Source organism: Amblyraja radiata, chromosome 3 (assembly GCF_010909765.2).
Source record: "Amblyraja radiata isolate CabotCenter1 chromosome 3, sAmbRad1.1.pri, whole genome shotgun sequence".
NCBI classification, from domain to species: domain Eukaryota; kingdom Metazoa; phylum Chordata; class Chondrichthyes; order Rajiformes; family Rajidae; genus Amblyraja; species Amblyraja radiata.
The window spans coordinates 124,468,986-124,540,574 of record NC_045958.1 but is presented as its reverse complement, the minus strand read 5'-3'; the positions used below and the strand labels follow the sequence as shown (position 1 = coordinate 124,540,574).

Here is a 71,589-nt window from a genome sequence, read left to right as displayed (position 1 = left end):
TATTAATATAGCTGTAGAAACCCTTTGGATTTACTTTCACCTTACTTGCCAAAGCAACCTCATATCTGTACGTTCTATCTCACATCAATAGGCCACACCTTAGACACAATGATTGTTTTAGATGGAGCATAGATTGACATTTGACAATGCAGAAACAGAGTTATTTTAAGATGTGGATGTAGCAAGGCTCAGTGTTTCCCGCATACACTGCATCACCTTTTGTGAGCGGTAAGTTACATCATTGGAATTGGAATGTGTTCTGCATCGTCGGGAAACAATGTGCTCCAGTGATTGTAAATGCAAATACCAGTTCTAATTATGAAACTTCACTTGAACGTAATGGACGTGATCTTGTCAGCTGTGGACATGAACAAAGGCAGCAGATACTTCACGGAGCAGTCCTGCCCACCCTGAAGTGTAGGTGGTCCCAGAATCGCTCCACCTTCATCAATGATGGGCAGAGACGACCATGCCCCCAGCACCACCACAGGACGTGAATCCCCAATGACAACCACTGTGTAAAAGGCTTTGTGTAGGAGGGAACTGCAGATGCTGGATTAAACCCAAGGTAGACACGAAAAGCTGGAGTAACTCAGCAGGACAGGCAGCAAATCTGGAGACAAGGAATGGTGATGTTTCATATTGAGACCCTTCTTCAGTCTGACTCGACCTGAAAACATCACCCATTCCTTCTCTCCAGAGATGCTGCCTGTCCCACTGAGTTACTCCGGCTTTGTGTAAAAGGGTTTAGTCTTCTTTCTCTTACATTTATATCGCATTATTCATTCTAATACTCAAGGCGCTTTACATCGCATTATTCATTCACTCCGCAGTCACACTCGGTGGAGGTAAGCTACTTCTGTAGCCACAGCTGCCCTGGGGCAGACTGACGGAAGCGTGGCTGCCAATCTGCGCATACGGCCCCTCCGACCACCACCAATCACTCACACACATTCACACACAGGCAAAGGTGGGTGAAGTGTCTTGCCCAAGGACACAACGACAGTATGCACTCCAAGCGGGATTCGAACCGGCTACCTTCCGGTTGCCAGCCGAACACTTAGCCCATTGTGCCATCTGTCGTCCCATGGACGACAGCATGGAAACAGGCCCTTCGGCCCAACTTGCTCATGCCGACCAAAATACCATCAACACTAATCCCACCTGCCCGCGTTTGCCTCATATCCCTCCTGTTCATTTCCTGTCCATATGTTTTTTTAAATGTTGTGATGGTACCAGCTTCAACTACCTCCTCTGGCAGCTTGCTCCATACACCTACCACCCTCTGTGTGGAAAAAGTTGCCCCTCGGGTTCTTATTAAAACTTTCGTCCCTCACCTTAAACCTCTGTCCTCAGATTCTTGATTCCCCTGCTCTGGGTAAAAACTATTCCTTTATGCTATCTATTCCTCTCATGATCTTACACACCACTATAACATCACCCTCATTCTCCTGCGCGCCAAGGAGCAAAGTCCTAGCCTGCTCAATCTCTCCTTGTGGTTCAGGGCCTCGAGTCCTGGCAACATCCTCGTAAATATTCCCCTCATGACCTTATGCACCTCTATAAAATCACCCCTCATTCTCTCGTTTCAGCCCTTCTTAAATAGAGGCAGAGCATTATCCACCCCAGTGTGTTCTGGCACCCCACACCGTATCTAATGATAACTCCTATATCGCAGCCAACATGCCTGTAATTATCTCCCTAGTTTCCCAGTGTTCACGGATATATCTGACCTGGCCTGAGGGATAGTCTCCCTTCATCACCGTTAGGACTATCATCTCCTCTTCGACCGTGTGACTGACTGCTCTCCAGACACTTCATTCAACTGTTTCAAGCTCCCCAGTCCTCAAGTCTTTTTCCACAGTAAAATCAGAGGAGAAATACTCATTGAAGACCTTGCCTATCTCATGTGGCAACACACAGATGACCATTTAGAGATTAGACTTGAGATACAGTGTGGAAACAGGCCCTTCAGCCCATCGGGCCCATGCTGACCAATGATCACCCATACGTCAGCACAAATTTACACACTGGGGACAATTTACAGAAGGCAAGGCAAGGCAAGGCAACTTTATTTATATAGCACATTTCATACACGAGGCAGACTCAAAGTGCTTCACATAAAAACATGTCATACAATAAAATGAAATAATAAAATGAAATAAAATAGAAGAATTAAAAGAAAAGAAAAGCAAAATTAAAAATGCATTATAAAAAGTGCAAAAGTTAAAAGTGCAATGTAGTTAAGATTTAGCTGAAAGCTAAAGTAAGCATAAAACATTTTCAGTCTTGTTTTAAAAGTGGTCAAAGTTGAGGCAAGTCTTAAATCTTCAGGAAGTTTATTCCAGCTATTTGTTGCATAGTAACTAAATCCTGCTTTCCCATGTTTTGTATTTACTCTGGGAATCACTAACAGATTGGTTTCAGAAGATCTTATATAGTGGAAGCATGTCAGTGATATACTTTGGTCCTAAACCATGTAGTGATTTATAAGTGAGCAGCAGGATTTTAAAATCAATTCTCTGACATACAGGGAGCCAATGTAAGGATTTAAGAATTGGTGTAATGTGTTCAAATTTTTTGGTCTTTGTTAGAACTCTAGCAACAGCGTTCTGAACAAGCTGTAGCTGCCTGACAGTTTTTTTCGGAAGACCTGCAAGGAGACCGTTACAATAATCTAGCCTACTAGTAATAAAGGCGTGTACAAGTTTTTCTAAGTCTTGAGCTGACATGAGTCCTGTTAATCTTGCTACGTTTTTGAGGTGATAGTAGGCCGATTTTGTTACTGATTTGATGTGACTGTCGAAATTTAAATCTGAATCCATAATAACCCAAGATTTCTGGCTTTGTTTGAAGTTTTTCAGGGACAGAGAGTGAAGGTGTTGGGTTACTTTAAGCCTTTCTTTTTTAGCACCAAAAACAATTATCTCCGTTTTGTCCTTATTTAGTTGGAGGAAATTTTGGCACATCCAGTCTTTGACTTGCTCAATGCACTGGCACAGCAGATCTATGGGGCGATAGTCATTTGGTGATAGCCCTACATAGATTTGAGTGTCATCGGCATAGCAGTGGTGGTCAATATTATTATTTCGTATGTTTTGCCCTAGTGGGAGCATGTAGATGTTGAATAAAGAGAGCCCTAAGATCGAACCTTGCGGGACTCCACACGTCACGTTGGTTGGTTCTGATACAAAGTCGCCAATGGAAACAAAATAGTTCCTATCTTGTAGATATGACCTGAACCAACTTAAGACTGTGCCTGAAAGCCCCACCCATTTTTCCAACCTGTCCAAAAGTATTGAGTGATCAACAGTGTCGAATGCAGCACTGAGGTCTAATAGCATTAATATTGAAACTTCGGCCAAATACCCTACAAACCTGCACGTCCTTGGAGTGTGGGTGGAAACAGGAGCACCCGGAGAAAACCCACGCGGTCACTGGGAAAACGTACAAACTCCGTACAGACAGCACCTGTAGTCAGGATCAACTGCTTTTCCTAGTCCCTACCTGGGCGGAGAGGCGGCTTTCCTCCGAACAGCATCTTCGACCCGTCCTCGCGGCCTACCAGCGGCGTTTCCTGAGGGGATCGGTCAGAACCACGGCTTCAACGGTGGCACAGTGCTGGAGCGCTATCGCGGAGCGGGCGATGCCTTGCCTGGGTCGCCGCGCTGGAGGTCCGGTGTGCCGGGTCCGCCGATGAAACATCGCGGATCTGCGGGACTGAGGAGCGGCCAGCCGCGGGCGGCGGCGCTGACTTTAACATCGGGAGCCTGGGATCTCTCGCTGAGATCACCAGTGGTGGAGCTCTGTCCAGCGCAGCCTTGTTGGCTTCAGAAGCCACGGTCTCCGGTAAGGAAGCGGCCATTCCAGGTGTCCCAAGCCGCTAGAGGGTTCTCCCAACGCCGGAGCGCCATCACCCAGCGAGAAGGGCCTGAAACTTCAGGCCCCGTAGCGGCGACTGGGGAGGCCTCAATGGGTGGACAAGGGATGGGGACTGGACTGTGTGCCTTCCCTCACAGTGGCAACCATTGTGGAGGGATGTTTTTATGTTAAATTTCTTTATAATGTTGTGTTGTATTCTTATTAATGTGCTGCAATGGCAACTTGAATTTCACTGCACCAATTGGTGTATGTGGCAATAAATGAACCTTTGATATTCTAGGACACACCCCTATACCCTGTGACAACTCCTCCCAGCCATTGCCCAGTCACGTGACCCTACCCCCGACTGCCGAAGGTTCGTGTAGCAAGTAACCTGACCACTGGGTGCTGCCACAGGCTCTTTAATACGAGAGGCTGATGGGTAAGGCAGATGAACTCATGGCATGGATAGGTACGTGTGACTGGGATGATGCAGCCATTACAGAAAGCTGATGAAGAGAGACTGGATTAGCAGCTTACTGTTCCAGGGTCCAGGGTCTACAGGAGAGATAGAGGTGAGGGTAAAGGAGGAGGGGGGTCACAGTAGTAATCTCTTCAATTTGTGGCTCGTTGAATATGGAACAGCACCGTACAGCATAAAAACAGGTCGTAGAGTCCACAATGTCCATGCCCATTATGATGCCAAAACCAACTCACCTGCCTGCACGTCATCCGGGTCCCTCCATATCCATGCTGATCTAAAAGACCCTTAAACACCACTGTTGTATCCGCCTCCACCACCACGTTCCTGACTCCACCACCACGTTCCTGACTACACCACTCCCTGTAAAACACTTACATCGCACAACTTGTCCTTCACATCTCCTTTATACTTTGCCCCTCTCACCCTATAGCTGTGCCCTCTAGTGTTGGACCCCTCCACCCTGGGAAGAAGGCTCTGACTGTCTACCCTATCTACACCTCTCATTATTTTATATACATCTATCAGGTCTCCTGGCAACCTCCAGAGTGTTCATAAGGTCATAAATGATAGGAGCAGAATGAGGCCATTCGGCTCATTATGTCTTCTCTGCCATTCAATCTCTCCCTCCTATCCCCATTGTTCCAGAGAAAACAATCCAGGTCTGTCCAGCCTCTCCACGTCAATCCCAGCGATCGGCAGCCCATCATCCCATCATCCCATCATCCCATCATCCCAGCAGCCCATCATCCCAGCAGCCCGGGGGGGGGGGGGGGGGGGGGCTGGGAGGAGGGGGTGCCAAGAACAAACTGGGACCCGGTGGGGAGGGAAGCTGCTGCCATGTGAGCTGTTCTATGTGACTGTTCAATGAACATTTGTAACTTTGTCAGCACCAGAAACTCGGTGACCCCTGCCTTGGTGAGGTGTGCTGGTGGTTTTACCTGAATGTATGCAAAACAAAGAATACCTCGGTACATGTGACAACAGAGAGAGGGGGGGGGAGGGGAGAGAGGGGGGACAGGGGGGGGGGGAGGGGGGAGAGGGGGGGGGGGGAGAGAGGGGGGAGAGAGGGGGAGAGAGGGGGGGGGGGGGGGGGGGGGGAGGGGAGGGGGGGAGGGGAGAGAGGGGGGGGGGGAGAGGGGGGGGACAGAGGGGGGGAGAGAGGGGGGAACAGAGGGGGGGGGAGAGGGGTGGGAGAGAGGGGGGAGGGGAGTGAGGGGGGAGGGGAGAGAGGGGGGGAGGGGAGAGAGGGGGGGAGGGGGGTTGCAGGGGGATGGGGGGTTTACCCAGAGCTTCCCCATCCCCAGTTGCAGGACTAGCCCAAGAATCCATTTGGTCCACAATGTCCATACTAGCTCTCTGGAAACCAGTCCCTTCGGCCCACAACACCCATAGTAGCCCCCCCCCCCCCCCCCCCCACTGGCCACTGCCTGAAGCTGCCCCTCCCCCGGCTGCATACAAAGCAAAGCTTCTCACAGTGATCAGTACACACGACAGTTCACTCATTCGCTCGTGTGTCAGACGACGTGTAGCTCGCTGTTGGCTTCTGTCGTCATCCAACGTTGACAGAATTGGTCACCGGACGCTTCACGGAGTTCACCGTGTTGTCGTTTCTGGGGATCACCATGAGGAGGCTTCTGTCATGGCCCCCACACATGGCAGTACAAGGAGGCTTCTGTCATGGCCCCCACACATGGCAGTACAAGGAGGCTTCTGTCGACCCCCACACATGGCAGTAATAACACTAAACCAAAGTTGCTCGTCAGTCACAGTTTATGAGTTTGGAAGGATTTGGTGACAAATGTTTGTGTGACTGCCATGGTCTCATAAGGACCAGGATGGAGGGATGTCCCATGGGATCACCAGGAATTGTCCACATTGGCAGATGTCAAGTCAAGGCAAGTCAAGTGTTTCCTGGTGGTTCTGTGTTGGGGTGTAGAATGATTCAGCTTTAGCAATGAGATCAGCACAAAGCCAATAGATTGGAATTTCCAGTTGGTGATGTTTATCTGTACGTTCTATCTCACATCAATAGGCCACGCCTTAAACACAATGATTGTTTTAGATGGAGCATAGATTGACATTTGACAATGCAGGAACAGAGTTATTTTAAGATGTGGATGTAACAAGGCTCAGTGTTTCCCGCATACACTGCATCACCTTTTGTGAGCGGTAAGTTACATCATTGGAATTGGAATGTGTTCTGCATCGTCGGGAAACAATGTGCTCCAGTGATTGTAAATGCAAATACCAGTTCCAATTATGAAACTTCACTTGAACGTAATGGACGTGATCATGTCAGCTGTGAACATGAACAAATGCAGCAGATACTTCACGGAGCAGTCCTGCCCACCCTGAAGTGTAGGTGGTCCCAGAATCGCTCCACCTTCATCAATGATGGGCAGAGAGAACCATGCCCCCAGCACCACCACAGGACGTGAATCCCCAATGACAACCACTGTATAATAGGGTTTGTGTAGGAGGGAACTGCAGATGCTGGATTAAACCCAAGGTAGACACGAAAAGATGGAGTAACTCAGCGGGACAGGCAGCAAATCTGGAGACAAGGAATGGTGATGTTTCATATTGAGACCCTTCTTCAGTCTGACTCGACCCGAAAACATCACCCATTCCTTCTCTCCAGAGATGCTGCCTGTCCCACTGAGTTACTCCAGCTTTGTGTAAAAGGGTTTAGTCTTCTTTCTCTTACACCCCCACCCCCCCACCCCCTCCCACCCACACCCCCACATCCCCCCTCCACCCCCACCCCCACCAACATAAACAACCTCCCACCTTCCAGTCTGTCGTGACACCTTACCATACTGGACACGGGACCTCCCCAGGAAACCGCAGGCCTGGTTCCTGTGAATAGTTTATAATCTGAACATATTTATACAGCATGGAAACAGGCCCTTCGGCCCAACTTGCTCATGCCGACCAAAATACCATCAACACTAATCCCACCTGCCCGCGTTTGCCTCATATCCCTCCTGTTCATTTCCTGTCCATATGTTTTTTTAAATGTTGTGATGGTACCAGCTTCAACTACCTCCTCTGGCAGCTTGCTCCATACACCTACCACCCTCTGTGTGGAAAAAGTTGCCCCTCGGGTTCTTATTAAAACTTTCGTCCCTCACCTTAAACCTCTGTCCTCAGATTCTTGATTCCCCTGCTCTGGGTAAAAGACTATTCCTTATGCTATCTATTCCTCTCATGATCTTACACACCACTATAACATCACCCCTCATTCTCCTGCGCGCCAAGGAGCAAAGTCCTAGCCTGCTCAACCTCTCCTTGTGGCTCAGGGCCTCGAGTCCTGGCAACATCCTCGTAAATATTCCCCTCATGATCTTATGCACCTCTATAAAATCACCCCTCATTCTCTCGTTTCAGCCCTTCTTAAATAGAGGCAGAGCATTATCCACCCCAGTGTGTTCTGGCACCCCACCCGTATCTAATGATCACTCCTATATCGCAGCCAACATGCCTGTAATTATCTTCCTAGTTTCCCAGTGTTCACGGATATATCTGACCTGGCCTGAGGGATAGTCTCCCTTCATCACCGTTAGGACTATCAGCTCCTCTTCGACCATGTGACTGACTGCTCTCCAGACACTTCATTCAACTGTTTCAAGCTCCCCAGTCCTCAAGTCTTTTTCCACAGTAAAATCAGAGGAGAAATACTCATTGAAGACCTTGCCTATCTCATGTGGCAACACACAGATGACCATTTAGAGATTAGACTTGAGATACAGTGTGGAAACAGGCCCTTCGGCCCATCGGGCCCATGCTGACCAATGATCACCCATATGTCAGCACGAACTTACACACTGGGGACAATTTACAGAAGGCAAGGCAAGGCAAGGCAAGGCAAGGCAACTTTATTTATATAGCACATTTCATACACAAGGCAGACTCAAAGTGCTTCACATAAAAACATGTCATACAATAAAATGAAATAATAAAATGAAATAAAATAGAAGAATTAAAAGAAAAGAAAAGCAAAATTAAAAATGCATTATAAAAAGTGCAAAAGTTAAAAGTGCAATGTAGTTAAGATTTAGCTGAAAGCTAAAGTAAACATAAAATTTTCAGTCTTATTTTAAAAGTGGTCAAAGTTGAGGCATGTCTTAAATCTTCAGGAAGTTTATTCCAGCTATTTGTTGCATAGTAACTAAATCCTGCTTTCCCATGTTTTGTATTTACTCTGGGAATCACTAACAGATTGGTTTCAGAAGATCTTAGCGGTCTAGAAGGCATATATAGTGGAAGCATGTCAGTGATATACTTTGGTCCTAAACCATGTAGTGATTTATAAGTGAGCAGCAGGATTTTGAAATCAATTATCTGACATACAGGGAGCCAATGTAAGGATTTAAGAATTGGTGTAATGTGTTCAAATGTTTTGGTCTTTGTTAGAACTCTAGCAACAGCGTTCTGAAGAAGCTGTAGCTGCCTGACAGTTTTTTTCGGAAGACCTGCAAGGAGACCGTTACAATAATCTAGCCTACTAGTAATAAAGGCATGTACAAGTTTTTCTAAGTCTTGAGCTGACATGAGTCCTCTTAATCTTGCTATGTTTTTGAGGTGATAGTAGGCCGATTTTGTTACTGATTTGATGTGACTGTCGAAATTTAAATCTGAATCCATAATAACCCCAAGATTTCTGGCTTTATTTGAAGTTTTCAGGGACAGAGAGTGAACAGGGGAGAGAGGGGGGGAGGGGAGAGAGGGGGGAGAGAGGGGGAGGGAAGAGAAAGAGGGGGAGAGAGAGGGGGGGAGAGAGGGGGGAGAGGGGGGGGAGAGGGAAGGGAGAGGGAGAGGGAAGAGAGAGGGGGAGAGAGGGGAGAGAGGGGGTCATGTTATTCTTATAATAAGGCTCGTACAACGACGTAATCGGAGTCTGTCTTTATTTAGCAAACTCTGTACAGCAGCAGCAGCCTCGTGTGCAGGCAGGCCCGGCCTCTCCTCAGCCCAACATCCGGTTCCGCCCCACAGCGCCTTCTTCAGCCCGGATGCCGTCACTGCAGCCTGTCCTTACACTATTATTCCATAATACCACATCTCCCTTTCTTTGAGAACAAAGGGTGGATTACCTTTGTCTCTGCAGGTCTAAAGGGGTTTATTCTGCCCTTTTGCTGGAAGACCTGTCCCTGATCTGTCCCTGTTTCAAGAATGCAAACTAGAAATAAAATAACTTATGTGTTACCATACTGTGAACTATTACTTTAGCAGGCTGTGTTCTTCAAAACTTAAACTCTCAGGTTTCAGGTAAATGTAACAGGTTTAGCAGAACAATTTCACTCTCATTTTCTTTACCGTAGAAAACAAATCAATAAATCACCAATCAAGTGTCTTCGGCTTTCTAACCTCTCTCCCACACCTGGTCCGCACAGTGTCTGTGGTGGGGCCCTCTCTGCTGGGTGATGTTGTCACTGGTGAAGCTGGCTCTGGTGTAGGTGAATCTTCTCCCACCGGTGGCTCATCAGCGTCGACTACTCCACTGTTGGTCTGCAGCGGCACCAAGTGATGCCGGTTCCTCCTCAGTGTGCCCTGAGGCACCTGGACGATATACGAGCGAGGGGTATTGTGTGTAGATAGCACTGTGCCCTGGACTCGTGCATCGGTGATCCACACATCCTCCCCAGGTACGAGTGGCTCCAGATTTCTCGCTCCGTGCCTCTTGTCGAAGGATCTTGCGTCGATCCTCCTCTTCTCCCTTTCTTTGGCCCCCAGCGCGTTGTAGTCAGGCAAAACTGGATTCAGCAGGGTTGGAAGGGCAGGAACTGTAGTGCGGAGGTGGCGCCCCACCAACAGCTCGGCCGGGCTATAGCCGTTCTGTAGAGGGGTTGCTCTGTAGGCCAGCAATGCAAGATATGGGTCTGACGCCTTTGTTAGCAGGTTTTTCACGGTTTGTACAGCGCATTCCGCCTCCCCATTGCTCTGAGGAAACCTGGGGCTGCTCGTGATGTGCACAAAGCCATACTCTGCTGCAAAGGCTTTAAAGTGGCTACTTGAGAACTGGGGCCCATTGTCACTTTTAAGAAATTCACAAATTCCATGATGAGAAAACATGGATTTCAGGTGCACCACCACACCTGTGGACCTTGTGGGTGACAGCAGCGCAACTTCCACATACCTTGAGAAATAATCTACTACTAGTAGATAAGTCTTGTCTTTTAGCGTGAATAGGTCAGCTCCCAAGGTTTGCCAAGGCCTGTCTGGCATCTCCGTTGGCATCAGCGGCTCTTTGACGTTCCTTCTCTCTTGGATGCAGGTTCTACATTTCAGCACCATGTCATTCAGCTGGCTGCTGAGTCCTGGCCACCATACCGTCTGTTTGGCCCGGCCCCTGCACTTTGTCACCCCCAGGTGTCCCTCATGTAGTCTCTGCAGCACATCACCTTGTAAGCTGATGGGATGACGAGCCTCGTGCCCCGCAGCAGCAGCCCATCGTGCACAGTCAGCACTGCTCTATCAGCCCAGTAATGTCTCAGCACTCCCTGCAGTTGGCTTTTGTCGGGCCAGCCGTCTGTGCAGTACTCCATCAGTGCAGAGCATGTGCTGTCTGCCTGCAGGTGTTCACGTAGGCTGCTCAGATAATCTCCACTGACAGGAAAGTTGCTGATGACAGAGTCTACATAGATGTTGGTGTCCTCTAATAGGCTTGTGTCTGTGTGTGTTCTTGCGGCTCTCAGAGGAGCACGAGATAAGGTGTCGGCTGTCCACAGGCTTTTGCCAGGGACATGATCGACTGTATAGTTGTACCTCATGAGTCTCATCCTAAATCTTTGGACTATTGGTGGGAGGTCATCCAAAGCTTTCCCTCCCAGCAGACTCACCAACGGCTTATGGTCTGTTTCCAGCTCGAATGGTCTTCCCAGGATGAAACAGCTGAACCTTTCACATGCCCACGTTGCAGCCAATGCCTCCTTCTCTACTTGAGCATAGCGCTGCTCTGTTGGTGTCATTGACCTGGACGCATATGCCACAGGTGACCACATGGCATCGCTCTTCTGCAGCAGGACTGCCCCCAGGCCAAAGGAAGAGGCATCAGCAGAGATCTTTAGAGCACTGTTTGGGTTGTATAATGTGAGCACTGGTGTGGATGACAGCTCTGTTTTTAACTGATCAAAGGCGGCCTGCTGCTCTGTCCCCCAGTACCAGTGGTTCTTCTTGGACAGCAGGTCTCGTAGCACTTTGTCTTTTTCAGCCAGGTTAGGCAAGAAGCGGCCCAGCTGATTGACCATGCCCAGAAAACTCCTGAGTTCGCTGACATTTTTGGGTGCATCCATCTCTTGTACTGCTCTCGTCTTCTCTGGATCTGGCTTCACTCCATCTGCTGAAATCACATGACCCAGGAATCTGACTGTGTGGCGTGTGAGCTCACATTTGTCCATGTTGAGCGTAATGCCGGCCTTATGTGCCTTCTCTAGCACCGCATGTAGCCGCACATCATGCTCCTCCTGCGTCTGTCCCCAGACCAGGATGTCGTCCATGTGACACAGTACCCCCTCCAGGACACCGGTCACTTCTGTCATCATCATCCTTTGAAAGTGCTCGGGGCCTGATGCTATGCCAAAGGGTAGACGGTTAAAATAGTAGCGCCCAAAAGGCGAATTAAGGTGGTGTATTTGGCAGACTCTTTTGTCAATGGTACTTGCCAAAAGCCCATGTTGGCATCTAATTTGCTGAATACTGTTGCGCCAGCTAGCATGCCCAGAGTGTGCTCGACAGAAGGCAGGATAAACTTTTCTCTGCATACTGATTCATTCATCATTGTGAAGTCCACACAAATGCGAACATCACCTGCTTTTTTCGGCACCACCACCATCCCGGCACACCAATCAGTCGGCTCCTCAATCTTGGTGATTACGCCCATCTTCTCCATACGGTCTATCTCCTCCTTCACTTTTCCCATAAGCGGCAGAGGGACTCTGCGTGGTGTGTGGAGAGAGAAGGGCACAGCCTCTGGCTTCAATTTAATTGAGTATGGCCTCCGAACAAGACCCAAGCCGCTACACAGCTTCGGATATTGTTGTTTCACTGATTCCAAGGTGATGCCGTCAACCCTGCACACAAGCTGAAGCCGTTCTATGGCAGGCCTTCCCAACAGTGCAGTGTGCAGGTCTTTTACTACATAAATGTTCTCTATGGCTGTCTTTTTGCCTCTGCGCAGTGTTTCTCTGGCTACACCCAGGACAGAGAGTGCATTGCCCCCTGGCCCAAACAATGGGCGTGTCGACACTGCCAGGCGCTTCACATCATGCCCCCCTGTAATGTCATGGTACACCTCGGCTGGCATGGCAGTGACATCAGCACCAGTGTCTATTTTAAAGCACACTTTTTTTTGTCTCACTTGTAGCTGCACCGTCCACGGGTCTTTTCCAGCATCCACGGCTCCCAGGAAAAAGCTCTCTTCTTCCTCTGTAGTGACAGCATTGAGAGATTTTCCACTGTTTCTGCACACTTTGCCATAATGTCCCTTTTTGCCACAGTTGTGACACACAGCATCTTTAGCAGGGCATTCCAATATTCCATGCAAGGGCATTTTTCCACATCTATAACAGGCCTTTGAACCTGGCTGTGGCCGAGTATCAAGTTTATTTTTGCCTGGTGTTTGTACTTGTGGCTGAGGCTTTGAGGGAAATTTGGGTTTTCTGTAGCTTTTAGCATGCACCGCATCAACATTAGAGCACTTGCTAGCACCGCTATTTTCTCCTCTTAAGTCAGACCGCTGTCGTCTAACTTCTTCAGACTGCCTTGTCTTTGTTATAGCAGTTCCAAGGGTTAGGTCTCTGTCCAGCTGTAGCTTTTCTGACAATGAGACGTTCCTCAGCCCGACCACTAACCTGTCGCGGATCAGCTCGTTCTGTAACTGTCCATAGTTGCAGTGTTCAGCTAATCTGTATAGAGCAGTGATGAAGGAATCCACCGTTTCTCCTGGCAGTTGCACACGCTGATTGAACGTGGCTCTTTCGTAGATTACATTCTTTCTAGGTACAAAAAATGCATCAAAGCCCGCCTTGACATCCGTGTACATCCTCCTCTCATCTGCAGTTAGCGTTAGCCCCTTTAGCACATCTTCGGCTTCATCGCCCATGCAATACACTAACGTGTTCACCTGGTTTTCTGCCGACGTCGCGTTTAAGTTGCTTGCAAGCCGAAAGCGGTCGAATCTCCTGATCCAACGCTCCCATTCTTGAGGCTTGGTAAAATCGAATGGCTCTGGAGGTTGTATTGTGAACGTAGCACTTGGTGTAGGATGCGCCATATCTGCCGGCTCGTCTCCCATTTCCCGCCAAAACGATACACCTTCCTCTTCTTATTTATTTAATTTTTTACTTACAAGTCTCCCAGTTCTGACACCATGTCAAGTTTTTCTTATAATAAGGCTCGTACAACGACGTAATCGGAGTCTGTCTTTATTTAGCAAACTCTGTACAGCAGCAGCAGCCTCGTGTGCAGGCAGGCCCGGGCCTCTCCTCAGCCCAACATCCGGTTCCGCCCCACAGCGCCCTCTTCAGCCCGGATGCCGTCACTGCAGCCTGTCCTTACACTATTATTCCATAATACCACATCTCCCTTTCTTTGAGAACAAAGGGTGGACTACCTTTGTCTCTGCAGGTCTTAAGGGGTTTATTCTGCCCTTTTGCTGGAAGACCTGTCCCTGATCTGTCCCTGTTTCAAGCATGCAAACTAGAAATAAAATAACTTATGCGTTACCATACTGTGAACTATTACTTTAGCAGGCTGTGTTCTTCAAAACTTAAACTCTCACGTTTCAGGTAAATGTAACAGGTTTAGCAGAACAATTTCACTCTCTTTTTCTTTACCGTAGAAAACTAATCAATAAATCACCAATCAAGTCTCTTCGGCTTTCTAACCTCTCTCCCACACCTGGTCCGCACAGTCTCTGTGGTGGGGCCCTCTCTGCTGGGTGATGTTGTCACTGGTGGAGCTGGCTCTGGTGTAGGTGAATCTTCTCCCACCGGTGGCTCATCAGCGTCGACTACCCCACTGTTGGTCTGCAGCGGCACCAAGGGGGGGAGAGAGGGCAGGAGAGAGGGGGGGGGAGAGAGCGGGGGGTGAGAGAGGGGGGGGTGCGAGGGGGGGGGAGAGGGGGGGGGGGGAGAGGGTGGGGGAGGGAGTGAGTTGGGGACAGGGGAACATTAGGGAAGGAGATTAGTGGGGGCGGTTAATACCGTTGGGAATGGAAGAGGGAGGTCGTTGTCTCGGCCGATGGGATCAGTGAAGATGGGCAAAAGGTTTGCGTGGATACGATATAGGCATGGATATAAGCATGCAGATATGCGGAGTAAGGAAGGATATGGCTTATGTGCCTCTCCAAAAGCCTCTTACACCACTATTTTATTTGCCTCCACCACCACCAGAGGGTGGGGGTGTAGAGGGAGGGGGGTGCAGAGGGAGGGGGGGTGCAGGGGGAGGGGGTGCAGGGGTAGGGGGTGTGCAGGGGGACAGGGGGTGCAGGGGTAGGGGGGGTGCAGGGGGAGGGGGTGTGCAGGGGGAGGGGGAGTGCAGGAGGAGGAGGGTTCAGGGGGAGGGGGGTGCAGGGGGAGGGGGAGGAAGGGGGAGGGGTGTGCAGGGGGAGGCAGGAGGAGGGGGGTGCAGGGGGAGGGGGAGGGGGAGTGCAGGAGGAGGGGGAGTGCAGGAGGAGGAGGAGTGCAGGAGGAGGGGGGGTGCAGGGGGAGGGGGAGTGCAGGGGGAGGGGGAGTGCAGGAGGAGGGGGTCAGGGGGAGGGGGGTGCAGGGGGAGGGGGGTGCAGGGGAGGGGGGGAGGGGGGGGGGGGTGCAGGGAGGAGGGGGGGTGCAGGGGGAGGGGGAGGGGGGGGCAGGGGGAGGGGGGTGCAGGGGGAGGGGGGTGCGGGGAGGGGGGTGTAGGGGGAGGGGGGTGTAGGGGGAGGGGGGTGCAGGGGGACAGGGGGTGCAGGGGGGTGCAGGGGGGGTGCAGGGGGAGGGGGGCGCAGGGGGAGGGGGGTGTAGGGGGAGGGGGGTGCAGGGGACAGGGGGTGCAGGGGGAGGGGGTGTGCAGGGGGAGGGGGTGCAGGGGGAGGGGGTGTGCAGGGGGAGGGGGGTGTGCAATGGGAGGGGGGGGTGCAATGGGAGGGAGGGGGGGTGCAGGGGGAGGGGGGGTGCAGGGGGAGGGGGGTTTACGCAGAGCCTCCCCATCCCCAGTTGCAGGACTAGCCCAAGAATCCATTCGGTCTACAATGTCCATACTAGCTCTCTGGAAACCAGTCCCTTCGGCCCACAACACCCATAGTAGCCCTCCAGAAACCCCTCCCCCCCCACTGGCCACTGCCTTAAGCCGCCCCCCCCCCCATCCCCCCGGCTGCATACAAAGCAAAGCTTGTCACAGTGATCAGTACACACTGTACGTTCTATCTCACATCAATAGGCCACACCTTAAACACAATGATTGTTTTAGATGGAGCATAGATTGACATTTGACAATGCAGGAACAGAGTTATTTTAAGATGTTTCTCAGGCTCAGTGTTTCCCGCATACACTGCACCACCTTTGTGTGAGCGGTAAGTTTGGAATTGGAATGTGTTCTGCATCGTCGGGAAACAATGTGTAGCAATGTCACAAAATTTTGAGATTTTAAAAATCAAGTCTGCAATTTATCCCATCAGATAAAGCATAAAAATAAGTTTAATTTGACACCTAATTCACTTTCATATCTCAAGTATTTAAAAAGTTATGGCCATTTTCATACTCGGAAATTAGCATCATTAGCAGCATTTCAATCACGGCTGATCTATCTCTCCCTCTCATCCCCATTCTCCTGCCTTCTCCCCATAACCCCTGACACCCGTACTAATCAAGAATCTGTCAATCTCTGCCTTAAAAATCTACCTCTGCCGTAAAAATATCCATTGACGGCCTCCAATGAATTCCACAGATTCACCACCCTCTGACTAAAGAAATCCCTTCTCGTCTCCTTTCTAAAGGACCGTCCATTAATTCTGAGGCTATGACCTCTGGTCCTAGAGGTGTCCTTTGGCCAGAGTAGGGGAATAAAGAACCAGAGGTCATGGGTTTAAGGTGAGGGGGGGGGGGTTGGGTTTAATAAGGACCTGAGGGATACCCTTTCCACACAGAGGGTGGTGACTGTGTGCAACGGGCTGCCGGAGGAGGTAGTTGACGCTGAGACTATCACAGCATTTATAAGGCATTTGAAGAGTCAACAGTGTGTTAATGATGCAGTTCTGCTTGCCCCATGACGTGAAGGATGAGTAGGTTATAGAGAGGCTGCAGATGAGCCTGGCTCGAAGGGCCGAACGGCCCTCTCTGGCACCTATTGTCTATTGAGGCTTTCACCAATGCTGCCTGGATCACAGGGCTTCAGCTACAGGGTTGAACAGTGGGAGGTGGGTCAGTGGGGGGATGGGTCACTGGGTCATTGGGGGGGTGGGTCAGTAGGTCAGTGGGGGGGTGGGTCAGTGGGGGTTGGGTCAGTGGGGGGGTGGATCAGTGGGGGGTTGGGTCAGTGTGGGGGATGGGTCAGTAGTGGGGATGGGCCAGTAGGTCAGTGGGGGGTGGGGGGGTGGGGCAGTGGGGGCTGAGGGGTGGGTCAGTGGGGGGTGGATCAGTGGAGGGGTGGGGCAGTGGGGGGGGGGTCAGTGGGGGCTGGGGGTGGGTCAGTGGGGGGGTGGGGCAGTGGGGGCTGGGGGGTGGGGCAGTGGGGGCTGGGGGGTGGGTCAGTGGGGGGTGGGTCAGTGGGGGGGTGGGGCAGTGGGGGCTGGGGGGTGGGTCAGTGGGGGGTGGATCAGTGGGGGGGTGGGTCAGTGGGGGGGTGGGTCAGTGGGGGCTGGGGGTGGGTCAGTGGGGGGGTGGGGCAGTGGGGGCTGGGGGGTACGGCAGTGGGGGCTGGGGGGTGGGTCAGTGGGGGGTGGATCAGTGGAGGGGTGGGGCAGTGGGGGCTGGGGGGTGGGTCAGCGGGGGGTGGGTCAGTGGGGGATGGGGGGTGGGTCAATGGGGGGGTGGGTCAGTGGGGGGTGGATCAGTGGGGGGTGGATCAGTGGGGGGGTGGGGCAGTGGGGGGTGGGGGGTGGGTCAGTGGGGGGGTGGGTCAGTGGGGGGGTGGGGCAGTGGGGGGTGGATCAGTGGGGGGTGGGTCAGTGGGGGGTGGGGCAGTGGGGGGTGGATCAGTGGGGGGTGGATCAGTGGGGGGGTGGGGCAGTGGGGGGTGGGGGGTGGGTCAGTGGGGGGGTGGGTCAGTGGGGGGTGGGTCAGTGGGGGCTGGGTCAGAGGGGGCTGGGTCAGTGGGGGCTGGGTCAGTGGGGGCTGGGTCAGTGGGGTGTGGGTCAGTGGGGGCTGGGTCAGTGGGGGCTGGGTCAGTGGGGAGTGGGTCAGTTGGGGCTGGGTCAGTGGGGGCTGGGTCACTGGGGAGTGGGTCAGTTGGGGCTGGGTCAGTGGGGGTGTGGGTCAGTGGGGAGTGGGTCAGTGGGGGCTGGGTCAGTGGGGGCTGGGTCAGTGGGGGCTGGGTCAGTGGGGGCTGGGTCAGTGGGGTGTGGGTCAGTGGGGGCTGGGTCAGTGGGGGCTGGGTCAGTGGGGGCTGGGTCAGTGGGGGTGTGGGTCAGTGGGGAGTGGGTCAGTTGGGGCTGGGTCAGTGGGGGGGGTGGGGCAGTGGGGGCAGGGTCAGTGGGGGCTGGGTCAGTGGGGGCTGGGTCAGTGGGGGCTGGGTCAGTGGGGGCTGGGTCAGTGGGGGCTGGGTCAGTGGGGGCAGGGCCAGTGGGGGCTGGGTCAGTGGGGGTGTGGGTCAGTTGGGGATTGGGCAGTGGAGGTCAGTGGGCTGTGGGCAGTGGACAGTGGTTGGTATCCGTGGGTCCCACCCAGCTCTGACCGCTTGGTTTCTCTTGCAGTTCATCATGCTGACGTACATCTTCATGTTGGCGTGGTTGGGAGTGACAGCCTTCACCTCACTGCCCGTCTTCATGTACTTCAACGTCTGGGTGCTCTGTCAAAACATCACCCTGGTCGACTCCACCGACCTCTGCCTTGACCTCCGTCAGTTCGGTAGGTACCTGCCGGAATGTTCTCTCCACTCCCCGCCACCCAACTGTCTCCACACGCCATCTCCCTCCATAATCATACTTTATTGGTCAAGTATGTTTTGCAACAAACGAGGAATTTGATTTGCCGTACAGTCATACCAATAAACAGCAACAAGACACACAAAATACATTTTAACATAAACATCCACCACAGTGACTCCTCCACATTCCTCACTGTGATGGAAGGTGAAAAAAAGTTCAATCTCTTCCCTTCTTTGTTCTCCCGCGGTCAGGGGCCTCGAGCCTTCCGTGTCGGGACGATCGTGGCTCCTGTAGCCGGCGGTCGGGCCCTCCGCGTCGGGGCGATCAGCTCCTGCATCGGGGGAATCTCAGCTCCACCCGTGCCGGGCGATCGGACCCTGGGTCGGGGCTGGTCAAACCACCTGCGATCTTGAGCTTCCCGACATCGGTCTCTACCCGAGACTGCGAGCTCTTCGATGGTGGAATCCGCAGGCCATGGTTGGAGCGTCGATCCCAGGCAAGGGATCTCATGCTCCGATGGTAAATCCACAGCCCCGCGGTGGGGCTCAAAGTCAGTCTCGAACAAGGCTGCCAGCTCCATGATGTTAGGCCGCAGAGCGACCGGAGATACGATCCGGAAAACAATCGCATCTCCGGCAAGTTAAGAGATTGAAAAATGCTTCCTCCCACCCCCCTCCTCCACCCCACATAAAACAAACCAGAGAACATTAACACAAACTTTTAAAACCCACTAAACATAACAAAAAAGACAGAAAGACAGACAAACTGGTGGCGAGGCTGTCATCGTTGACGGTGCCACCTGGTGGTATGACTGGAGATCTCCCCTGGAGGTAGTGGTCTCGGCAGATGTGGACTGGCGCAGATGTGGACTGGGGCAGATGTGGACTGGGACAGATGTGGAGGCAGGGAACAGATGTGGAGACTGGGGCAGATGTGGAGACTGGGGCAGATGTGGAGACTGGGGACAGATGTGGAGACTGGGGGCAGATGTTGACTGGGGCAGATGTGGACTGGGAACAGGTGTGGACTGGGGCAGATGCAGACTGGGGCAGATGTGGACTCGGGCAGATGTGGACTGGGACAGATGTGGAGACTGGGGACAGATGTGGAGACTGGGGGCAGATGTTGACTGGGGACAGATGTGGAGACTGGGGGTAGATGTTGACTGGGGCAGATGTGGACTGGGAACAGGTGTGGACTGGGGCAGATGCAGACTGGGGCAGATGTGGACTCGGGCAGATGTGGACTGGGACAGATGTGGAGACTGGGGACAGATGTGGAGACTGAACAGATGTGGACTGGGGCATATGTGGAGACTGAACAGATGTGGCGACTGGCAGCAGGTGCGCTTTGGGTCAGGATCACACGTGGACACGGTCTCTCTCCCTCCCTCCTGCCCACCAATGTGCCAGCACCAGACCCTGTGGTGACGTGTAACTGGGCCTCTGATGCTGGCGTTTGCCAATTGTCACAGAGACCGCTTGTCACCAGCAACCCACGGATGGTGCAGTACAGTACTTTATTTGTCTCGTTTACAGAGTACAGTGAGATTCATTGTCGTATACAGTTCAGTACAATATCACTGTACATAAGCACTTAGATACATGTTAGATCAGCATCTCAGATACAGTACAGGTGTACAGCAGCAGTACACTGAGACAGTTTACAGAGTCGCCGGTTTGGGGCCATTTACAAGTCCCTGTAGTATTAAGTGCAGTGATCTTGATCTGATGAAGGTCTGTTGTCCTGGCAGCGTTGCAGGGTCGGTAAATTGTAAATTGTCTCCAGTGAGTAAAAGATAGCGTTAGTGTACGGGGTGATCGTTGGTTGGTGCCTAGGTGGGCCGAAGAGCCTGTTTCCGCGCTGTAGTTCTAAACTAAATAGTGTGCAGGGTGATCGCTGGTCGGTGCGGACTCGATGGGCCGAAGGGCCTGTTTCCGCACTGTATCTCTAAACTAAACTAACCAGATGTTGCTGTTCCAGGTATCGTCCCCATTCACGAACAGAAGACGATGTGCGCCTTGAACGACAGCTTCAGCCAACTCTGCCAGTCCACTGATGTAAGTCAGAAGGTCATGTGATAGGAGCAGAAAGAGGCCATTCGGCCCATCAAGTCTACTTCACCATTCAATCATGGCTAATCTATCTCTCCCTGCTAACCCCATTCTCCTGCCTTATCCCCACAACCTCTGACACCCGTACTGATCAAAAATCTATCTACCTCTGCCTTAAAACAATCCATCGATGGCCTCCACAGCCGCCTGTGGCAATGAATCCCACAGATTCACCACCCTGCAATCTACATTACATATAGGGTTCCTTCATCCCTTCCCACCCAGGTACCTTCCCCTGCAACCGCAGGAGATGAAACACCTGTCCCTTTACCTTCCCCCTCACCTCCACCCAGGTACCCCAGTAGTCCTTCCAGATGAGATACAGGTTCACGTACACCACCTCTAACCTCATCTACTGTATCCGCTGTTCCTGGTGTGGGCTCCTGTACATCGGCAAGACTAAGCATAGACCCGGCCACCGTTTCACTGAATTCTCCACCAAGGTCTACTGTGTTCCTCCATTCCCTCCCGCCTCTCCCCTGTGCCGCACCTGGACACTCACCCATATCTCCCCTCCCCTCTCCACCTACATTCCTTCCTCTAGCTTCACAATTCACAACTTTTTCTCACACTTTCAATCTTTTCATCTCTGGCTTTTGTCTGCTCATCTGCTTATAAAACCCCCTTATCCCCCGCATCCACCTGTCCCTTGTCCCCACCACAATCAGCCAGGATGCTGCCTGACCAGCTGAGTTACTCCAGCACTCTGTGAAACGTCACCTATCCATGTTCTCCACAGATGCTGCCTGACCCGCTGAGTTACTCCAGCACTCTGTGAAACGTCACCTATCCATGTTCTCCACAGATGCTGCCTGACCCGCTGAGTTACTCCAGCACTCTGTGAAACGTCACCTATCCATGTTCTCCACAGATGCTGCCTGACCCGCTGAGTTACTCCAGCACTTGTGCCAGGTGACCAGTGGAAGTCCTCTCTAGACTTTAGAGTCTTCACACTGCAACGCCCTGAATTATCTATAAAACTTCCAAATGTATCACAGATTATATACTCGCTTTCTGCTTTATTTCCGCTCATGTCATTGGTTCAAGTTGATCTATTCCCATCTAGTTTGTTATGTCAACTTGTACTAGTAGATGACAGTCATAAAGTCATAGATTCACTGCCTCTAGCAATGAAGGCAAACATATCGCAGCCACCTTTCCCACCTTATCTACCTGTGCTGCCACCTTCCGTGAGCTATGAAATTGGACTCCAAGATACCTCTACACATCAATGCTGTTAAGGGTCTTGCCATTAACTATCAACATTCCCCTTGCATTCAACCTCCCAAAGTGCAACACCTCACACCTGCTCAGATTAAACTCCGTCTGCCATTTCTCAGCCCATTTCTGCAACAGCTCTGTATCCTGATGTATCTTCTGACAGCTATCCTCACTGTCTGCAACTCCTCCAATTGTGGTGTAGTCAGCAAACTTACTCACTGACCCATCTACATTTACACCTAGATCATTTATATATATATAATATATATCTATCACACACAGTAGAGGTCCCAGCACAGATCCCTGCGGAAGTCCACTGGTCACAGACCTCCAGCCTGAATATCTTCCTTCCACCATAAACCTGACCCTCTGCCATCTATGAATGAGCCAGTTCTGAATCTATACAACCAAGTCATCGACAATCCCATACGTGTGATCTTCTGGGACTGAATACCATGAGGGACTCTATCCAAAGCCTTACAAACATGCATGTAGACAACATCCACCACCCGACCCCATCAAGTTCCTTCATCACCTTCTCAAACTCAATGAACTTCATGAGCCACCACCTGCCACGTACAAAGCCATGCTGACTGTTCCTAATTTGCCCGTTCTCCACCAAATGGGAGGAAATCCTTCCTCGAAGAATCCACTCCCGTAGTTTCCCTACTTGACCTCAGCTTTGCTTAACAACATAGAAACAAACAAACATAGAAAAACAGATGCAGGAGTAGTCCATTCGGCCCTTCGAGCCAACACCGCCATTGAATATGGTCATGGCTGATCATCCACAATCAATACCCCGTTCCTGCTTTTTCCCCCTTATCCCCTGATTCCTTTAGCCCAAAGAGCTAAATCTAACTCTTTGAAACAACACTAATCTTGAAAACATCCAGTGAATTGGCGTCCACTGCCTCCGGTTGCAGAGAATTCTGTGGATTCACAACTCTCTGGCTGAAAACTTTTCTCATCATCACAGTCCTAAATGGCCGAGCCCTTATTCTTAAACCTTATTCTTGACCTCTGGTTCTGGATTCCCCCAACATTGGGAACATTTTCCTGCATCTAGCCTGTCCAATCCTTTAAGAATTTTATATGTTTCTATAAGATGCCCTCTCATCCTTCTAAATTCCGGTGAATACAAGTCTAGTCGACCCATTCTTTCAGCGTATGTCAGTCCCGCCATCCCGGGAATTAACCTGGTGAACCTACGCTGCACTCCCTCAATAGCAAGAATGTCCTTCCTCAAATTAGGAGACCAAAATTGCACACAATACTCCAGTTGCGGTCTCACCAGGGCCCTATAAAGCTGCAGTAAAACCTCCTAAACTCAAATCCTCTTGCAATGAAGGCCAACATGCAATTAGCTTTCTTCACTGCCTGCTGTACCTGCATGCTTACTTTCAGTGACTGATGTACAAGCACACCCAGGTCTCGTTGCACCTCTCCTTTTCCTCAACCAAAAAACTGACATCATTCTGGTCTTCCTTTTCTTGGAGTTCATCCACGCGATCTTTAAATCTTTCCGATTGCATCTCCACCGTCAACCCTCCAAGTATAATTTGCCCGTCTACCCGAGCCAATTCCCATCTCATACCTTCAAAATCTTCTTTCTTTTAGTTCAGGACCCTAGTCCCTGTCACAGAAACATGTCTGGGCATGTATACAAGGAATGATCATTCTCCTGACTACATACATGTGCTATGTATGATGGGCGTTCATGCTGCTGACTACATACATGGGCCTTGTATGATGTGCGTTCATGCTGCTGACTACATACATGTGCTATGTATGATGGGCGTTCATGCTGCTGACTACATACATGGGCCTTGTATGGTGGTTGTTCATGCTCCTGACTACACACATGTGCTATGTATGACGGTTGTCTTTGTTATTCTGCCTCCTAGCTGAACATGACGTTCCATTTGTTCATCGTGGCCCTAGCTGGGGCGGGAGCTGCCGTCATTGCTATGGTGAGTACACGCGTGACCCACTGCCAGACACCGCGTGTGGCATGATCTGTGTGTTGATGAGTAAATACCACTGGAACCACTTTGCACTCAGAAAACCGTGGACGCACCACATGCCCAGGAAGTCACAGAGTCACATTGTCCTGCATTTGTTTATTGAATGGCCCTGTCCCAATGTAAGGAAGTACGAGTAGGGATAGTAGAACGGCAGGTACGAGCGGCCTCATTGCCTTTGCGGAGGTGGGAGGGAAAGGGTCGGAGGGAGGGAGGGAGGGAGGGAGGGAGGAAGGGAGGGAGGGAGGGTTAGGACGGGTCAGAGAGAGGGTTGGTGTTGGCCCCCAGACCGATCCAATACAGTAATGCTGCTCCATTAGCACCACACGGGCAACATGCTTCATGAAGCTCAGAGCACAGAACACAGACTCAGTGGGTCAGGCAGCATCTCTGGAGAGAAGGAATAGGTGACGTTTCACAGAATGCTGGAGTAACTCAGCGGGTCAGGCAGCATCTGTGGAGAACATGGATAAGTGACGTTTAACAGAGTGCTGGAGTAACTCAGCGGGTCAGGCAGCATCTGTGGAGAACATGGATAGGTGACGTTTAACAGAGTGCTGGAGTAACTCAGCGGGTCAGGCAGCATCCCTGGACCACAGGAATGGGTGATGTTTCGGGTCGAGATTGTTCTTCAGACCTGAGACGTCACCCATTCCTTCTCTCCAGAGATCCTTACATCGGTAGTGAGTCGATTGTTAAAGATGTTATAGCAGCACATTTGGAAAGCAATGACTGGATCGTTCAAAGTCAGCAGGGATTTATGAAGGGGAAATCATGCTTTACTAATCTTCTAGAATCTTTTGAGGACGAAACAAGTAGAATGGATAAGGGAGAACCAATGGATGTGGTGTATCTGGACTTTCAAAAAGCCTTTGACAAGGTCCCACACAAGAGATTAGTGGGCAAAATTAGAGCACGTGGTATTGGGGGGAGGGTATTGACATAGATAGAGAACTGGTTGGCAGACAGGAAGCAAAGAGTAGGAATTAACGGGTCCTTTTCAGAATGGCAGTCAGTGACTAGTGGGGTGCTGCAAGGCTCGGTGCTGGGACCCCAGTTATTTACAATATATATTAACGATTTAGAAGAGGGAATTAAATGTGACATCTCCAGGTTTGCGGATGACACAAAGCTGGGTGGCAGTGTGAGCTGTGAGGAGGATGCTATGAAGCTGCAGGGTGACTTGGACAGTTTGGGTGAGTGGGCAGATGCATGGCAGATGCAGCATAATTTGGATAAATGTGAGGTTATCCACTTTGGTGGCAAGAACAGGAAGGAAGATTATTATCTGATTGGTGCCAGATTAGGAAAAGGGGAGGTGCAACGAGACCTGGGTGTGCTTGTACATCAGTCGCTGAAAGTAAGCATGTTGGCCTTCATTGCGAGAGGATTTGAGTTTAGGAGCAAGGAGGTCCTACTGCAGTTGCACAGGGCCCTGGTGAGACTGCACCTGGATTATTGTGTGCAATTTTGGTCTCCTAATTTGAGGAAGGACTTTATTGCAATTGAGGGAGTGCAGCGTAGGTTCACCAGGTTAATTCCTGGAATGGTGGGATTGATATATGATGAAAGAATGGGTCGACTGGGCTTGTATTCACTGGAGTTTAGAAGGATGAGAGATTCCTTATAGAAACATATAAGATTCTTAAAGGATTGGACAGGCTAGATGCAGAAAGAATGTTCCCGATGTTGGGGGAGTCCAGAACCAAGGTTACATAGAAACATAGAAAATAGGTGCAGGAGTAGGCCATTCGGCCCTTCGAGCCTGCACCGCCATTCAATATGATCATGGCTGATCATCCAAATCAATATCCCATACCTGCCTTCTCTCCATACCCCCTGATCCCTTTAGCCACAAGGGCCACATCTAACTCCCTCTTAAATATAGCCAATGAACTGGCCTCAACTACCTTCTGTGGCAGAGAATTCCACAGATTCACCACTCTCTGTGTAAAAAATGTTTTTCTCATCTCGGTCCTAAAAGATTTCACCCTTATCCTTAAACTGTGTCCCCTTGTTCTGGACTTCCCCAACATTGGGAATAATCTTCCTGCATCTAGCCTGTCCAACCCCTTAAGAATCTTGTAAGTTTCTATAAGATCGCCCCTCAATCTTCTAAATTCTAGCGAGTACAAGCCGAGTCTATCCAGTCTTTCTTCTTATGAAAGTCCTGCCATCCCAGGGTTCACCGTTTTCAGAATAAGGGCTAGGGCATTTAGGACTGAGATGAGGAAAAACGTTTTCACCCGGAGAGTTGTGAATCTGTGGAATTCTCTGCCACAGAAGGCAGTGGAGGCCAAATCACTGGATGTTTTCAAGAGGGAGTTAGATTTTGATCTTGGGGCTAAAGGAATCAAGGGATATGGGGAAAAAGCAGGAACGGGGTGCTGATTTTTGATGATCAGCCATGATCATATTGAATGGCAGTGCTGGCTGGAAGGGTCGAATGGCCCGCTCCTGCACTTATTTTTCTATGTTTCTATGTTCTATCCAAAAGCCTCCAATACACCACTATCGTATCTGCCTCCACCACCACCCCCGGCAGCACGTTCCAGGCACCCCACCCCACCCTCTGTGTAAAACACTTGTCCCGCACATCTCCTTTAAACTTTCCCCTCTCACTTTCACACCATGCCCGCTAGTCTTTGACATTTCCACCCCGGGAAATGGGTTATATCTACCCTCTGCCTTGTTCCACCATTCATTCTGCAGAACACAGGCCCTTCAGCCCAACTTGACCATACCGACCAAGGTGGAAGACACAAGTTTAGTTTATTGTCACATGTACCGAGGTACAGAGACAAGCCTGCCTGCGTTTGGCTCACATCACTCTAAACCTGTCCAATCCATGTACCTGTCCAAGTGTTGTTTAAGTGTTGTTATATTACCTGTCCAATATACCCACCGGTGGCCCATGGTGTGAAGAGGTTGTCCCTCAGGCCCAGGACAGAAAGGTCAGTCAAGCAACTCCTTGGTCAACTCGTCCATTCCCACCCAAACCACCCCCTCCCCAGGTACTTTCCCCTGCAACCGCAGGAGATGCAACACCTGTCCCTTTACCTCCCCTCAACTCTGTCCGGGCACCTCAGCATTTCTTCCAAGTGAGACGGTGGGTCAGGTGCACCTCCTCCAACCTCATCTACTGCATCTGGTGTTCCCAATGTAGGCTCCTGTACATCGGCGAGACCAAACGTAGACTTGTTTCACTGAACAGTTGTGCTCAGTCCGCCAAGGCCTGCTGGATCTCCCCTTCCCATTCCCACACTGACCCTTCTGTCCTGGGCCTCCCTCCTCAATTGCCAGAGTGGGACCTCATGCAAACTGGAGGAACAGCACCTCTTATTTCGCTTGGGCACAGCGGTATGAATATTGAATTATCTAATTATACACAACTTCATCTCATGTTCCCCTCCCCTCTTGCTCCCTTCCTCCACCCTCATCATTTTACCAGTTCCACACTCCTGCACATTGTTTCACTTGAGATCACACCTCCCCTGGACAACAATGGACCAACCAGACACCGCCCTGACTAGTCATTTGTGGCCGGCTCAGATTGGTCCTGGTCTTTACACACCTCCAGCTCTTACAAGCCCCCCACCCCCACCCTCCCCCCCCCACTTCACCCCACCCCACCCCACTTCCACCCCACCCGCAAACCACACCCCAACCCCACTCCACCCCCACCCCACACTCACCCCACCCCCCACCCGCTCACCACCCCCACGCCAACCCCCCCCCACCCCACCCCCAACTCCACCCCAACCCAGCCCCCACCCCCACCCCACCCGCCCCACCCCACCCCCACTTCCACCCCACCTCACCCTGCCCCCACCTCACACCCAATCCTACCCCCACCACACCCGTACATTTGGATAGCAGTAACAGGATGGGTCCGAGTCAGCATGGATTTACGAAGGGGAAATCCAGCTTGACTAATCTTCTGGAATTTTTTGAGGATGTAACTAGGAAAATGGACAAGGGAGAGCCAGTGGATGTAGTGTACCTGGACTTTCAGAAAGCATTTGATAAGGTCCCACATAGGAGATTAGTGGGCAAAACTAGGGCACATGGTATTGGGGTCAGAGTGCTGACAAAGTAACATTAGCAAATTTGCAGATGACACAAAGCTGGGTGGCAGTGTGAACTGTGAGGAGGATGTTATGAGAATGCAGGGTGACTTGGACAGGTTGGGGGAGTGGGCAGATACATGGCAGATGAAGTTTAATGCGGATAAATGTGAGGTTATCCACTTTGGTAGCAAAAACAGGAAGACAGATTACTATCTAAATGGCGTCAAGTTGGGAAAAGGGGAAGTACAACGGGATCTGGGGTTCCTTGTACATCAGTCTATGAAAGTAAGCATGCAGGTACAGCAGACAGTGAAGAAAGCAAATGTCATGTTGGCCTTTATAACAAGAGGAATCGAATATAGGAGCAAAGAGGTCCTTCTGCAGTTGTACAGAGCCCTATTGAGACCACACCTGGAGTATTGTGTGCAGTTTTGGTCTCCTAATTTGAAGAAGGACATTCTTGCAATTGAGAGAGTGTAGCGTAGGTTTACAAGGTTAATTCCCGGGATGGCGGGACTGTCATATGCTGAGTGAATGGAGCGGCTGGGCTTGTACACTCTGGAGTTTAGAGGGATGAGAGGAAATCTCAGTGAAACATATAAGATTGTTAAGGGCTTGGACACACTAGAGGCAGGAAACATGTTCCCGATGTTGGGGGAGTCCAGAACTAGGGGCCAAAGTTTAAAAATAAGGAGTAAGCCATTTAGAACGGAGACGAGGTACACTTTTTCTCACTGAGAGTGGTGAATCTGTGGAATTCTCTGCCTCAGAGGGCAGTGGAGGCAGGTTCTCTGGATGCTTTCAAGAGAGAGCTAGTTAGGATTCTTAAAAATAGCGGAGTCGGGGGATTTGGGGAGAAGGCAGGAACGAGGTACTGATTGGGGATGATCAGCCCTGATCACATTGAATGGCGGTGCTGGCTTAAAGGGCCAAATGGCCTACTCCTGCACCAATTGTTTATTGTCTATTGTCACCCCCACCCCACCCCACCCCACCCCACTGCACGAAAACCCACGCAGATCACGGGGAGAACGTACAAACTCCGTACAGACATCACCTGTAGTCAGGATTGATCCCGGGTTGCCGGCGCTGTGAGGCAGCAACTCTACCGCTGCGCCACCGTGCCGCTGTTATTGAATCAGTTGACAAGGATGAGAGATATCCAACATCCCTCCTACTGTCACAGAATAAACCTGACCCAGACTCAGCCAATTAATTAACTGCTGAGACGTTGTGCTGCCAGTACCATGAACTAGGACTGCGGCCATTAATCTGTTCGGCTCCCCTCTCCTCAGCTCATACGTCCAACGCCATCTTCCATCTGTTGCCACAAACAAAGAGCTTGGCTGGAACTTCCTTGTGGGGAGATGATGGCTGTGTACAGAGTCAAGCCCGCACTCTCTCCAGATAACCGGAGTATGGGCACCTTTACAGACATTCTACCACAACCAAGGAGCGTTTGGTGACCCTCGGACTATCTTTAATCTTTAATTGGACTTTATTGATTGATCTTGCAGAAACGTTATTCCTTTTATTCTGTATCTGTTCGCTGTGGACGGCTCGATAGTCATCATGCATTGTCTTTCCGTGATTGGGAGACCGCAAATAAGTATTTTCTCTGTACCTCGATACACGTGACAATAAACTAAACTAAACTAAACTAAACTGAACTAGATAACCAGGATAATGGGACCATTAAGAACAAAGATCACCAGGGTAACGGCACCTTTGTGGGCATTGATCACCAGGGTAACGGCACCTTTGTGGGCATTGATCACCAGGGTAACGGCACCTTTGTGGGCATTGATGACCAGGGTAACGGCACCTTTAGACACACACCACTAGCTGTCTGTGCCAATATTGATCGTTGAGTGGTGGGGAGCTGCGTGTGTCGGTACACCGTGACAGCTGATGCTTGCTTCAGTGAACTTCATCCAACTTAATGCCACATGGCTCTGCAAGCTGTTTTGAAAATACTCAGTGAACAAGTGAAGCCACCTGCCTGACATAACTCGCAGACATGAGTGACCCACTGAGTGAATACTGATATGATGGCACTGAGAATGCTCTCTCCACAAAAGCTGCAGCAAAGAGGCTGTGGAATTGGCTTCATTGTAGCAGAGGCGGTAGTGTGTGTGGGTCAGTGTGTGTGTGTGGGTCAGTGTGTGTGTGTGGGTCAGTGTGTGTGTGTGTGGGTCAGTGTGTGTGTCAGTGTGGGTCAGTGTGTGTGTGTGTGGGTCAGTGTGTGTGTGTGTGGGTCAGTGTGTGTGTGTGTGTGTGTGGGTCAGTGTGTGTATGTGTGGGTCAGCGTGTGTGTGTGTCAGTGTGTGGGTCAGTGTGTGTGCGTGTCAGTGTGTGTGTGTGTCAGCGTGTGGGTCAGTGTGTGTGTGTGTGTGTGTGTGTGGGTCAATGTGTGTGTGAATGGGTCAGTGTGCGTGTGTGGGTATCAGTGTGTGTGTGTGTGTGTGTGTCAGTGTGTGTGTGTGTGGGGGTCAGTGTGTGTGTGTGTGTGTGTGTGTGTGTCAGTGTGTGTGTGTGTGTCAGTGTGTATGTGTGTGTGGGTCAGTGTGTGGGTCAGTGTGTGGGTCAGTGTGTGTGTGTCAGTGTGTGTGTGTGTGTGTGTGTGTGTCTGTGTGTGTGTGTGTCAGTGTGTGTGTGGGTCAGTGTGTGGGTCAGTGTGTGGGTCAGTGTGTGTGTGTGTGTGTGCGTGTGGGCCAGTGTGTGTGTGTGTGTGGGGGTCAGTGTGTGTGTGTGGGTCAGTGTGTGTGTGTGTGTCAGTGTGTGTGTGTGTGTGTGTGTCAGTGTGTGTGTGTGTGGGGGTCAGTGTGTGGGTCAGTGTTTGTGTGGGGGGGGATCAGTGTGTGTGTGGGTCAGTGTGTGTGTGGGGGGGTCAGTGTGTGTGTGGGGGGTCCAGTGTGTGTGTGTGTGGGGGGGGTCAGTGTGTGTGTGTGTGGGTCAGTGTGTGGGTCAGTGTGCTGACCACTGCTCTCTCTCCCACAGATCCACTACCTGATGGTGCTGTCTGCCAACTGGGCGTATGTGAAGGACGCGTGCCGGATGCAGAAGTACGAGGACATCAAGTCCAAGGAGGAGCAAGAGCTTCACGACATCCACTCCACCCGCTCCAAGGAGCGGCTAAACGCCTACACATAGACCGCCCGCATGCCTGCACCCCACTGACCACTGTGTGTCCCAGCGCCACTGCCCACCACTGCCCTTCCTTACCCACCTCCTACCAGCCCACTGCCCACCACTGCCCTTCCTTACCCACCCCCCACTGACCATTGCCTCTGTGCGTCCCAGCCCCACTGACCATTGCTCTCTCACCCCCTCCCCCTCCTCATCCCCCCCTTACTCCCCCTCCCCTCCACACTCCATCCTCTCCCTCACCCCCCACCCCTTCCTCACCCCCTCTACCTCCGCCTGTCCCTTGCACCTCGAGTGACCCAGCAGCGGTCAGTGATGGTCAGTCCAGTGGTCACTCTCCCCTTCTGGAAACCTCTCCTCACTCCAGCCGCCTTGTCTACGGAGTTGTCAGCATTTGTAATTGTTTACCGATTCTCCAAGGTGGAGTGTCATGGCCAACATTTCGTGCCTGACGTTAGTGGAGGTGGCCCCCATGGAGAGAGGACATCAGACACCAGGGTGATGGTTCCCAGCAGTTGTACGTGCCCCGTGGAACTCTCACTGGATCTCGGTATCTGTGGCTGTATTAAACCAATGCCAACGCTAGTGTTTTTCCAAGTTATCATAAAGTCATAGGAGCAGAATTAGGCCATTCAACCCATCGATTCTACTCCGCCGTTTAATCATGGCTGATCTATCTTTTCCTCTCAACCCCGTTCTCCTGCCTTCTCCCCCCCATAACCCCTGACACCCATACTAATCAACAACCTATCTATCTCCGCCTTAAACATCCCTATTGACTTGGCCTCCACAGCCTTCTGTGGCAATGAATTCCACAGATTCACCGCCCTTCAATACATGCCAGAAATACCTGTGCTAATAAACTCCTGAACCCCAGCATATGATTTAATTATTGATAGGCTCATTGATCAGTTCAATATTGATCTTCAATCCTTGGGATTATGACTTTAGTTGTTTTCCTGATAACATGACAGCCAGCGCAGGATCTTTCCATCTACAGAAGAGTCAGGGATGGGGAGGAATGATTCTCACAGCCAGCCGGCACCTCATCTTCATCTTGTCGAGTCCACACACAAGATTAGAAGTTGTCCAAGAGCTGAGCGCACGTGTCAGCATCTGTACAACGGTGTCTGTCTTGTGGCTTCTTGTGCTTCTTGTGCGTGGTGGTGCAAAGATTGGTGGAAACAGGGTCTGATGGGGTGTTGAAGCAGACAGCTCTGTATTCCTCATCCCCTTTCACTACCTCCCTCAGGGATGTTGCTTCACTCACGGCTCCTGAGTGAAGAAGGTCAGTACCTGGGTCTCAGTGGAGTGTCCACACACAAACATTCACCTGTTTGTTCAGGGGGATGTCCACACCTGCTTGTTCAGGAGTTGTGTCCACACCTGCTTGTTCAGGAGTTGTGTCCACACCTGTTTGTTCAGGAGTTGTGTCCACACCTGCTTGTTCAGGAGTTGTGTCCACACCTGCTTGTTCAGGAGTTGTGTCCACACCTGCTTGTTCAGGAGTTGTGTCCACACCTGCTTGTTCAGGGGTTGTGTCCACACCTGCTTGTTCAGGAGTTGTGTCCACACCTGCTTGTTCAGGAGTTGTGTCCACACCTGCTTGTTCAGGAGTTGTGTCCACACCTGCTTGTTCAGGAGTTGTGTCCACACCTGTTTTTTCAGGGGGATGTCCACACCTGAACCATTCGCCTGCCTGTTCTCTGTGTTGGGCAAGGAGTATTTCAAGTGATTGGTTTAATGAACTGGGAACATGGCAATGGGTGAACATCAAACCTCGGAGGAGGAGCCATCTTGGTGAACGGCTGCTAGCCAGCAGCCGTCCGTTTTAAATCCGTTTTTTTTATAGTTTTTAGTGAGTCCTGTTTTTTGTTTGTAGGGGATATGGTCTTTTTAATGTGGGGGGTAGGTATTAACTTAATTTCTAGGTCTCTACCTGGTCGGTGTGGCAGCCTTTTCTCCGGGCTGCCCGTTGACCCGTCCTCGTGGCCTACCTGCGGGCTTGGAGCGCCGTTTCCTGGCGGAAACCGCCCAGCACCTCGGCCTCGGCGGCGGCACAGCATTGGAGCGCTGGAGCGGAGCGAGCGATCCCTTGCCTGGGTCGCCGCGCTGGAGCGACGCGCTGGAGCTCTGGCGAGCTGGACCGCCGAGAGCAACAACTCCGGGCTGCGGGTCTGCGGAGCGGAGAGGCGTCGCCAACTTTACCAACGGGAGCCTGGGCGCTCCAAACCGGCGCGGCCTTGTCGGCTTCGGCAGCCGCGGGCTCCAACCAGGAAGCGGCCGTTCCAAGTGGCCCAGCCGCCAAAAGGACTCTCCCGACGCCGGGGCAAGACCACCCGGTGAGAACGGCCAGGAACATCGGGCCTCCGTAGAGGCAATTGCGGTGGCCTCAATAGGCATGACTTTGGGGTGAACATGGGGTGGGGACTGGACATTGTGCCTTCCTCCACAGTGCTACCCACTGTGGGGGGATGATTTTTTTGTCTAATTGTAGTCCTGTAGGTCTGTGTCCAAGATGGCTGCCGTGAAGAGAGAGTGGACGCTGGCGCGCTTTGGCTGCCGCTGCTCCCTCTTCACACTGTGTTTTTGATTTTCTGTTTTTGGATTGAATCCTGTTTTTAATTTGTGTCTCTGTGATGTCTTTATTACTTGTTATATTCCGATTATATGTTATTCCGATATACTATGTAAGGTGACCTTGAGATGTTTGAAAGGCGCCCTTTAAATAAAATGTATTATTATTATTATTAAACCTCAATGAGGCCCGTGTTCAAACACATACATGACCTTGGCATGATGACCAATCCATCCTTTTAGAATGAGACCTATCTCAATGGCGTGTTCCCGTTCTGATTATGTGGGGTTCTGGGGGTATTTTAAGCAACGCTCTCCCCGTGACCCCTTGAACGTGACCCTTGGAGTTTGAAAGATGACCCTTGAACCTGGAGTATTGAGCAGATGGCGGAGCGACTGGTTTGGTAGCAGCTGACGGTTGCGGCACACACTGCACATTCCGTTTGTTTAGAACCTTTTACATTTTAATAGCCGTGGTCCTTTGTGGCATCTTCCATCCAACACTTGACACACAATGGTGAGTTTGCGGGCGGGATGTATCTATTGCTGGGTCTTTCACCTTGCATCTCCGTTCCCATAACAAATATCGGCTTCAGATAAACAGCCAAGCTGGTGAAAGGAGTTTCTGTCGGTGGAGAAGTTTGACTCTAGTTGCCGTCACTTGCCGAAGGTTCGGGTGGACATGTCGTCACATTCAATGCAAGCAACTAGCGCTGGACTTCTCCCCCAGACACACTTGGGGAAACAGCACAAAGTCTGTTGTCGTGAACATATTCAAGCCACTAATGGCAAAAGTTGGTGTTAAATATTTAGACGATGGAGAAATGAGAAGCTACAGTCTGTGAAACTTGTAGTGTGAGAGTGGTTGAGAGTGTTTCTCTGATATGGAACCACAACGGTTGTGTTAAGTTTATTCTGTATTGCCTCTTGATGCCACTGTCTGTTTGCAGTAAGGTGTCTCCCTCAACCCCATCGCCTGAACAAAATCTCCAGTGATGTTCTTTGGATGTTTAATCCCCATCTGTTTTTCTTTTGGTCCAGTTTGTGGACTTATTGTGGACTATTGGTGCCCTATTTCCTGATGTGAGTGCGTTTCTAATGAAGTTAAGGGAATTGAGACCTGCTTTATACTGTAACTGTCACGCAACATTTGGTGATTTTTAAGCGTTTTATGTGTTAGATAAGAACTTTGACGTAGCTGTTAATGACCGCATGATTATTCTCTAGGGATGGGGGTAGTTTTTGAGAGTTGATGGTATTTCTTTGAGCATTAGGCTGTCTTACCTTGGTGACCAACTACACAGCTGTCTTCTGCTCCCGCTCTCCAAGTACACTTTAGTGTAGTGTTTGATTACTTTTGTGCAATATCGATAGGTTGTGTCGATTTAATCAACGTCTTTGATTGGGATATGATGTCTTGTATTCAGTAATAATACTATATTGGCTTCTGGTCCTAGACTTTGTATTTTCACAAGGAATGCTTGGTAGCAGGCTGTATAATTAATCTGTTTTTGTACATGAATGTGCCAACAGCTTGACAGTGGCTTTTTTTCTTTTGACTGTAGGAAGAAAATGCTTGCAATTTAATAAAGAAAAATAAATTTGTGTACTTGTTGCTTTGGAGAGACTTTGCCTGCTTCTTCATTGACTGATCTTATAGAGGTGTATAAAATCACGAGAGGAATAGATCTGGGTAGATGCACAGAGTCTCTTGCCCACAGTAAAGGAATCGAGGACCAGAGGACATAGGTTGAAGGTGAAGGGGAAAAGATTTATTAGGAATCCGGGGGGCAACTTTTTCCACACAGTGGGTGTATGGAACAAGCTGCCAGAGGAGGTAGTTGAGGCAGGTGGGCTGCGGTGCTAGTGGTGCTGTGGGCCCACGGGGGAGTGATATACTCACAGCTCCTGCAGCAGCTGGTGGCACCTGGTTCTGGACTCCCCAAACATCGGGAACATGTTTGGGACTGAGATGAGGAAAAACTTCTTCACCCAGAGTTGTAAATCTATGGAATTCTCTGCCACAGAAGGCAGTGGAGGCCAATTCACTGGATGTATTCATGCCTTCTATATTGTGGCAAGTTATTCATGCCTTCTATATTGTGTTCTGCTGAAGCAAAGCAAGAATTTCATTGTCCTAACCGGGACACATGACAATAAACTCTTGAATCTTGTATTCAAGAGAGTGTTAGATTTAGTTTAAGTCTAAAGGAATCAAGGGATATGGGGAAAAAGCAGGAACAGGGTACGAATTTTCCTCTTTTTCTATGTTTCTCTGAGAGACAAAAGATTTAATAGGAACCAGAAGGGTAACATTTTCACATAGAGGTTGGCGGGTGTATGGAACGAGCTGCCACAGGAGGTAATCAAGGCAGATATTATAACAGCATTTAAATGACACTTGGACAGGTACATGGATGGAAAAAGTTTGGAGGCGTATGGACCAAAAGTGGGCAGATGGGACTAGTGTAGATGGGGCATGTTGGTTGGCACGTATGATTTGGGCCGAAGGGCCTGTTTCCACATTGTATGACCGACACTAATTAGACAACATTATCAATAATGCACAGGCAACAGCTTTGATATAAAAATTCAACTTATTTCTTTTATTCTGTTAAATAATCATTGGAATATATAATTTACAGTTTATATCTGATCACTAGCCTTTACACAGCAGGAGGGGTGAGCATATTTGTTACATCATAACTTAGCCGCCACTTTAGTGTTAAATATTACTCTAGAATCAGGATTGACGTCAAAACGATCTTTTATTAGTTTGAAATTTCACATCAGTTTTCAAAGGAAACAAAACCATTGTAGGTGTAAAATAATGAGCTTACACTGAGGGGCAGACTCCAATGCTGATGGTAGACACAAGATGCTGGAGTATCTCAGCGGGTCAGGCAGCATCTGTGGAGAACATGTATAGGTGACATTTCACAGAGTGCTGGAGTAACTCAGCGGGTCAGGCAGCATCTGTGGAGAACATGGATAGGTGACGTTTCGAGTCGAGACCCTTCTTCAGACTCGGAAGGGGGAAACTAGAGGTATGTGGAAGGGTAAGGTGTGAAAATGACAGATCCAGAGATAGGGGGTGGAGCAGACCGCAGGGTGAGGTGCTGGTTGGTTCACTCCCCAGTCTGTGTCCACACCCCAGGGTGGGGGAGAGATCCTTGTGTAGGGGGGGAGGGGAGGAGCACCCCAGGGTGGGGGGTGAGGGAGACGTCAGGAAGAGGTGCTGGCTGGATCACACCCCTGTCTGTTGTTCCACCCAGTCTCTCACGGCTGTCACACGCGTGTAGACGCCAGGGAAGTTGGGCAGAGCACATTCGTTGCCAAAGCTGACGATTCCCGCCAGGAACCAGGTTCCTCTCGAGTCACTGCAGGCCAAGGGTCCTCCAGAATCCCCCTGTGACAAAGCAAGGCAGACGTCAAGTCAAGTTTATTCATCTCATACACATACAAGATGTGCAGTGAAATGAAAAGTGGCAATGCTCGCGGACTTTGTGCAAAAAGACAAACAAACAAACAGAATGGAACAGAATCACATATTCTTTTACATATTAAATATTGTGGCCGGAAGGAAAAAGGAAAAAATAAATCAGCAATTTAAAAAAAAGCAGTAGAGTGGTTCAGTAAAGTTAGTCTCTGGTGAGAAAGGAGTTTACAGTCCTAATGGCCTCGGGGAAGAAACTCCTTCTCAACCTCTCCGTTCTCACAGCATAACAACGGAGGCGTTTGCCTGACCGTAGCAGCTGGAACAGTCCGTTGCAGGGGTGGAAGGGGTCTCCCATGATTTTATTGGCTCTGGAGTTGCACCTCCTGATGTACAGTTCCTGCAGGGGGGTGAGTGAAGTTCCCATAGTGCGTTCGGCCGAACGTACTACTCTCTGCAGAGCCTTCTTGTCCTGGGCAGAGCAATTCCCAGACCAGATTGTGATATTTCCGGACAAGATGCTTTCCACAGCCGCTGTGTAGAGTGTGAGTGGCGGACATCGAGTGAACACGTGACTGATCTTCAGCTCGTGAGCTGCTTCACCCGTTACAAAATAACGTCTCCTTTACATTCAATCATAGGACATAGAACAGTCCAGCCCAGGCACAGGCTCCTCAGCCCAATGTTGGTGCCAGACATGATGCCAAGACCATTATCAACCTGCACGTGATCCATATCCCTCCAATCCCTGCATATCCATGAGCCTATCAGCCTCGTGCCATGAGGAATTACTCCGGGTAGGCCCTGGGCTGTCAGTTGACTTTTAAAAATCCACGCACGCGCAGAAAATGGTGAAACCGCGCATGCGGAGATCGGTCTCCTCTCCTGTGGGCGTGCGCAGCACCTTGTGCACAGTCCACCGTGTAAAGGCAGGATTTCAGCTGCTTTTATTGCCCATTGTACGTGAAGGCTTGAAGCAGCGTCCACGGCACGTGAGTTGTACGTAGTTACGTGTATTACACGTACTGTGGATAAAAGGCACGGGAGAAATATGACCACCTAAGATCCATTATTAAAATAATAACCATTTAATAATAAATACTGATTTAGTAAATGAATTAGAAATCTTTACTATTTACATTTACTAATTACCTTTTTATAATTTTAATCAGACTACCTTGCCTACCCCGACTGCACATGCCTGGTGCCTATCTAAAAGCCTCTTTAACACCACGATCGTATCTGCCTCCACCACCACCCTGGCAACACGTTCCAGGCACCCACCACCCTCCGTGAAAAACACTTGCCCCACACATCTCCTTTAAACTTTGCCCCTCTCGCCTTAAACCTATGTCCTCAAGTATCTTATTATCCCATTCTAGGAAAAGGTTCTGACTGTCTATCATATCTATGCCTCTCATAACTTTAGAAACTTCTCTCAGGTCTCCCTGCAACTTCTAAAGCTCCAGAGAAAACAATCCATGTCTGTCCAACCACTCTCGGTAGCTAATACCTCTCATCCAGGCAGCCTGCTCGTAAAACTCCTCTGCACCCTCGCCAAAGCCCCCACATCTGTGACAATAGACAATAGATAATAGGTGCAGTAGTAGGCCATTCAGCACTTCAGGCCAGCACCGCCATTCAATGCGATCGTGGCTGATCATCCACAATCATTACCCCGTTCCTGCCTTCTCCCCATATCCCCTGACTCCGTTATCTTTAAGAGCTCTATCTAACTCTCTTGAAAGCTTGCAGAGAACTGGCCTGGACTGCCTTCTGAGGCAGAGAATTCCACAGATTCACAACCCTCTGTGTGAAAAAGAGTTTCCTCATCTCCGTTCTAAATTGCTTACCCCTTATTTTAAACTGTGGCCCCTGGTTCTGGACTCCCCCAACATCGGGGATAGTGATAGAGTGAAAGTGATATAGACACACACACACACACAGACAGACACACACAGCATGGAAATAGGTCCTTTGGCACAACTAGCTGGCAAATTTCCCCATATCCCTCTAAATCTATCCTATCCATCGACCCATTTAAATATTTCTTAAACTTTGCGATGGCATCTGCCTCAACGACCTCCTCCTGCAGTTTAGTCCAGACACCCACCATCATTTATGTAAAAATCTTACCCCTTAGATTTTTATTCAATCTATCCCCCCCTTCACCTTAAACCAATGTCCTCTTGTTCCCGATTCCCCTACTCTGGGCAAGAGACTCTGTGAGTTTACCCGATCTATTCATCTCATGATTTTATACACCTCTATAAGATCGTTCCAGATCCTGCTGCAATCATTCACAACCATCTTCACTATCTGCAAAACCACTCACTTTTGTATCATCAGCAAACTTGCTAATCTTGCCCTGTATGTTCTCATCCAAATCATTGATGTAGATGACAAACAGTAACAGGTCTATCACTAAACCCCAAGTCACAGGCCTCCAGTCTGAGAAGCAACCTTCCACCATCACCCTCTGCTTTCTTCCATGGAGCCATCCAATGTGCTATCCATTCAGCTATCTCTCCTTGGATCCCATGCGATCTAACCTTCCAGAGCAGCCTACCATGCAAAACCTTGTCAAATGTTTTGCTGAAGTCCATGTACACAACATCTACAGCTCTGTCCTCATCCACCTTTTTGGTCACGTCTTCAAAAAAGTGAATGAGTTTCATGAGACACGTCATCCCATGTACAAAACGATGTGGACTCTCCCTAATCAGCCCTTGTCCATCTAAGTGCCTGCATCTGAACATGTATCTTCTGCTTTCTCATCCTTTGGCTTTGGAAACCGTTGCTGTGGCCCCATCATGATTGAGCTTGATCTCCCAGCTCTAGTGCCGAGGACAGAACCATCACAGCCCCCACCACCACCACCCCCATCCACCCGATACCCACCCCCCCCCCCTCCCACCGCCCCCACCGTTAAATAAACCCCTCATCTCGGCTTTAATTCCAGTACACCTCGTCTGCAACTTCTGTGTGTACATGATTGTCCGTTATGTTTGTTGAATATAAATACAGTATATATGCCATATGAAAGCGGCCTTTTCACGGGGCGACTTGACGCAAGAGTTAACCGGAGTTTAACATCGTGGGAACCTCGTGCGATAACAGTGCGGCATTCGTGGACCACCGTGGACCACCGTAGCGCTAACGGCAGGTCATCGTGTAACTTGTTCACTCGGGAGAAAATTCAAGAAAGTTTGAATTTCTCCAAGAGTGACTTGTACACTTGTGGTTGAGTATTGCAACATTATATGAACGTAGTGGCCAGTGCGATATCCGTAATAACTCTTGCGGGTACCGTGGGAACTCCTGCGAACGGTGAACCCGGAAGCTGGACAGAGGGAACAGAAGGTGAGTAAAAATTATCTTATGTGGGATTGAATTTAAAAAATAAATAAAAATAAAGATTTGCATCCGCATATGGACATCAACTTATTCATGAGTTATGTTAATGAGATTCAAGAAAATAACTATAATCTTTAAAAGGGACTTTAAAAGGGACTTTACTGAAAGGTTATGCATTTTTATGGTCCGTGAGAAATTTTTCACATGTACTTCTTTGAGAGATACAGGTCGGAGTCCTCGGGTCCAGGGGTCCGGAACGCTACCAATCAATGTTGTACAGAGACCCGTGTAAGGAGTGAACTGTACATGCTGGTTTAAACCGAAGACAGACACAAAAAGCTGGAGTAACTCAGCGAGTCAAGCAGCATCTCTGGAAAAAAAAAGCTGATGTTTCGGGACGAGACACATCTTCAGACTCAATTCCGATTAAGCTGTCTGAAGAAGGGTTCCGGTGTTGGGGGAGTCCAGAACCAGGGTCCCAGTTTTACAGTCTACCGTGGGAACTCTTTAACTCAGTAAAGTAAAGTAGCCTTTATTGTCATATCAGCGCACAGGCAGCAGTTGACTGTTGCTCTATTCAGTTTCCCAGGGGGTCGGGATGGGACTGGAGTTGGGAGAGAAAGGTGGGGGAGTCGAGGGAGAGGAGGGGGAGACAGATGGGGGTGTCTTCATTTACTGACGGCGGGTGTCTGTCACTGAAACAGGCAGGTGAGATTTCACATCCACCTTGTGTGTGCCTCTCTCTCTCTCTCCCTCCCTCTTACACAGGCTGAGAGACTCTGCCTCTGTGAGTGTACGTCTCTTTCTCCCCCTCTCCCACACACAGTAAGACCGAGGTACTGTGCTCAGTCCATCTGTGTCTCCCACATACACAGTAAAATATGTCTCCAAATGAGCCAATTCAACCAAGGGAGGATATATATAGTGTGTGAAAAAAAAAGTTACATCATTTGTGTCACGTGTAGTTCACAATGTTCATTCAAGATTTAACGGGAATGCTCGGGAAACGGACAAGTCACTCGCACAAATAGCAGAAATGCCGAGTACCGTGGGAACTCTTTATCTACTGCCGTTATATCGTGCGAGACTCGTGCTGGACCACGACCTCTTCACTCTGGTGACATCTTGCGTCAACTCGCCCCATGAAAAGGCCGCTTTAGAGTTACAGAGTTGAAATAGGCCCATGGGCCCCACCGAGTCCGTGCCGACCAGCGATCCCCACACACTAATCCTATCCTACACACACTAGGGACAATTTACAACTTACTGAAGCCAATTAACGTACAAACCTGCATATCTTTGGAATGTGGGAGGAAACCTGAGCACCAGGAGAAAATCAATGCAGGCACATACTCAGTGGGCCGAAGGGCCTGTTTCCAAGTTGTATCTCTAAACTAAAGCTACTTGCTGAAGTCACTCATTGCTGCTATTAATGAACACAGAATCTACATCATTTTTACTCGATAAATATGAATAAAATGGTAAGGGTACCTGACATGAATCTACTCCTCCCGTTAATACACCAGCACACAGCATTCTCGGAGTGATATGGGATCTGTAGATATTCCTGCACGTTTGTTCATCAATAACCGACACTTCTGCTTCTTGTAGGATGTTGGGAAGGGATCCTGGGAAAAACAATTTAAACACTAAAGTCGTCACATCACTGAGGTGCAGCAGTACATTGGAGTAACTCAGCGGGTCAGGCAGCATCTGTGGAGAACATGGATAGGTGACGTTTCACAGAATGCTGGAGTAACTCAGCGGGTCAGGCAGCATCTGTGGAGAACATGGATAGGTGACGTTTCACAGAGTGCTGGAGTAATTCAGCGGGTCAGGCAGCATCTGTGGAGAACAGGGCGTCACGGTGGTGCAGCGGTAGAGTTGCTGCCTCACAGCACCAGAGACCTGCGTTCCATCCTGACTACAGGTGCTGTCTGTACGGAGTTTGCACGTTCTCCCCGTGACCACGTGGGTTTTCTCCGGGTGCTATGGTTTCCTCCCACATTCCAAAGACATCCAGGTTTGTAGGTTGATTGACTTTGGTAAAAATAATTGTTAAAAGATTGTTGCTAGTGTGTGTAGAAGTGTGTTGTGTGTGGGGATCACTGGTCGGTGCAGACTCGGTGGGCCGAAGGGCCTGTTTCCCTAATCTCTGTGCTGTATCTCTAAACTAAACTAAACTCTCTCCCAATTTCTAAATTCTTCTTTTGTCTGGATAGGTGGTGATTTGGGTGAGCTTGGTGGGGATGCTGCCTATTCAATAGACAGTAGACGAAGAAGTAGGCCATTCAGCCCTTCGAGCTAGCACCGCCATTCAATATGATCATGGCTGATCATCCCCAATCAGTACCCCGTTCCTGCCTTCTCCCCATATCCCCTGACTCCACAATCTTTAAGAGCCTTATCTAGCTCTCTCTTGAAAGCATCCAGAGAACCTGCCTCCATCGCCCTCCGAGGCAGAGAATTCCACATATTCACAACTCTCTGTGAGAAAAAGTGTTTCTCCATCTCCGTTCTAAATGGCTTACCCCTTATTCTTAAACTGTGGCCCCTGGTTCTGGACTCCCCCAACATCGGGAACATGTTTCCTGCCTCTAGCGTGTCCAAACCTTTCATAATCTTATATGTTTCAATAATATTCCCTCTCATTCTTCTAAATTCCAGAGTATACAAGCCCAGCCGCTCCATTCTCTCAGCATACGACAGTCCCGCCATCCCGGGAATTAACCTTGTAAACCTACACTGCACTCCCTCAACAGCAAGAATGTCCTTCCTCAAATTAGGGGACCAAAACTGCACACAATACTCCAGGTGTGGTCTCTCTAGGGCCCTGTACAACTGCAGAAGGACCTCTTTGCTTCTATACTCGACTCAATTCATCCACAGTAGTCCGTACCTTGGTAAGCGAGTCTGCCCCATCCTGTGATGTAGCACTGCTGGCCGCTGGGGAACACTTGCTGACTGGACGGGAGGCAGATCGGGTAGATGACACTGGAGAGGTTGAGTGGGCTGGACATTTCCAGGACTGCAACATCATAGTCTTCTGGGGTGTTCAATGCGTATCTGCGGTGGACGATGATCTGTCTGATGTCTCGTCTGGTGCCTGTCCCCACTTCCACCGATCCCATGTACACTTGCCAGTTGGTTGGGTCGTTATGTCTTCAAACAAAGAAGGACAAATAGTTCAGTCCTGAGCATCATGCTACAGGAAAGATGTTGTCAAGCAGGAAAAGGTATAGAGAAGATTTACAAGGATGTTGCCTGGACCTGAGGGCCTGAGCTATAGGGAGAGGTTGAGAAGGCTGGGTCTCTATTTCCTTGGAGCGCAGGAGGATGTAGGGTGATCATATAGAGGTGTATAAAATCATGAGAGGAATAGATCGGGTAGATGCACAGAGTCTCTTGCCCAGAGTAGGGGAAACGAGGACCAGAGGACATAGGTTTAAGGTGAAGGGGAAAAGATTTAATAGGAATCTGTGGGGTAACCTTTTCACACAAAGGGTGGTGGGTGCATGGAACGATCTGCTGGAGGAGGTAGTTTAGGCTGGGACTATCTCAATGTTTAAGAAACAGTTATAGGCACATGGATTGGACAGGTTTAGAGGGATATGGACCAAAGGCAGGCAGGTGGGACTAGTGCAGATATGGTATATATGCCGCTGGATCACTCTATGACTCTGAAGTGGCACTCACACAGCTACAAGCAGGATGGATGGAAGGATGCTGAGAATGGCAAGGGATGGCAAGGACGGGAGCAGAGGCACAAGGAACTGCAGGGGCTGGAATCTTCAGAAAATCACAAAGTGCTGGAGGGTCTCAACTGGTCAGGAAGCATCTGTGGAGGGAATTGATTGGAGTACATGAGGCTTGCAGGACAGGTTATACGAGTGTGAATGCTCATCAGATGGACATAGAACATAGAACAAAACAGCACAGGGACAGACAATAGACAATAGGTGCAGGAGGAGGCAATCTGGCCCTTCGAGCCAGCACCGCCATTCATTGTGATCATGGCTGATCATCCAAAATCAGTAACCCGTGCCTGCCTTCTCCCCATATCCTTGATTCCACTAGCCCCTAGAGCTCCATCTAACTCTCTCTTGAAAGCATCCAGAGAATTGGCCTCCACCACCCTCTGAGGCAGAGAATTCCACAGATTCACAACTCTCTGGGTGAAGAAGCTTTTCCTCATCTCCGTTCTAAATGGCTTACCCCTTATTCTTGAACTGTGGCCCCAGATTCTGTTTCCTGCTTCTAGCATGTCCAAACCCTTAATAATCTTATATGTTTCAATACGATCCCCTCTCATCCTAAATTCCAAATTATACAAGCCCAGCCGCTCCATTCTATCAACATATGACAATCCCGCCAACCTCAATACCAAGAATGTCCTTCCTCAAATTTTGAGACCAAAACTGCACGCAATATTGCAGGTGTGGTCTCACTGGGGCCCTGTACAACTGCAGAAGGACATCTTTGCTCCTGTAGTTGTTAATTCTGGCCAAATTGTAGTTGCCAGGACACTAACATTGAGGAAAGGGTTCTGGGCTGCTAGGCCATTTGGTCAATTTAAATGTGCCTTCTGCAGAAATGGGACAAGCTGCAGAATGGTGCCAGCTTGTCTAGAGCCTAGATAAGTGGCAGGAAGAGAATGGGACATCTGCAGATTCTGACAATTAGGTGTAAATTGCATGAAACGGATTGGGTGAATGCAAACCAGACACACACATTGTAAATATTGTTGCAAAGTTTTACTTTGCTAGATGTTGATTGGGTCAAGTGTTGAGCCTTGTCTGGGTTTCTTGAATATCCAGGCACATGTTGCATAATTCATTTCTGTTAACTTGCATCTAGAAACTTCGTCAGATACAATGTATTAGTCACTGTTTATTGGATGAGGGAAATGTCTGTCATGCTCTGTGTTATTCGATATTTGTTATTGGACTGTATAGAGACCACCCCCTTGTGGTTCGGCCCCTCAAGGTTCGGGGACCTATAAAAGGCCGCTCCCACGAGGTCCTGGGTCGATCTTCTGGGAGAACGCATGGGACTGCGTGACCTTCTGGAGTGTCTCTGCTTGCACGAGGCTAGAAGGGTTTGGCCAGGCAGATACGAGGATCGAACCTGCAGTGGTTAGGTATAGTAGTGGGGAACTCTTATTGTTTTTTTCCAAAATAAAGTTTAGATGAGCAAGTGCTTGACTCAGTATTTTATTGACTGAAACTAGAAAGGGAGTGGAAGGGGGGGGGGGGGAAGCTTAGAACGAGCTAACTCCTCTTGTTATAAAAGCCAACATGCCATATGCTTTCTTCACTGCCTGCTATACCTGCATGCTTACTTTCAGAGACTGATGAACAAAGACCCCCAGATCCCGTTGTACTTCCCCTTTTCCCACCTTGACACCATTTAGATAGTAATCTGCCTTCTTGTTTTTGCTTCCAAAGTGGATAACCTCACATTTATCCACATTAAACTGCATCTGCCATGCATCTGCCCACTCACCCAACTTGTCCAAGTTACCCTGCATTCTCATAGCATCCTCCTCACAGATCAAAACATCAAAAACGGAAGGTAGATTACTATCTAAATGGCGACGTTGGGAAAGGGAAGTACAACGGGATCTGGGGGTCCTTGTTCATCAGTCTATGAAAGTAAGCATGCTGGTACAGCAGGCAGTTAAGAAAGCGAATGGCATGTTAGCCTTTATAACAAGAGGAGTCGAGTATAGGAGCTAAGAGGTCCTTCTGCAGTTGTACAGAGCCCTAGTGAGACCACACCTGGAGTATTGTGTGCAGTTTTGGTCCCCTAATTTGTGAATAGGCATTCTTGCTATTGAGGGAGTGCAGCGTAGGTTTTCAAGGTTCATTCCCGGGATGGTGGGACTGTCATATGCTGAGAGAATGGAGCAGCTGGGCTTGTACACTCTAGAGTTTAGAAGGATGAGAGATTATCTTATTGATACATATACGATTGTTAAGGGTTTGGACACGCTAGAGGCAGGAAACATGTTCCCGATGTTGGGGGAGTCCAGAACCAGGGGCCACAGTTTAAGAATAAGGGGTAAGCCATTTAGAACAGAGACAAGGAAACACATTTTCTCACAGAGAGTTGCTAGTCTGTGCAGAGGGTGGTGGTGGCCAGTTCTCTGGATACTTTTGAGAGGGAGCTAGATAGGGCTCTTAAAGATAGCGGTCAGGGGATATGGGGTGAAGGCAGGAACGGGGTACTGATTGGAGATGATCAGCCATGATCATATTGAATGGTGGTACTGGCTCGAAGGGCCGAATGGCCTACTCCTGCACCCATTGTCTATTCACTGCCACTCAGCTTTGCATCATCTGCAAATTTGCTAATGCCACTTTGAATTCCTTCATCTAAATCATTGATGTATATTGTAAATATCTGCAGTCCCAGCACCGAGCCTTGCGCTACCCCACTAGTCACTGCCTGCTATTCTGAAAGTGACCCATTAATCCCTACTCTTTGTTTCCTGTCTGCCAACCAATTTTCTATCCATGTCAGCACTCTACCCCGAATATTATGTGCTCTAATTTTGCCCACTAATCTCCTATGTGGGACCTTATCAAAGGCTTTCTGAAAGTCCAGGTACACTACATCCACTGGCTCTCCCTTGTCCATTTTCCCAGTTACATCCTCAAAAAATTCCAGAAGAATAGTCAAACACGATTTCCCCTTCGTAAATCCATGCTGACTGGACTGATCCTGTTACTGCTATCCAAATGTGCCGCTATTTCATCTTTTATAATTGACTCCAGCAGCTTCGCCACCACCAATGTCAGGCTAACTGGACTATAATTCCCTGTTTTCTCTCCCCCACCTTTCTTAAAAAGTGGGATAACATTAGCTACCCTCCAATCCACAGGAACGGATCCTGAATCTATAGAACATTGGAAAATTATCACCAATGCGTCCACAATTTATAGAGCCTCTTCCTTAAGTACCCTGGGATGCAGACCATCAGGCCCTGGGGATTTATCAGCCTTCAGTCCCATCAGTCTATCCAACACCATATCCTGCTTAATGTGGATTTCCTTCAGTTCCTCCGTCACCCCAGATCCTCTGGCCACTAGTATATCAGGAAGATTGTTTGTGTCCTCCTTAGTGAAGACAGATCCAAAGTACTTGTTCTACTCATCTGCCATTTCCTTGTTCCCCATAATAAATTCCCCTGTTTCAGTCTTTAAGGCTCCAAATTTGGTCTTATCTTATGTTTTCTTCTACACATTCCTAAAGAATCTTTAACTATCCTGCTTTATATTCTTGGCTAGCTTACCCTCGTACTTCATCTCTTCTTCCCGTATTGCCTTTTTATTATCTTCTGTTGCTCTTTAAAGGTTTCCCAATCCTCTGGCTTGCTTTGTTATACTACTTCTCTTTTATTTTTACACTGTCCTTCACTTCCCTTGTCAGCCCCTTACTCCCCTTAGAATCTTTCTTCCTCTTTGGAATGAACCGATCCTGCACCTTCTGTATTATTCCCAGAAATACCTGCCATTGTTGTTCCACTGTCATCCCTGCTAGGGTCTCTTTCCAGTCAACTTTGGCCAGCTCCTCCCTCATAGCTCCATAGTCCCCTTTGCTCAACTGTAACACTGACACCTCTGATTTACCCTTCTCCCTCTCCAATTGTAGATTAAAACTTATCATATTATGTTAACTACCTGCTGATGGCTCCGTTACCTTGAGTTCCCTTATCAAATCCGGTTCATTACATAACACTAAATCCAGAATTGCCTTCTCCCTGGTAGGTTCCAGTACAAGCAGCTCTAAGAATCCATCACAGAGGCACTCCACAAACTCCCTTTCTTGGAGTCCAGTACCAACCTGATTTTCACAGTTTACCTGCATGTGAAATCTCCCATAACAACTGTAGCATTACCTATACTACATGCCAATTTTAACTCTTGATTCAACTTGCGTCCTATGTCCACACTACTGTTTGGGGACATTTAGATAAGTCCCATTAGGGTGTTTTTACCCGTACAATTCCTCAGTTCAATCCATACTGACTCCTTCTGTTTCAATGTCACCCTTTGCAAGGGACTGAATTTCATTCCTCACCATCAGAGCTACCCCACCCCCTCTGCCCACCTGTCTATATGCCCTTGAATATTCAGTTCCCAGCCCTGGCCCTCTAGCAGCCATGCCTCTGTAATTCCCACAAACTCATACTTGCCAATTTCTAACGAAGCCTCAAATGGCCTAATTCTGCTCCTATGTCTGGTGAGCAAGAACTTTAGGAGTTGCATGAGTAAACTTCCATGAAAATCTCTAGCGCCCAAAGTGTGATCCACACCAAGTTGGGGGTTTTGCGCTGGTGCTGTGAATGGAGATCTGAACGAAGACATGAGTGAAATTACATTTCAAAGCAGTGGGCGGCAGAGATGAGCCATCGGTCGGAGATGATGGAGGCACCGCAAACGTGTCTCCCGATCTGCAGGCTAACCTGCCACGGCCACTCGCCATTTTGTGCGTTGGTCCCACCAACAATCCTACTGGGAGTTGGAGCTTTAATGCCACAGCCTGCAAAATATAGTCATAGTCAAGTATATTCATTCCAAAACAAGAGCATTAGAGTCTTACAGCACAGATACAGGCCCTTCGGCCCAACTCGTTCATGCCGACCAAGCTGTTCCATCTACACTAGTCCCATTTGCCTGTCATTGGCCCATATCCATCTAAACCTTTCTTATCCATGTATCTGTCTGAATGTGTTTTACATGTTGTTATTGTATCTGCCTCAGCCATCGACCATAGAAGTTAGAGCAGTAACAGGAACAGGCCATTCGGCCCACAATGTTTGTGCCAAACATGATGCCAAGATGAACTCTGCCTGGACATGATCCACATCACTCTAGTCCATGTGCCTATCTATCTCTAAAACATCACTATCATTGTGGGGTGGGAGGGATGGAGTGGGGTGGGGTCTTTGAATGCCCCAGGTGATTCAATGACCATGGTGAAAGGACAAATGACCACTCAGGACCACGTGTTTCATGAGTAACCTGTCGTGGTCTCCACAGCAATGTATTCAATCTGCTCAACCCTCATTGGACCCAAAACCATATGAGCCAATATTACAGGTCGTGCGTTAGCAACATCAGGTTGATGTGAACTCTTTACCATCCACCACGGTTACTCCACATCAAACATCACACCAGACATTGCATTTTTCTTTCCTTACTTTTAACTATATTCACACATATGTCATAAAATCTGAATAAATAATCAATTTTAGAACAACTCGGACTGAAAGTTTTAAAACAACGAAACGTTATGAACATTGAAATTCACAGAGGCACAGAGTCGTCAATGTGAAAACAGGCCCTTCAGCCCAACCTGTCCATGCCGACCAACATGCCCCATCTACACCTGTCCCACCGGCTTGTGTTAGGTCCATATCCATCTAAACCTGTCCTGTCCATGTACCTGTCCAAATGTTTTTTAAATGCCTCAACTACCTCCTCATATATACACCCACCAGCCTTTGTGTAAAACAGTTGCCCCTCTGGTTCCTATTAAATCTATCCCCCCCCCTTCACCTTAAAACTAAGTCCTTTGGTTCTAGATTCCCCTACTCTGGATAAACGACTGTGCAGTTACTCTGTCTAATCCACTCATGATTTTATACACCTCTATAAAATCACTCCTCATCCACTGCAAGGAATAGAGTCCTAGCCTGCCCAAAGTCTCCCTGTAGCTCAGGCTCTCGAGTCCTGGCCACATCCTCGTAAATCTTCTCAGTTCCCTTTCCTGCTTGACAACATCATTCCTATAACATGTTGACCATACCTGAACACAACACTGTAAGTCTCACCTGTTGTGGTTCCAGTGGAGATGTTAATGTTGGCAACAGTCTTGTATGTTGTGACACCAGTGGGTCGTAATGTAAAATCTGGAAACAGTCAGATAATGTGACAAGATCAATGTGTTAAAGGTGTACATGGTTTTATTGGACTGTTTTGAAGAAAAGGAAGAAAATTCTTCCAATCCCCTGTCCCGCTAATTACTTCTCAACCAACCTCACCAAAAAAATCAATGATTAATATCTTGTTGCAGTTGTGGGAAGATGCTGTGTACAAACTGGCTGACATATTTACTGTGTCAGAATAGTTCCTCAAAGTTGTCTTCACCTGAAAGCCCATCTTGCTGTAAGAGCAGGAATTACACACCTGTATCATTCATTTAATACAGAGAATTTCTGCTCTACAAGTACGTTCTTTAGACGTTTCGAAGCTGAAGTCCAGTGGGCAGAAGATGAATCTTACCTGAGGTGGGTTGTGTTGGGATGTCCGTGCTGGTTGCAACGGTGGAATCTGGTGCCGCAGAACCATCCAGAGAAACTGAACAAAGGATGCAAGAAGCAGGCGTCAGAGAGATGGAAATTGTACACAGCTTGTACACGCATGTGGAAACCGATCCTCTTTGTTACACACCTCTCCCCACTCTGCACACACTTCCCTTTCATGTACACATCCAATGCCCTTTTGTAAGTTACTGCTGAATCTATTTTTACCATCTTTCAGTTTAGTTTAGTACAGTTTAGAGATACAGCACGGAAACAGACCCTTCGGCCCATCCAGTCCATGCTGACCATCAATCACCCGTTCACACTAGTTCTATATTATCCCAATTTACTGAGGGCCAATTAACCTACAAACCCGCATGTCTTTGGGATGTGGGAGGAAACCGGAGCAACCGGAGGAAACTCACGTGAACACATGGAGAACGTGCAAACTCCACATAGACAGCACCCGAGGTCAGGATCGAACCTGTAGAACAGAGAGACAACAGTTCTACCTGTTGCACCACTGTGCCACCCAAATAGCACAACCCAGAACATGATAATCAACAAATGTGTTGGTCATGGCTGAAGCCCAGTGATGTTGCTTCTCAGCATTAAGCTAATCTGGCCTCCCAAGGCTATTCCCCATCCATCCTTTCTGCAGTTCCATAGAACAGCACAGACCAAGAACAGGCCATTCGACCCACAATGTCTGTGCCAAACACAGTCAAGACCAACTCTTATCTTCCTGCACATGATCCATATCCCTCCATTCCATACATATCCATGTGTCTATCAATGTGCCTGTCCAAAAACCTCTTAAACACCACTATACATCAGCCTCCACCACCACCCCGGCAGCGTGTTCCAGGCGCCCACCACCCTCTGTGTAAAACACTTACCCCGCACATCTGCTTCAAACTTTGCCCCTCTCACCTTAAAGCTATGCCCACCAAGTTGTACCTGACAGATGCAACTTTGAAGATGTAACTAGGAAAATGGACAAGGGAGAGCCAGTGGATGTAGTGTACCTGGACTTTCAGAAAGCATTTGATAAGGTCCCACATAGGAGATTAGTGGGCAAAATTAGGGCACATGGTATTGGGGATAGAGGGCTGACATGGATAGAGAAGTGTTTAAGAAGGAACTGCAGATGCTCGAAAATCCCAGTTACACAAAAATGCTGGAGATACTCAGCGGGTGCAGCAGCATTTATGGAGTGAAGGAAATAGGCAACGTTTCGGGCCAAAACCCTTCTTCAGATAGAGAAGTGGTTGGCAGACAGGAAACAAAGAGTAGGGATTAACGGGTCCCTTTCAGAATGGCAGGCAGTGACTAGTGGAGTACCGCAAGGCTCGGTGCTGGGACCGCAGCTATTTACAATATATATCAATGATTTGGATGAAGGGATTCAAAGTAACATTGGCAAGTTTGCAGATGACACAAAGCTGGGTGGCAGTGTGAACTGTGAGGAGGATGCTATGAGAATGCAGGGTGACTTGGACAGGTTGGGTGAGTGGGCAGATGCATGGCTGATGAAGTTTAATGCGGTTAAATGTGAGTTTATCCACTTTGGTAGCAAATGGCATCTATCTAAATGGCGTCAAGTTGGGAAAAGGGGAAGTACGATGGGATCTGGGGGTCCTTGTACATCAGTCTATGAAAGTAAGCATGCAGGTACAGCAGGCAGTGATGAAAGCGAATGGCATGTTGATCTTTATAACAAGCGAAATCGAATATAGGAGCAAAGAGGTCCTTCTGCAGTTGTAAAGCGCCCTAGTAAGACCACACCTGGAGTATTGTGTGCAGTTTTGGTCCCCTAATTTGAGGAAGGACATTCTTGCTATTGAGGGAATGCAGCGTAGGTTTACAAGGTTAATTCCCGGGATGGCGGGACTGTCATTGGCTGAGAGAATGGAGCTGCTGGGCTTGTACACTCTGGAGTTTAGAAGGATGAGAGGAGATCTCAATGAAACACATAACTTGTGACTAAAGGGATCAGGGGGTATGGAGAGAAAGCAGGTATAGCCATGATCATATTGAATGGTGGTGCAGGCTCGAAGGGCAGAATGGCCTACTCCTGCACTTAAATTCTATGCTTCTATGTTTCCCTCTCTTCACCCCTCTCCCTCTCCCACCCACCCCCCCTCCCCCACCCTCTTCCCTCTTCCACCACTCCCCGTCTCTCTTCCCACCCCCGCTACCCCTCACCACTCCCCCTCGCCACACCACTCCACACTCTCCCCCCTCTCTCGACCTCCCACCCCCCCCGTCTCCTCACGCCCCTCCCTCCTCCCCACCCCCTCCCCTCCCCCCCCACCCCCTTCCCCCTATCCCTCCTGTCCCCTCGGAACTCACACACCCCTACCCCTCCCTCCTCCCTCCCCACTCCACTCCTCTCCCCTCCACTCTCCTCCCACTCTTCCCTCTCTCCCCCACCCCTCTCCCCCCCCTCCCTCCTCCCCATCTTCCCCATCCCCCCCCCCCCACATCTCTTCTCCCCATCCTCCCACCCCCCCTTACCCCGCTCTCCTTTTCATCTCCCACATTCTATCCCGTTTCCTCCTCCTCCTCTCCCCTTCCCTCCCCTCTTCTCACCCCCCCCCCCCAACCCGCAAACGCCGTTGGGGAAACAGACCCAACGGGTCTGCACTTGGTCTAGTATCCATCTAAACCTTTCTTATCCATGTATCTGTCTGAATGTGTTTTACATGTTGTTATTGTATCTGCCTCAGCCATCGACCATAGAAGTTAGAGCAGTAACAGGAACAGGCCATTCGGCCCACAATGTTTGTGCCAAACATAATCCAAGATGAACTCGGCCTGGACATGATCCACATCACTCTAGTCCATGTGCCTATCTATCTCTAAAACACCACTATCATAGTGGGGTGGGAGGGATGGAGTGGGGTGGGGTCTTTGAATGCCCCAGGTGATTCAATGACCATTGTGAAATGACAAATGACCACTCAGGACCACGTGTTTCATGAGTAACCTGTCGTGGTCTCCACAGCAATGTATTCAATCTGCTCAACCCTCATTGGACCCAAAACCATATGAGCCAATATTACAGGTCGTGCGTTAGCAACATCAGGTTGATGTGAACTCTTTACCATCCACCACGGTTACTCCAGATCAAACATCACACCAGACATTGCATTTTTCTTTCCTTACTTTTAACTATATTCACACATATGTCACAAAATCTGAATAAATAATCAATTTTAGAACAACTCGGACTGAGAGCTTTAAAACAACGAAACGTTATGAACATTGAAATTCACAAATTCACAAAATGACGTTTCGAAGCTGAAGTCCAGTGGGCAGAAGATGAATCTTACCTGAGGTGGGTTGTGTTGGGATGTCCGTGCTGGTTGCAACGGTGGAATCTGGTGCCGCAGAACCATCCAGAGAAACTGAACAAACGATGCAAGGAGCAGGCGTCAGAGAGATGGAAATTGTACACAGCTTGTACACGCATGTGGAAACCGATCCTCTTTGTTACACACCTCTCCCCACTCTGCACACACTTCCCTTTCATTTACACATCCAATGCCCTTTTGTAAGTTACTGCTGAATCTATTTTTACCATCTTTCAGTTTAGTTTAGATCAGTTTAGAGATACAGCACGGAAACAGACCCTTCGGCCCATCTGAAGCACATCTGCTTCAAACTTTGCCCCTCTCACCTTAAAGCTATGCCCACCAAGTTGTACCTCACAGATGCAACTTTGAAGATGTAACTAGGAAAATGGACAAGGGAGAGCCAGTGGATGTAGTATACCTGGACTTTCAGAAAGCATTTGATAAGGTCCCACATAGGAGATTAGTGGGCAAAATTAGGGCACATGGTATTGGGGATAGAGGGCTGACATGGATAGAGAAGTGTTTAAGAAGGAACTGCAGATGCTCGAAAATCCCAGTTACACAAAAATGCTGGAGAAACTCAGCGGGTGCAGCAGCATCTATGGAGCGAAGGAAATAGGCAACGTTTCGGGCCAAAACCCTTCTTCAGATAGAGAAGTGGTTGGCAGACAGGAAACAAAGAGTAGGGATTAACGGGTCCCTTTCAGAATGGCAGGCAGTGACTAGTGGAGTACCACAAGGCTCGGTGCTGGGACCGCAGCTATTTACAATATATATCAATGATTTGGATGAAGGGATTCAAAGTAACATTGGCAAGTTTGCAGATGACACAAAGCTGGGTGGCAGTGTGAACTGTGAGGAGGATGCTATGAGAATGCAGGGTGACTTGGACAGGTTGGGGGAGTGGACAGATGCATGGCAGATGAAGTTTAATGCGGTTAAATGTGAGTTTATCCACTTTGGTAGCAAATGGCATCTATCTAAATGGCGTCAAGTTGGGAAAAGGGGAAGTACAATGGGATCAGGGGGTCCTTGTACATCAGTCTATGAAAATAAGGATGCAGGTACAGCAGGCAGTGATGAAAGCGAATGGTATGTTGGTCTTTATAACAAGCGAAATCGAATATAGGAGCAAAGAGGTCCTTCAGCAGTTGTACAGAGCCCTAATGAGACCACACCTGGAGTATTGTGTGCAGTTTTGGTCCCCTAATTTGAGGAAGGACATTCTTGCTATTGAGGGAGTGCAGCGTAGGTTTACAAGGTTAATTCCCGGGATGGCGGGACTGTCATTGGCTGAGAGAATGGAGCTGCTGGGCTTGTACACTCTGGAGTTTTGAAGGGTGAGAGGAGATCTCAATGAAACATATAAGATTGTTAAGGGCTTGGACACGCTAGAGGCAGGAAACATGTTCCCGATGTTGGTGGCATCCAGAACCAGGGGCCACAGTTTAAGAATAAGGAGTAAACCATTTAGAACGGAGACGAGGAAACACTTTTTCTCACAGAGAGTGGTGAGTCTGTGGAATTCTCTGCTTCAGAGGACGGTGGAGGCGGGTTCTCTGGATGCTTTCAAGAGAGAGCTAGATAGGGCTCTTAAAGATAGCGGAGTCAGGGGATATGGGGAGAAGGCAGGAACGGGGTACTGATTGTGGATGATCAGCCATGATCACATTGAATGGCGGTGCTGGCTCGAAGGTGCAGCACCTACTCCTGCACCTATTGTCTATTGTCATATATTCACAATTAGCCATGGGCACATTCATTTATTTTCATAAAACCACTCATCTACCATTTCATTCTAAGCAGCTGTGAATAGAAGAATATATTCACTGTCCACTAACTTAAGGAAGATAATGGTTTTGTTAGTGGGATGCTTTAAAGTTCATAAGTTCATGTTATACGAGCAGAATTAGGCCATTCGGCCCATCAAGTCCACTCTGTCATTTAATCATGGCTGATCTATCTTTCCCTCTCAACCCCATTCTCCCCATAACCCCTGACACCCGTACTAATCAAGAATCTATCTATCCCTGTCTGAAATATATCCATTGACTTGGCCTCTACAGCCTTCTGTGGCAAAGAATTCCACAGATTCACCACCCTCTGACAAAAGAAATTCCTCCTCATCTCGTTCCTAAACCCACATCGTTTTATTCTGAGGCGGTGACCTCAGTCCCAGACTCTCCCACTAGTGGAGACTTCTTCTCCACATCCACTCTCACTATTCCAGTTACTCAATGAGCTAACAACGTCCACCACTGCCCTCTAGTGGCTATTTACTGCATTTAATGGATCCAATGGTTAAAATGGAACCCTGTTGAATCAACAAGAAATGGTGGCACGATGGTGCAGCGGTAGAGTTGCCGCCTCACAGCGTCAAAGACCCGGTTCGATCCTGACTACGGATGCTGTTCAGTACGGAGTTTGTACATTCTCCCCCTGACCTGCGTGGATTTGTTCTGAGATTTTCGGTTTCCTCCCACACTTCACAGGTTTGTAGGTTAATTGACTTGGTATAAATGTATGGATGTAAAATTGTCCCTAGTGTGTAGGATAGTGTAAATGTGCGGGGATTACTGGTCGATGCACAACATCTCACCATAAGGGTTGTGGGCGAGATACTAAACTAGTACTGTGCATCTGTTTTCACCAAGGAGAACAGTGAGATCAGTGTGGAGATCACTAATATGTAAGGGCACTGTGAGATGAAGATGGAGGAGGCACTGGGGATCTTGAAGAGCCTGAAGGTGGATAAATCCCTAGGACCTGATGGGATCTGTCTCATGTTATTGAGGAAGACAGGGATGAGGTTATGGGAGCCCAGATGAAGATCTTTGCATCTTCTGTAGCCACAGACAAGGTCCCAGAGCACTGGAGAGTAGCTAATGTTCCTTTGTTTAAGAAGGGAAGTAGAGAGAATGCAGGGACTGCAGACGGGCGAGCCTCACGTCAGAGGTAGGGAAACGATTGGTGAGGATTGTTTGGGTGAGATTTACTCCCATTTGGATGAGAATAGGTTAATGAGAGAACCACACTAGGCAGCATGGTTTTGTCCACAGCAGGTCATTGCCTAATTACTTGAAGATGTGAAGGATGAGGGTAGGATGGTGGATGTTGGCCACATGGAGTTTAATAAGATCGTCATAATGCAACTCTATAGGACATTGGTCAGGCCACATTTGGAGTATTGCGTGCAGTTCTGGTCGCCCCATTACAGGAAGGATGTGAAGGCTTTGGTGAGGGGGCAGAAGAGATTTACCAGAATGAGGCCTGGATTAGAGGGCATTAGCTAAAGGGAGAGGTTGGACAGATTTGAATTGTTTCCTGTGGATTGCTGGAGGTTAAGGGGGGGGGGGGCTGACAGAAGCAGATACATTACAGAGAGGAAGAAATGATAGATAGGGTTGGCAGTCAGATCTTAGAGGGCAGATATTGTAGAGGGCATAGCTTGAAGGTGAGGGGCAGCATTCCAAGGACATGGAGTCATAGAGTCATACAACTCTGGAACTGGCCATTCTGACCAAACCTGCCCATGCCGTTGTACCTACTTGTGTTTGACCCATATCCATCAGAACCTTTCCTAACCATGTTCAGGCCAGGTATTTCACACAGACGGTGATGGGTGCGTAGAACACACAGCTGAGGGTGGTGGTGGAGGCAGATACGGTAGTGGTGTATAAGACACCTTCCAGTAAGTAACTGGATATGCAGGGACTGGTGAGAGATGGATTATCTGCAGGCATATAAGAATTGGCCAACATCATGTTCAGCACAGGCATGTGGGGCATATTCCTGTGATGTACTGTTCTATGTTCTAGGTTTTACAGAGGGTGGTGGGTGTCTGGAACGCTGCCAGGGGTTGTGGTGGAGGCAGCTACCATAGTAGTGTTTGGATAGACACACGGAAACGCAGGGAATGGAGGGATATGGATCACCTGCAGGCAGAGGAAGCTTACCCCTGTGTTGTACTGCTCAAAACTGAAAACAAATAGATAGAAACTAATCAACATTAAAATGTTCCAGATAAATGGCTTACCTTTTTTCAAAAGAAACTCTGCTTGTGACTTGCTGATTTCTGAAATGAATGAAGATGAAAAAGGTCAATGTTGACGAGGCAGGTCAACAATATGGACATTGGCAGCTGCTGAATGACAATACTAGGTTTGTCATTGTCACCTGTGCTGAGATACTTACTCTAAATGTACCGCAGCAGTCTCTGCTTTCACCCCATCTAGATTACCAATCAGCTCTTCTCTAAACTCCTGCACCTTGGGGATTGCCTCTTGGACCTCCTGACCTACAGGCCTCAGTCAGTTAGAATTGGTCACAACATTTTCTCCACCCTGCCCCTCCACACTGTTACCCCTCAGGGTTGTGTGTTCAGTACCTGTTCCATGCGCTGGGTGGCCACGACTCTGTGGCCAAGTGCAGCACCAACTACATCCTTAAGTTTGCCGATGATACCATGGGGTCAACAACAACGATGAGACAGAATACAGGGAATTGAACCTTGACCTTGTGGTGTGTCATGTGTCAGAACATCCACCTAGACCCTAACGTCAGCAAAGCTAAATAATTGGTTATTGACCGAATGAAGTGAGGAGAGGGTGTGGGAGGTGAACTCAACCTGTCCTCATCAACACAGGTGCTGAATGAAGAGATGGTCGATGGCTTCAAGTTACCAGGCATCCTCATCACCAGCAACCTTCATAGGGTCATGAGACATAGAAGAAATAGCAACTGAGGCTGCAGGCGATGTGGAGAAGACAAAACAATGCACATTGTGAAATCTGTTACGACCACAAGACATAGGAGCAGAATTTGGCCAGTCAGCCCATCAAGTCTACTTCACCACCCAATCATGGCCAGTCAGCCCATCAGGTCAACTCCTCCATTCAATCATGGCTGATCTATCTCTCCCTCTCAACCCCAATCTTCTGCCTTCTCCCCATAACCCCTGACACCCGCACTAATCAAGAACCTATCAAACTCCACATTAGAAATACTCAATGACTTGGCCTCCACAGCTGTATGTGGCGAGGAATTCTACACATTCACCACCCGCTGACTAAAGGCATGAGAAAGGGGGAAGGGGGGGGATGGGTTGGCTGAACCTAACCCGAGGAGGGGAGGGGAGGGATGTCGGTTCATGGGAACTGCTCCAGGACATCGAGCTAGCGGGCCGATCGGATTTTGAATAATGGAACCAATAATGTCGGCACCCACATGTGTAATAAATGCAACAGGAATTCCCCTGTACAGTTGCATGTGTGACCAATCAAGCTCTACTAAATCATTGAACCATTGTTACACCAACCTATATTTATAGTTCACAACACCTCATATTTCGCCCAATGGTATAAATTCTGTGATTACACACAACCTCATCTCATGTTCCCCTCCCCTCTTGCTCCCTTCCTCCACCCTCGTCGTTTTACCAGTTCCACACTTCTGCACATTGTTTCTCTTGAGATCACACCTTCCCTGGACAACAATGGACCAACCAGGCACCGCCCTGCCTGAAGTCATTTGTCGCCGGCCCAGATTGGTCCTGGTCTTTTCTCACCTCCAGCTCTTCACCTCAAGCTCTCCAGCTGACAAACAAGCCCCAACTACACTAGTCCCACCAGCCTGGTTTGTCCCATATCTGCAGGTGTTGCTAAACTCTGGATGCTGTAACAAGTAGTACTGAGCTGGGGACTATTATTGTGCAGCGTACCGGTGAACTGGATGGAGTTGATGTCGATGAGCAAGTGGTTGAGTGAGCCGGTCTGGGTGGACATGTCCACTTGTGTCAGGCTTTGCTGGATTGCCAACTCCACTGCATCCATCAGTGAGGCTGGGATGTTGCCGTTGCCCCCGAACTCCAGGACCAGCTCAACCTTCACGCTCCCAAAGCTGTCGGAGAAAGTAGCAAAGTGATGTCACATCCTATAGTTCCTCACATGCTCCACGTCTGGCTCATCCCTTTCCCTGCTCCACTCACAATCGAGTCACACAGCCCTTGCACAACTGTCCAAGATTATTTTACATGTTGCCCTAGTCCCTGCCTCAATTACCTTCTCCAGCAGCTCGTTCCATACACCCACCACCCACTGTGTGAAAGCGGTACCCCTCAGGTTCCAATTAATTCTTGCCCCTCTCACCTTAAACCATGATCACATTGAATGTCGGTGCTGGCTTGAAGGGCCAAATGGCCTACTCATGAACCTATTGTCTATTGTCCTCTGGTTCTTGATTCCCCTCTTTGTGGTAAAAAGACTGCATTTACTATTTATGTACAGCCCTTATGATCTTATACACCTCTCTGTAAGATCCTCATGGGGCTTTCTCACGGGGCGACTTGATGCAAGAGGTAACCAGAGTTGAACATCGTGGGAACCTCGTACGATAACCGTACGGCATTCGTGGACGACCGTGGACCACCGTGGTGCTAACGGCACGTAATCGTGTAACTTGTTGACTCGGGAGAAAATTCAAGCAAGCAAGCTTGAATTTCTCCAAGAGTGACTTGTACACTTGTGGTTGAGCATTGAAACATTATATGGACGTAGTGGCCAGTGCGATATCCGTAATAACTCTTGCGTTTACCGTGGGAACTCCTGCAAACGGTGAACCCGGAAGCTGGACAGAGGGGACAGAAGGGGAGTAAAAAAGGTGGTCTCAATATTGCCAATGGAACATGTGTCCATCGAGGACGTCCCACCTCATTGTCATTGTTGGAGAATCTTTTTCACTGCAACACTTGCAGAGATGGCTCCCAGAAAAGCTCAAAGAAAGGGGGTAAAGCATGTCAGAAAGGTTTTTGCCATGCAGGAGAATGAGGAGGAGACGCAGCAAGAGAGACAGGTGGAGAGGCAACAGGAGATGCCACAGATAACACTGCCTGTGGGCTCCTTGGAGCAGGGAGAGGGTGAGCAAGGTGGATTTCAGATTGCCTCCCCAGTAGCCGTTGTAGGAATAGCCTCAACAGACGCGTATATAAAGGGAAGATGGCAGAAGGTAAGGCCATATAACTTCACCAGGGAACAAGAGGGGGAACTTGTAGAATGGTACCAATTCAACAAAATTCTTTACGATAAATCCAGAGAGGATTACAGAAACAGGGAGAAAAAACGGAACCTGCTGGAGATGAAGGCTGCGGAGTATCCCGGGTGCTCATGTGAGTATATATAACGATATATTAGTACATCAACAGGAAAACCATTTAATGTTATCCATGATTTAAAAACATACATTACTATTGATGTAAAAGTACTGTTTTTGCCGTTAACTTAAACTTCTCTTATAAGTGTGTCTGTGTCCTGCAGCTGCGAAGTAAAAAAGTCGCAGACAACTTTTACACGCTCTGTGTTTGAAGTTGGAATCATGTCTCCAAGAGCCATACAATAAATTCTGCATGAGGGCAGGCAATTTTCACTTGTAATGCTTGTCTTAAAAAAGGCTATCTGTATTTACAAACTTGTGCTCAGGTATCCAAGAAGCACAAGAAATACCACATTAAATATGGAGAGCAGGCTCTTAAACAGGCCTCTATTTACTGTCCAGAACTTTTAATATAACGGAAGACATCCAATGCTAGAAGTTCTATTTAATTCCACCACTCTACTTTAATGCAGATGACCAACTCATGCAATGGTTCACGAATCTCACCCTTCTGCCTTCACGCAAGCGTCCTCGATTCACATAGAGGGCTGCTGCATACAGCGCGTCAATGAAAAACACCACCATCCTGTACTCGAAACTACTTAGTACAGGCATGTCTCCAAATGAGCCAATTCAACCAAGGGAGGATATTTATAGTGTGTGAAAAAAAAAGTGACATCATTTGTGCCACGTGATGATTTAACAACACTTCACAGTTCACAATGTTCATTCAAGATTTAACGGGAAAGCTCGGGAGACGGACAAGTCACTCGCACAAATAACAGAAATGCCGAGTACCCATGGGAACTCTTTATCTACCCCCCGTTATATCATGTGATATCGTGCTAGACCACGACCACTTCACTCTGGTTACATCTTGCGTCAAGTCGCCCCGTGAGAAAGCCCCATCAGCCTTCTGCACTCCAAGGAATAATGTCCTAGCTTGCCCCAACCTCTACCTATAACTCAGGTGTTCAATGCATCTTATAGAGTCATGGAGCAGCTCAATTGACAGCATCACCTCCCTGAGGGTGAGGGGGGGGAAGATGAATCGGAACCTGAAGGACAACTTTTTCCACACAGAGGTTGGTGGGTTTATGGAATGAGGTGCTGGAGGAGGTAGTTGAGGCAAGTACTATCACGATGTTTAATAAACATTTGGACAGATACATGGATAGGAATATGGGGTCAAACGTGGGCAGTTGGGACTGGTGTAGATGGGGCATTTTGGCCAGTGTTGGGCCGAAGGGCCTGTTTCCACGCTGTATCACTCTATGACTCTTGTTTGCAAGAATGATCCAAGGAATGAGTGGGTTAACATATGACGAGCATTTGACAGCACTGGGCTTGTACTCGCTGGAGTTTAGAATGTTGAGGTGGGACCTCATTGAAACTTACGGAATAATGAAAGGCATAGATAGACGTTTCCACTGGTGGGAGAGTCTAGGACCAGATTTCATAGAATTATAGGGTGGTCTTTTAGAAAGGAGGCGAGGTGGAACTTCTATAGTCAGAGGGTAGTTAATCTGTGGAATTCATTGCCCTAGACGGCTGTGGAGACCAAATCAGTGGATATTTTTAAGGCAGAGATGGTCAAATTAGAACGGGTGTCCATGGTTATGGGGTGAAGGCAGGAATATGGGGTTCGGTGGCAGAGATCAGGCATGAATGAACGGCGGAGTAGACTTGATGGGCCGAATGGCCTAATTCTACTCATATAACTTGTGACACAGCTTCCTCCATTAGCTCCACCATCTGTGATTTGATCCCACAGGACATATCTTTCCTTCCTCTTCCCTATCACAATTCCAAAGTGACCAATCCCCCTCTTCTATCTCCACCAACAATCTCTTCCCTTCACTGGGCACCTTCCCAGGCAACCGCAGGAGATGCAACATCTACACTTCTAGCTCCAACGCTCCCACGATCAAGGCAGCCAAGTATTTTACTACAGGTGAAGTCATGTTTCACTTCCAGTTAGTTGACCGTGATGTGTTTTACTTTACTCTGGTCAATCCAATGCAGGTGGAGTGTCTGCTTTGCAGAACACCTCTGATCATGAGGATGATGCCTGACTTCCAGATGCCCATTGTCATTCTCCCACACACTCCAGGGACCAGACTCCTACACTGTTGCAGTCTGATAGAAATGAACAAGATCATGGAATAGATCGTGTAGACAGACAGAATCTTTTGCCCAGAGTTGGGGAATCAAGAACCAGAGGCCATAGGTTTATAGTGAGGAGAGGAAGGTTTAACAGGAACATGAGGGGTAGCTTTTTAACAAAGTGGGTGGTGGGTGAAGGGAACAAGCTGCCAGAGCAGGTAGTTGAGACATGTAATATCACAACATGTAAGAAACATTTAGACAGGTACATGGATAGGACAGGGTTAGAGGGATATGGACCAAACACAGACAGGTGGGACTAGTATAGATGGGGCATGTTGGTTGGTGTGGGAAAATTGGGATGAGGGACCTGTTTCCACGATGTATCACTCTATGACTGCAAGTGGCAGATGGAATTTAACCCTGACAAGTGTAGGTTGGTGCAATATGGTCAGTGTAGTCAGGGCAGGGGAATATCCAATGGCAGAGGCCAAGGGAGTGTGGTGGGGCAGAGAGACCTGGTGATACACATACACAGTTCCCTCCAAGTGGTGCCCGGGACGATCGGGCTGTGAAATGAGTCTTTCTTCATCAATATAGGAGTTGGAACATCATGTTACATGTAGTTGGTGAGAACATGTGTAGGATAGAACTGCAGATGCTGGTTTAAACTGAAGTAAAAATACCAAAATGCTGGAGTAACTCAATGAAGAAGGGTCTTGACTCGAAACGTCACCCATTCCTTCTCTCCAGAGATGCTGCCCGTCCCGTTGAGTTACTGCAGCATTTTGTGTCTATCGTTGGTGAGAACATGTTGTGTTTGGGGGGAGGATGCATTCAGCTGGAAAGGGTGCTGAGGATGTTACTGGATAAGGATTTTACTGGATAAGGAAGGCTTGAATTATAGGCTGCGTCTGAAAGGGCTGGGATTTTTGTCTTTGGAACGTACGAGACTGAGGGGTGACTATAATCGTGAGGGTCATAGACAATAGACAATACACAATAGGTGCAGGAGTAGGCCATTTGGCCCTTCGAGCCTGCACCGCCATTCAATGTGATCATGGCTGATCATCCCCAATCAGTACCCCGTTCCTGCCTTCTCCCCATTTCCCCTGACTCCGCTATTTTTAAGAGCCCTATCTAGCTCTCTCATGAAAGCATCCAGAGAACCGGCCTCCACCGCCCTCTGAGGCAGAGAATTCCACAGACTAGATAAGGTGAATGGTCACAGTTTTTTCCACCAGTCAGTGAGTCTAAAACCAGAAAGCATAAGTTTTTGGTGAGAGATATGAAAGAGATCTGAGGGGCAATTTCTTCGTGCAGAGGGTGGGTGTATATGGGATGAGACAGAGGAAGCTATGAGGTAGATACAATGACAATGTTTAAAGGGTATTTGGACAGATACACAGATGGGAAAGGTCAAGCAGCATATGGGCCAAACTCAGGCTAATGGGTCGGCATGGATAAGTTGGGCCGAAGGACCTGTTTCTGTGCTGTCATCACCTGTCTGTAGAAGAACCAGATACGTTGTGATCAGGCAGTGACCTGAACAAATTAAGCTGTAAAGATGATATCATGATTCTATGAAAACCTGTCATAACTTTAACGTTACGAGCATTGGGTGGGAAAAGTCAAGAACGTACCTGAATTCTACAACTTGTCCACGACTGAATTCCTTGGACAATTCTGATTCTGAATAGACCAAGTTCAGCTGCAGTCAATGGGAAGGAAGAAAGTTGTAGATGGTGAAGTACAAAGGGACGGTTTCCACAACAGTAATAACTTTTACACATCTGGAAAATCCCTCTTTCTCATGTTCATTACACACTTACAGTTCAAAGCCACAGCATTTATGCAGGGCCATCAATCTGTATCAATGAATGATTTAAAAAGTAATGACAGGACATTCACTGACATTGATGCTTTCAAGAATCATACAATGAAGATTGGACAATGTAGTCGCAAACTTTTCAATGTCTTTGAAGGTTGTTCTACATTAAGGGCGGCACGGTGGTACAGTGGTAGAGTTGCTGCCTCACAGCGCCAGAGACCCGGGCTCGATCCTGACTACGGGTGCTGTCTGTACGGAGTTTGTACGTTCTACCCGTGACCTGCGTGAGTTTTCTCCCACACTCCAGTGTGTGGGGGGGATGGGTGAGGGGGGGGGGGGTGAGTGGAGGGGGGATATAGGTTGGAGGCCAGGTGGGGCACAGGGGAGTGAAGGGGGAGGGGAGAGAGGGGGGTGGGAGTGGAGGGGGAGGGGAGAGAGGGGGCGGGCGTGAAGGGGGAGGGGAGGGGGGAGTGAGTTGGGGACAGGGGAACATTAGGGAAGGAGATTAGTGGGGGGTTAATACCGTTGGGAATGGAAGAGGGAGTTTGTTGTCGGGCTGATGGGATCAGTGAAGATGGGCAAAAGGTTTGCGTGGATACGATATAGGCATGGATATAAGCATGCAGATATGCGGAGTAAGGAGGGATATGGCTTATGTGCCTCTCCAAAAGCCTCTTACACCACTATTGTATCTGCCTCCACGACCACCAGAGGGAGGGGGTGTAGAGGGAGGGGGTGCAGGAGGGGGGGTGCAGGGGGAGGGGAGGTGCAGGGGGAGGGGGGGGTTGCAGGGGGAGGGGGGGTGCAGGGGGAGGGGGTGTAGGGGGAGGGGGGGTGCAGGGGGAGGGGAGGTGCAGGGGGAGGGGAGGTGGCAGGGGGGGGGGTTGCAGGAGGGGGGTGTAGGGGGAGGGGGAGTGCAGGAGGAGGGGGGGGATGTAGGGGGGGGGGGGTGTAGGGGGAGGGGGAGTGCAAGGGAGGGGGAGTGCAGGGGGGAGGGAGGGGGTGCAGGGAGGGGGGGGGGTGTTGCGGGGAGGGGGAGGGTGCAGGGAGGGGGGAGGGGGTGCTAGGGAGGGGGAGGGGAGTTGCAGGGGGAGGGAGGGGGTGCAGGAGGGGGGTGTAGGGGGAGGGGGAGTGCAGGAGGAGGGGGGGAGTGCAAGGGGAGTGCAGGGGGGGTGCAGGGGGAGGGGGAGTGCAGGGAGGGAGGGAGGGGGTGCAGGGAGGGGGGTGGGGTTTGCGGGAGGGGGAGGGGTTGCAGGGAGGGGGGAGGGGGTGCAGGGAGGGGGGAGGGGGTGCAGGGGGAGGGAGGGGGTGCAGGGGGGTGAGGGGGTGCAGGGACGGGGAGGGTGTGCAGGGAGGGGGGAAGGGTTGCAGGGAGGGGGAGGGGGTGCAGGGAGGGGGAGGGGTGCAGGGAGGGGGGAGGGGTTGCAGGGAGGGGGAGGGAGGGGGTGCAGTGGGAGGGAGGGGGTGCAGGGAGGGGGGAGGGGTTGCAGGGAGGGGGAGGGGGTGCAGGGAGGGGGGAGGGGTTGCAGGGAGGGGGGGTGCAGGGAGGGGGGAGGGGGGCTGTATTTGGTGAGGCCAGGAGATGTACAAGGTTCAAGGGAAGTTTGAAACAATCAACTTTCAGAAGCAAATCCTTGACCTGACTTGAAGCTGAGCTTTCTTACTTGTGTCTGAATGTCATCGGTCAACTCAGAGAACTCCATGGAGCTGCTCGATGCCAGGCTCTCGTTGTAGGGAACGTTCAATATTCTGAAATTCCCTCTGTAGTAACTTTTCCATGTTTGCGGACCGGCAGCTTCAAAAGATGAGAAACAGAGCTATTGTAGTTGTCCTATTGTGTTCAGCATCATATTTCTACATCGGCAAGTCACCCAAGCTGATAAGGAAATTGAACCTTATACAAGGGATTTTGTTCAATTGAGTTCAGAGATACAGCATGGAAACGGGCCCTGCGGCCAACAGAGTCTGTGCTGACCAGCGATCCCCGCACATTAACACCATGTTTGATAGGACAGGTTTGAAGGGATATGGACCAAGCGCAGGCAGGTGGGACCAGTGTAGCTGGGACATGTTGGCCAGTGTGGGCAAGTTGGGCTGAAGGGCCTGTTTCCACACTGTATCACTCCAGGACTATCCTACACACTAGGGACATTTAACCTTCAGACCTGCACGAGTGTGGGAGGAAACTGGAGCACCCGGAGAAAACCCATTCGGTCACAGGGAGAACATGCAAACTCCGTACAGACAGCACCCAGTCAGGATGGAACCCGGGTCTCTGCCGCTGTGACGCAACAACTCTACCGCTGCCCCACTATTCTTTACAACACTGAACTTCTCCTGCCTCTCAATCCCAATGGCCCACTAATTTTCCTGTGTTATTCTCTCTCCTGTCTCCCACCCACCTCGACACAGGCAACAAGCACCTGTTTCACATAACATCCTGCACACCTTTGTGTTGTGAGAGGAAACCAGAGAAAAGATGCTAATTCACACAGACAACACTACAGATCTGAATTGTTGTGAAGTTTTGTAATCTGGGAATTAGATATTCTGTTCCCTTCAACAGCCCCACCCACCACTTTGTTGATCATCTTATTGACTATTCCTGCCATCCATTTACTCATCTACAGTTTCCTCTACATTGTACCTGCTGGAGACTAAAGGAACTGTAAACGCTGAAATCCTGCACAAAACATTGATTCAGATTCAGGGACAGTTTCTTCCCAGCTGTTATCAGGCAACGGAATCATCCTATCACCAACATGAGAGTGGGCCTGACCTCCCATCTACTTCATTGAACACCCTCAGCCTATCTTTAATCAGACTTTAGTGGACTTTATCTTGCATGAAACATTATACCCTTTATCCTGTAGTTGTACACTGTGGATTGTTCGATAGTACTCAGGCATTGTCTTTCTAATGGTACACAAAAATGCTGGAGAAACTCAGCGGGTGCAGCAGCATCTATGGAGCGAAGGAAATAGGTGACGTTTCGGGCCGAAACCCTCCTTCTTTCTAATGTCTGGATAGCACACAACAAAAGCTTTTCACTGTACCTCGGTACACGGGACAGTAGTAAACTGGTGAAGTAAACAAGATGCTGGAGTAACTCATCAGGACAGGCAGCATCTCTGTCTGAAGAAGGTTCTCGACCTGAAAAGTCAACCTTCTCTCCACAGACACTGCCTGTCCCACTGAGTTACTTCAGCATTTTGTGTCTACCCCTCCACAGACACTGCCTGTCCCACTGAGTTACTGCAACACTTTGTGTTTTGCTGGAGGTTCTGGTGTTAGCTGGCACTTTGATTCACGAGTGAAGAATAGACTTGGTTCTTACCTTTAGTCAGAAAGACGGCTAAAAGAATAATTGCCACTACAGCGAGAACAAGCAGTGTGGAAATAATCACAATCGTGGCCACAAAGCATTTGGAGACTTTCATTGTGACGGGAACGGCTCTGTGAAGACAGAACAAAATGAGTGTTTGCTTTCCGTTAGAGGAACTAAAACAAATGACAATGTTGACACACTTTCTGCACAAGAGTTTTCCAGTCACCGTCCAGAGAGAACATCTGAAGAAAGGTCTTGACCCAAACCGTCACCTACTTCTCCAGCTTTGTGTGTCCATCTTTGGTCCAGAGATTAGTGCCGAGAATCAGAGATCAGGATGCAGTGAGAAATCACATGGGGATCCCCACTTGGGCAGCACGGTGGTGCAGCAGGTAGAGCTGATGCCTCACAGCGCCAGAGACCAGGGTTTGATCTTGACCTCAGGTGCTGTCTTTGTGGCGTTTGCACCTTCTCCCATTTCTGCGTGGGTTTCCTCCGGGTGCTCTGGTTGCCTCCCACATCCCAAAGACGTGCGGGTTTGTAGGTTAATTGTCCGTCTGTAAATTGCCCCTAGTGTGTCGGGGGAAAGTGAGAAAGTGAAATAAAAGAAAAATAATGTGAAAGTGCGGTTGTCACGCCGAGGATACGGGAGGAACGAAGGTGTGTGACTGAGAGAAAGGGTGGTAACCGTGGAGTGCAGGAGACCCAGGTGGCTGCGCCTAATGAAAACAGGTACGCCCTCTTGGGAACTGTCGGGGGAGACGATGCTTCTAGTCCGAGTGGCGGACACGTCGGTGGCTCCAATCCTAGAGATGGGACTCGACCAGCGAGACCGACATCGGGCAGAGCCCTAGTGGTGGGTGACTCCATTGTCCGAGGAGCAGACAGGAGATTCTGTGGCGGCAGACGAGATGCGAGGATGGTCGCATCCAGGGCAAAAATCAAAAAGGGCAACTTTTCAACATCATTGTATAAGGGGTAAGAGCGTTGTAAACACAAGCCTGAAGGCTTTATGTCTCAATGGAAGGAGCATTCGTAATAAGGAGGATGAGTTGAATGTGCAGATAGCTATTCAAGATTATGATTAAGTTGGGATCACGGAGACATGGCTCCAGGGTGAAATTCAGAGTCCAGCAGAGGAGGACAAAGGGCTTAATTAGGAAAGGGAAAATAGATTATGAAAGAAAACTGGCAGGGAACATAAAAACTGACTGCAAAAGTTTTTATAGATATGTGAAGAGAAAGAGATTAGTTAAAACAAATGTAGGTCCCTTGCAGTCAGAAACAGGTGAATTGATCATGGGGAACAAGGACATGGCAGACCAATTGAATAACTACTTTGGTTTTGTCTTCACTAAGGAAGACATAAATAATCTGCCGGAAATAGCAGGGGACCGCGGGTCAATTGAGATGGAGGAACTGAGTGAAATCTAGGTTAGCCGGGAAGTGGTGTTAAAGGCCGAAATGAATTAAAGGCCGATAAATCCCCAGGGCCGGATAGGCTGCATCCCAGAGTATTTAAGGAAGTAGCCCCAGAAATAGAGTGGATGCATTAGTGATAATTTTTCAAAACTCTTTAGATTCTGGAGTAGTTCCTGAGGATTGGAGGGTAGCTAATGTAACACCCCTTTTTAAAAAGGGAGGGAGAGAGAAAACGGTGAATTACAGACCACATAGTCTAACATCGGTAGTGGGGAAACAGCTAGAGTCAGTTATTAAAGATGGGATAGCAGCACATTTGGAAAGTGGTGAAATCATTGGACAAAGTCAGCATGGATTTACGAAAGGTAAATCATGTCTGACGAATCTTATAGAATTTTTCGAGGATGTACCTCGTAGAGTGGATAAGGGAGAACCACTGGATGTGTTATATCTGGACTTTCAGAAGGCTTTCGACAAGGTCCCACATAAGAGATTAGTATACAAACATAAAGCACACGGTATTGGGGGTTCAGTATTGATGTGGATAGAGAACTGGCTGACAGACAGGAAGCAAAGGGTAGGAATAAACTGGTCCTTTTCAGAATGGCAGGCAGTGACTAGTGGGGTACCGCAAGGCTCAGTGCTGGGACCCCAGCTATTTACAATATATATTAATGATTTGGACGAGGGAATTGAATGCAATATCTCCAAGTTTGCGGATGACACGAAGCTGGGGGGGCAGCGTTAGCTGTGAGGAGGATGCTAGGAGGCTGCAAGGTGACTTGGATAGGCTGGGTGAGTGGGCAAATGCATGGCAGATGTGGTCTAATGTGGATAAATGTGAGGTTATCCACTTTGGTGGCAAAAACAGGAAAGTAGACTATTATCTAAATGGTGGCCGATTAGGAAAAGGGGAGATGCAACGAGACCTGGGTGTCATGGTACACCAGTCATTGAAAGTAGGCATGCAGGTGCAGCAGGCAGTGAAGAAAGCGAATGGTATGTTAGCATTCATAGCAAAAGGATTTGAGTATAGGAGCAGGGAGGTTCTACTGCAGTTGTACAGGGTCTTGGTGAGACCACACCTGGAGTATTGTGTACAGTTTTGGTCTCCTAATCTGAGGAAATCCATTCTTTCCATAGAGGGAGTACAGAGAAGGTTCACCAGACTGATTACTGGGATGTCAGGACTTTCATATGAAGAAAGACTGGATAGACTCGGCTTGTACTCACTAGAATTTAGAAGATTGAGTGGGAATCTTATAGAAACGTACAAAATTCTTAAGGGGTTGGACAGGCTAGATGCAGGAAGATTGTTCCCGATGTTGGGGAAGTCCAGGACAAGGAGTCACAGTTTAAGGATAAAGGGGAAATCCTTTAGGACCGAGATGTGAAAAACATTTTTCACCCAGAGAGTGGTGAATCTCTGGAACTCTGTCACAGAAGGTAGTTGAGGCCAGTTCATTGGCTATATTTAAGAGGGAGTTAGATGTGGACCTTGCGGCTAAAGGGATCAGGGGGTATGGAGAGAAGGCAGGTACAGGATACCGAGTTGGATGATCATTGAATGGCGGTGCAGGCTCAAAGGGCCGAATGGCCTACTCCTGCACCTATTTACTATGTTTCTCTTGTCAGTTGCCTCAATGATGCCAGGGTTCAGGATGTCATGAGCCGAATTCAGAACATCCTTGAGAGAGAAGGTGAACAGCCGGCAGTAGTTGTGCACGTAGGC

The 71,589-nt window shown here is 49.1% G+C and overlaps 2 protein-coding genes across 2 annotated transcripts; one reads left to right on the top strand and one right to left on the bottom strand.

Annotated features, from left to right (window-relative positions):
* The first annotated feature begins 18,235 nt into the window (after positions 1-18,235).
* Positions 18,236-31,124, top strand: LOC116971516 (proteolipid protein DM beta-like). The gene is made up of 4 exons (XM_033018747.1): positions 18,236-18,384; positions 20,388-20,464; positions 23,647-23,712; positions 30,834-31,124. The coding sequence occupies exons 1-4, from the start codon at positions 18,237-18,239 to the stop codon at positions 30,984-30,986; spliced, it is 444 nt and encodes a 147-aa protein (XP_032874638.1). The 5' UTR covers position 18,236; the 3' UTR covers positions 30,987-31,124.
* Positions 31,125-36,762: 5,638 nt separating this feature from the next.
* Positions 36,763-68,547, bottom strand: LOC116971514 (transmembrane protease serine 11D-like). Its single transcript, XM_033018745.1, has 11 exons — positions 68,445-68,547; positions 66,772-66,902; positions 64,920-64,987; positions 59,744-59,922; positions 58,061-58,099; positions 54,001-54,075; positions 50,643-50,717; positions 48,735-48,897; positions 43,250-43,512; positions 41,842-41,978; positions 36,763-36,966 (listed from the first exon to the last, which is right to left on the bottom strand). Exons 1-11 carry the CDS (start codon positions 68,545-68,547, stop codon positions 36,805-36,807), a joined length of 1,395 nt encoding a protein of 464 aa, XP_032874636.1. The 3' UTR covers positions 36,763-36,804.
* Between the last annotated feature and the right edge of the window lie 3,042 nt (positions 68,548-71,589).

What these genes read in the sequence shown, in the direction of transcription:
- LOC116971516 (XM_033018747.1), top strand. Translation starts at nt 18,237, where the DNA reads ATGCTGACGTACATCTTCATGTTGGCGTGGTTGGGAGTGACAGCCTTC. An exon ending in AACTCTGCCAGTCCACTGAT is followed by an intron (nt 20,465 to 23,646) that starts GTAAGTCAGAAG and finishes TCTGCCTCCTAG; the next exon opens with CTGAACATGACGTTCCATTT. An exon ending in GAGCTGCCGTCATTGCTATG is followed by an intron (nt 23,713 to 30,833) that starts GTGAGTACACGC and finishes TCTCTCCCACAG; the next exon opens with ATCCACTACCTGATGGTGCT.
- LOC116971514 (XM_033018745.1), bottom strand. Translation starts at nt 68,547, where the DNA reads ATGAAAGTCTCCAAATGCTTTGTGGCCACGATTGTGATTATTTCCACA. An exon ending in GGACAAGTTGTAGAATTCAG is followed by an intron (nt 59,923 to 64,919) that starts GTACGTTCTTGA and finishes TTTCTCCGACAG; the next exon opens with CTTTGGGAGCGTGAAGGTTG. An exon ending in GCCGCCCACTGCTTTGAAAT is followed by an intron (nt 43,513 to 48,734) that starts GTAATTTCACTC and finishes CTTTGTTTGAAG; the next exon opens with ACATAACGACCCAACCAACT.